General features: G+C 44.1%; 2 protein-coding genes and 1 long non-coding RNA gene across 11 annotated transcripts; 2 read left to right on the forward strand and 1 right to left on the reverse strand.

Moving 5' to 3' along the window:
* Nucleotides 1–9256: 9256 nt before the first annotated feature.
* LOC138740960 (histone H2B 1/2-like) lies at nucleotides 9257–49483 on the reverse strand. 8 transcript variants are annotated; one of them, XR_011343233.1, is made up of 6 exons: nucleotides 49395–49483; nucleotides 47925–48074; nucleotides 37801–37936; nucleotides 27493–27570; nucleotides 10347–10527; nucleotides 9266–9866 (listed from the first exon to the last, which is right to left on the reverse strand). XR_011343233.1 is itself a non-coding variant. In XM_069894326.1 (4 exons), exon 1 carries the CDS (start codon nucleotides 38780–38782, stop codon nucleotides 38411–38413), a length of 372 nt encoding a protein of 123 aa, XP_069750427.1. In that variant the 5' UTR covers nucleotides 38783–39420; the 3' UTR covers nucleotides 9257–9866; nucleotides 10347–10527; nucleotides 27493–27570; nucleotides 38269–38410. The 8 variants fall into 8 exon arrangements, 1 of the variants encoding a protein (XP_069750427.1); XR_011343231.1 differs by lacking the exon at nucleotides 37801–37936 and adding an exon at nucleotides 48310–48522 and having other exon boundaries at nucleotides 9278–9866; XR_011343232.1 differs by lacking the exons at nucleotides 37801–37936; nucleotides 49395–49483 and adding an exon at nucleotides 49260–49333 and having other exon boundaries at nucleotides 9285–9866.
* LOC138740961 (uncharacterized) lies at nucleotides 11589–34768 on the forward strand. Of its 2 annotated transcripts, XR_011343237.1 has the most exons (4): nucleotides 11589–11673; nucleotides 15015–15183; nucleotides 22977–23126; nucleotides 31488–34768. It is a non-coding gene; the product is annotated as an uncharacterized lncRNA (long non-coding RNA). The 2 variants fall into 2 exon arrangements; XR_011343236.1 differs by lacking the exon at nucleotides 31488–34768 and having other exon boundaries at nucleotides 22977–27200.
* Nucleotides 37033–38896, forward strand: LOC138740959 (histone H2A type 1-F-like). Its single transcript, XM_069894325.1, has one exon. It carries the CDS (start codon nucleotides 37202–37204, stop codon nucleotides 37589–37591), a length of 390 nt encoding a protein of 129 aa, XP_069750426.1. The 5' UTR covers nucleotides 37033–37201; the 3' UTR covers nucleotides 37592–38896.
* Nucleotides 49484–72089: the final 22606 nt, after the last annotated feature.

Consider the following 72089-nt stretch of genomic DNA (forward strand, 5'->3'; position numbering starts at 1 on the left):
GAACATGAAGGAAACTAAAATTCATACATCAGTTAATGGCTGTAACCAGTACAAACAGGATGAACTTGGGGGTTAGGATGCAGGAAAGCAGAGTCAGCACGATTAACATAAGAATCTTCTAGTCTTTGTGACAAGACCATAAGACTAAGATAAGGAGTGGTAAGGAACAATAGAATGTAGGAAGTTGAGGTAGTCTGGATCAGATAAGGGTCTCCTAGCCCTGGACAGAAGTACCAATTCCTACATATCTAATTAGCTAACCTTACACAGATTTATACATTTTAAATTAGCCAACCCTAGACAGGATGAGCCAACTCTGCATATCAAGAGACTGTAGCCCCGAGAATCAGGAAGGTGTGAATAAGGACAATAACATGAAGGGACACCGACAGGATACCCCCTGGTCCTCCAAGTATACTGAAATTGCACGTAGGCAGGCAGGATTGCCTAATGCCAAACCTCTCCAGCAGGAGGCAGAAGAATGTAAGGGGGAGGGTATTCCTATACTGAAATCAACTGTATAAAAGTTGGGTGAGCCCCAGTATATGTGTGTATTCCCAGGGTAAGGGGAAGCACCCAACTTTGCATTGTTGTAAAATAAATGTTCTTTGTTCTCAATTTTTGTCTCGAGCTATTTCTTTAAAGGTACTTCTATTTCTAACAAATGGGGGCTCGTCCGGGATCACACTCCCTCCACTGACAGAGTACCCCAACGACGAGAGTAGGTGCACCCCGGCTGATTCAGCTGGACTCACGGACGACGGGTGGCTGGTCAGTGGAAGAAGCGAGTGATATCCGAGAAGAGGCATTGAGAACAAACGACGGAAGGAAGCGCGCTAGAGCATTGCTACTGGAACCCGGTAAGAGGAATTTTACTTGCCTCTCAGTATGGGAAATATGGGTAGCAAGGAAGAGAGTCCTGGTTCAGGATGTGAGGATCAGATAACTACATACAGCCCGCCCGGGTTGATGTTATCTGAGTGGGGCACGGGAAGGACCCGTGGAAAGGACAAACTGACCATGGTCAGGTATTGTTGTAGGGACTGGGTTAAATACCCAATAAAAGGGAGCTCCGTGTACTGGCCAAAACTCGGATCCGAGATGACTGGATGTGTCAAGCATTGAACATCTGGCTCTATCAAAACCAGAGAGATAACCTAGAGAGCAGAGAATATGCAGCCTGCTGGCTTAGGGGATCGTTTGATCAATTGGTTTTGAAAGAAAAAGAGTACAAGGACAAGAGAGAGGAGGAACCTTTTGTCCCTGAACCACAAGGGTGGGATGTGTTACATTCCCTCCCTCCACCTTATGTTCCTCCTATGCCGGCTCCTGTCTTTCCTCCCCCTCCTATAACCTACCCTTCTGCACCTTCCCCACCTCCCCCACCACTAGAGAAGAGAGCAGGAGTGGTATGATGACTCGCTCACAAAGCACTCAATTACCACCCCTGTTGACAGGAGAGAGGTAACTTTAATTCAGAACAGCGTGAGACTCTTCAGGAAGAAAGGGCAGAACCCTTTGATTCATTTCCCAGGGAGCAGGAACCCAGACCTAATAAGCTAGAAACCAACTGGATGAGACTACTGCGGGAAGTTCCCATGGGAGAGGGTCTCGGTTTCGTAAATGTGCCCCTGACCAGTACTGAAGTGCGTAACTTTAAGAAAGAACTGACCTCCCTGATAGAAGATCCCCAGGGATGTGCCGAACAGTTAGACCAATTTTTGGGACCAAATATACAATATGGGGGTCTCGACATAGAATCCCCAGCAGGGGAACAATTGGTACTAACTGGTTTTGTTACCAACTCAGCCCCAGACATTAGAAGAAAATTATAAAAGACAGAAAATTGGCATGAGCAGGGAATAACCCAGCTTCTACAGATAGCACAAAAAAGCATTTGTCCAGACATCTGAGGATAAGCAGAAAGCAAAGGCTAAAATTTTAATGCAAGCAGTTAAAGGAATAGTAGATGAGTAACATGAAAAAAGGCAGGGACTGTGTGCCAGCTCCTGAATGTTGGGAGAAGTGCAGGGAGTGGGAGAGTAGAGACCAGAGATAATTTCATAAATCACGACTTCCCACTTCAGTCACTGACCAATATTTATTAAAATTCATGCTAAAATTTAAATGTCATAAAGGATCGTTTATCAATACTGTAGAATGAGCGAATTTAACTACCAGTTAATTCCAATTTATGAAATAAATTGTATTCAAATGTGATTTTGCACAGGGAGTACCTGAGAGTTGAGTGATGTTATAACATTTGCAGGGAGAAATGTTTGCGCAAATAGGGTGAGTTCTATACATCTTAACTTTAAGTGTATGTGAGATAAAGAAAGGATCTGATGTGTAAAGTGGCTGGATCAGCCAGTTGAAGGGGGAGTGTGCATGTCCCTTTAAGTGCACTGTGGCACTTGAAATTGAGGCTTCAGGCTCTTGTCTTGCAGTTAGAGGTATGGAGTCCTATCAATACATTTAGTACATTTCTTCTACACATTCAGCAGTCAAGGTCCGTGAGTTGAAAGATCACCCACCTCTGGAGAATAAAGATACCTCTGGGGATTCCTATAAGTTTAATCATTCATTTCTCTGGTGCATTTTCCTCTGGAGTGAAATTAATGCCTCAGCACAATTTCTCTGTATTGCCGCTGTTATTTAATTCATGATAACTTTCCCCCATTCATCAGGTTTATATTTAAATCTGGTAGTGCGGAAGTTACATTGTAAATAATCACGGAGGTAAACCCTGCGCAACTGGATTCAGCTTAATGGAGAAATAAACCTGCGAACTGGTCTATGGTGCTGTGTGAGTACTGCAATAGGTGGAATATGATTTAAATTGGTGGCATAGTTCAGAACAATTGGGTGCATAAGAATAATATCATTAAGAACTCACAGATCTTGTACCAGATGCTATTCAGTACATCTTGACTTAAGGACTGGAGAAATTGGCATGTTAAAATGAGATTGGCATGGCACCAATATTTCTTGATTCAATAATGACTCCACAAGCTCCAGCATTCATGCAGCAGAACTTTTAAGTGGAATATAATAGAAACTAACCTGTACTTAAATTTTTGTGTGTGCAATCTTCATAAGAACATCTTTTAACTTTTTTTGGTGCCTGTTTTACAGACTGTTTTAAATAAGGCCAGCTCCTGTGAGCTGTGGCACAAGGCATTTTACTTAAGGAAGAACTAAAGGTTGAATATGTTTCAAGTTCTCTTTCATGGGCTCTTGTGCTGCAATGTCTGTTATGTACCCACTCTAACAAATTGGAGGGTTGTGCGCCATACAGACAAGCAGCTCCAACTGCATTTTAATAAGGTCTAACATATTCAAAACCCATGGAAATATGGTTTGTGTTTCATTTTACAATTTTTACACTAACACAAAGGAAAGTCAGATTGTTATTCATTTTATTAAAATCTAGTGATTGGTTATATGTAAAAGCATGGCAAGAGGATCAACTAAAACCTGCCTGGGATGGTCCCTACTGTGTATTTTTGATTACAGACACCGCAGTACAAACAAGAGAAAAAGGCTGGACCCACATTTAAAGATTTAAACCAGCTACCGAACCACAGAATCACGACAGTCAAACTCAACCCTCCACCTGGCGTGCAGTGCCTCATCCTTCTGACCTGAAAGTGACACTACACCGTGAAAAAGTGCCGTAATGTTGTTTTTACCATTTATTGTATTGCTTAATTGTTACTTCTCCATTTCTGGGACATCACTTAATTACTCACAATGTATTAAGTCCTCCTGGGATAGGGGCAGCAGAGGTGACAATTATTTTCCTTTAGAATGTAGACAGGGCATAGATTTAATGTATAGTCATAGTGGGGTATGGGTTAACAAGGGATTCCAACACGGACTAGGGGAACTGAACAGCTTTAGTGGAGTACATCTAATTTGTATCTTAGCCTACACAGGTATTAAAGACAGGAGTTTTAAAGCGATAGCACAAAGGACATGGTGGGACAAAGACAGACAGAATGCTAGTCAGGATTGTACATGTCGCAGAGAAAGAGAGTTAATACATATGCTAATGTACACAGACAGGCTGCAACTCACAAGTTCAATGATACCCATGCTAATGTTAGCAGACAAGCTGCAACACACAGTTAAATCACAAGAAACAATCCCCCCCCAGCTCGGTCTCTTTTCATCACAAACACCACCCCGTGAAGGGGAGCACCAGTTACAAACGTGAGCTGCTACAGTACTCTAAAGCTGCTTGGCATTTCAATATCAGACTCCAGACAGCCTTCGGAGATCCGTGGCCTTGGGTTTCAGGGCTGAAGAGGAACGGCAGATACGAGCCACAATTCAACGGAACCACCTGACTCTCGACTATTCGTTCGCTGCTGAAGGCAGCATTTCTCAGAGACTTCTATAGGACAATGCTTACAACAGTCGGGTGGTAAAAGACACTGCTTCAGGACTTCGACAAGAATCTGCCCATGCCCATGTTCAGACTTGGCAACCTTGCACTGATGTGGGATGGACTAGACTTTTTACTGAAAACTGGAGCCTGATACTCACAACCTTTATAGCAGCTGGACTCGCTACTCTGACCTTTATGGTGCTCCCCTGCCTAAAGACTTGGCTGCAGTTTTTAATTCATCGAACCCCTCGTCAGAACACTATACCCCAAAGAAAGTATGTTTCCCTAACTCTATCCAACGACACAGAGACTGCAATTCGGTTATTGACCAGCTGGGTAAAACAACACCTTACACTTTACAGCATCAGTAATACTGATCTAAAAGAAAAGTGAGGAAGGGGGGGTGATCAGTCACACTGAGACCAGTAACCAAAGATCAGTAACACTGATCATGGTGAAAGATCAGTATTACTGATCTAAAAGAAAAGTGAGGATTGTGAGAGATGATCTAAAATTATGAACATGAAGGAAACTAAAATTCATACATCAGTTAATGGCTGTAACCAGTACAAACAGGATGAACTTGGGGATTAGGATGCAGGAAAGCAGAGTCAGCACGATTAACATAAGAATCTTCTAGTCTTTGTGACAAGACCATAAGACTAAGATAAGGAGTGGTAAGGAACAATAGAATGTAGGAAGTTGAGGTAGTCTGGATCAGATAAGGGTCTCCTAGCCCTGGACAGAAGTACCAATTCCTACATATCTAATTAGCTAACCTTACACAGATTTATACATATTAAATTAGCCAACCCTAGACAGGATGAGCCAACTCTGCATATCAAGAGACTGTAGCCCCGAGAATCAGGAAGGTGTGAATAAGGACAATAACATGAAGGGACACCGACAGGATACCCCCTGGTCCTCCAAGTATACTGAAATTGCACGTAGGCAGGCAGGATTGCCTAATGCCAAACCTCTCCAGCAGGAGGCAGAAGAATGTAAGGGGGAGGGTATTCCTATACTGAAATCAACTGTATAAAAGTTGGGTGAGCCCCAGTATATGTGTGTATTCCCAGGGTAAGGGGAAGCACCCAACTTTGCATTGTTGTAAAATAAATGTTCTTTGTTCTCAATTTTTGTCTCGAGCAATTTCTTTAAAGGTACTTCTATTTCTAACAGGCCGGAAATAGGCCATTTCGGCCCACGAGTCCATGCCGCCCAATTAACAGGGAACATTTTGAAAGATTAAAGTGTTAGAAATTAAAGTACCTTTAAAGAAATTGCTCGAGACAAAAATTGAGAACAAAGAACATTTATTACTACAACAATGCAAAGTTGGGTGCTTCCCCTTACCCTGGGAATACACACACATACTGGGGCTCACCCAACTTTTATACAGTCAATTTCAGTATCAGAGTGCCCTCCCCCTTACATTCTTCTGCCCCCTGGATGGGTTTGGCATAGGTAATCCTTCCTGCCTACGTGCAGTTTCAGTACACTTGGAGGACCAGGGGGTATCCTGTGGGTGCCCCATCATGTCATTGTCCTTATTCACACCTTCCTGATTCTCGGGGCTACAGTCTCTTGATATGCAGAGTTGACTCATTCTATCTAGGGTTGGCTAATTTCATATGTATAAATCTGTGTATGGTTAGCTAATTAGAAATGTATGACTTGGTACTTCTGTCCAGGGCTAGGAGACCCTTATCTGATCCAGACTACCTCAACTTTCTACATTCTATTGTACCTTACAATTCCTTATCTTAGTCTTATGGTCTTGTCACAAAGACTAGAAGATTCTTATGTTAATCGTGCTGACTCTGCTTTCCTGCATCCTAAGCCCCAAGCTTATCCTGTTTGAACTGGTTACAGCCATTTACTGATGAACTTTAGTTTCTTCCATGTTCATAATTTTAGATCAATTTTCCCATCTCTCACAAAAGGAAACCGAAGCCCCCAGGGAAACGCACACAGACACGGAGAGCGCATACAAACTCCTTGCAGACAGCGCGGGATTCGAAACACTTTCCCGATCGCTGACGCTGTACAGGCGTTGCATGGACCGCTACCCCAACAATGCCGACGTTTATATAGGTCGGCACAACTTCGTGGAACGAAAGGCATTTACGGTATATAATGTTCTAATACTTAGTTAATAGTTTGAACTGAATTGTTCATCCTGGGATTTCTGCTTCGCGCGTTTACCCTCTTGATATTGATCAGTTTGCGGTTCCACTGCCCGTTCGTTCCTGGTGTCGCTGTTGATTTCGAGCCACTGAACAGCCACGGAAACTTTACATTCTCATGTTTATTCCGCTCATCATTCACTCTGACAATTACGAGCCACTAATCTGGGCATACCTGGCGTGTTTACTGTTTAATTGCGGGTGCTTTGTATTAACTGTACGTGTATTGTAACCGGCTCGGATCCCACCACTGCCCGAGAACACAGTCGGCTCACGGTCCTTTCACAGGAAGCTTTCACTCTGCAGTCTGGGATCCGACCGCAATTTGACCATGGAACCGTCCACATCACCAATCCGTTCACACAAGGACCCTCCGCTCATGGCTGCTGAGAATCGTTTCCATTTCAGCATGTTACTGAAAAAATCGGATAACGAAGTTCTCGGGAATTGTTGGAACAATGCACACAATGTAAAAGTGAGGTATTTGAGTAACGGCTGGTCAGCAGAAATCACGTCAACGCTCAGAGTACTGAAGTTGTTCTTTTTCTTTGGCTTGGCTTCGCGGACGAAGATTTATGGAGGGGGTAAAAAAAAGTCCACGTCAGCTGCAGGCTCGTTTGTGGCTGACCAGTCCGATGCGGGACAGGCAGACACGATTGCAGCGGTTGCAAGGGAAAATTGGTTGGTTGGGGTTGGGTGTTGGGTTTTTCCTCCTTTGCCTTTTGTCAGTGAGGTGGGCTCTGCGGTCTTCTTCAAAGGAGGTTGCTGCCCGCCAAACTGTGAGGCGCCAAGATGCACGGTTTGAGGCGTTATCAGCCCACTGGCGGTGGTCAATGTGGCAGGCACCAAGAGATTTCTTTAGGCAGTCCTTGTACCTTTTCTTTGGTGCACCTCTGTCACAGTGGCCAGTGGAGAGCTCGCCATATAATACGATCTTGGGAAGGCGATGGTCCTCCATTCTGGAGACGTGACCCATCCAGCGCAGCTGGATCTTCAGCAGCGTGGACTCGATGCTGTCGACCTCTGCCATCTCGAGTACCTCGACGTTAGGGGTGTGAGCGCTCCAATGGATGTTGAGGATGGAGCGGAGACAACGCTGGTGGAAGCGTTCTAGGAGCCGTAGGTGGTGCCGGTAGAGGACCCATGATTCGGAGCCGAACAGGAGTGTGGGTATGACAACGGCTCTGTATACGCTTATCTTTGTGAGGTATTTCAGTTGGTTGTTTTTCCAGACTCTTTTGTGTAGTCTTCCAAAGGCGCTATTTGCCTTGGCGAGTCTGTTGTCTATCTCATTGTCGATCCTTGCATCTGATGAAATGGTGCAGCCGAGATAGGTAAACTGGTTGACCGTTTTGAGTTTTGTGTGCCCGATGGAGATGTGGGGGGGCTGGTAGTCATGGTGGGGAGCTGGCTGATGGAGGACCTCAGTTTTCTTCAGGCTGACTTCCAGGCCAAACATTTTGGCAGTTTCCGCAAAGCAGGATGTCAAGCGCTGAAGAGCTGGCTCTGAATGGGCAACTAAAGCGGCATCATCTGCAAAGAGTAGTTCACGGACAAGTTTCTCTTGTGTCTTGGTGTGAGCTTGCAGGCGCCTCAGATTGAAGAGACTGCCATCCGTGCGGTACCGGATGTAAACAGCGTCTTCATTGTTGGGGTCTTTCATGGCTTGGTTCAGCATCATGCTGAAGTTGTTACAGACTGCATAAAATGTCATCGAGCGATTTGGGGTCTGGCGGATATTTTCCGCGCTCAACGACCTGCCGCATGCTCATTGGTTCATAAAGCAATTCTCGGATTGGGTATCTTGCTCACCAATGAAATCAAGCACTTAATCTCCAATCACAGGTTTCTGAGAAAGGGCAACTATGCTGAGCGGGTGGGCGCCTGAGCCCTCGTCTCTCTGGCTGCTGTGCTTGAGTATCTGACGGGATAAATCCTCCAGCTGGCCGGCAACGTGGCCTGGGACAACAAGAAGACCCGATTCATCCCCAGACACCTGCAGCTGGCCGACCGCAACGACGAGGAGCTCAACAAGCTGCTTGGAGGGTGACCATCGCTCAGGGCGGGGTGTTGCCGAATATCCAGGCCGTGTTTTTGCCCAAGAAAACCGGCGCACCTAGCAAATAAAGCGACAGAAAGTCAACTCAGTGGCCCAAAGGCTCTTTTCAGAGCCGCTCACAGTGTCTGGAAGGGCTGACCAGAAAGGGTGTAAAAAGGGGGGAGAACGGGGGAAAAGCTGCATTTGAACCGTGGCCGCTTTGTTGGGGGCCTTTATTTGGCGGCGGGTGAGGGAGGGAGGAGACGCTGTTCCGGTCTCGGTCATGTCGGCGACCCTGCATAAATTCTCCGGTTCTTAGAACTGAGTGAAACGAGAGGCGACTGCACAGAGTAACTTCATGGCAGCGAGCGGACCTCCTGCTGTCAGCTCTCAGCCACTCCGTTTCTCTTCCTTCAAAAATATCCAATTTCGGTTCAAACCGGAAACCTGGAGTCCCAGACTGAACCCGTCCGTCTCCGATGCCGGAATGTTTGTGAACAAAATTTGATCCGAAGTGATTTCCCTTTAAACCCGTTTTCTTTCTGCTCTGATTGCGTTCACTCCCAATCAAAAGTTTCTTTCATTTTCATGTATTATTAATACATTAAAAATGTAAAATACATGATGCACTTCAACTCGTGTCTGGCGTGAGGCAAACAAAGAGCCGCCATGAGCATTGCCCGGCGACCCTAACAACACGAGAACGAGAAGCAGAAGAGAATCACTTCAGAGACATTCACTGAATGACGATCACTGGCATGTTAGCTATTTTTCGACAGAAATATTAAAACCAAATAGAATGTTGCGGTTAATTCTTATTTCAGCATTGAGGTTGGAACCGGCGCTTTCCCGTGACAAGAGAAAATTTTTCAATATTCCGCAAAGAGCGGCTGGGAAATCAGGGGATGTGATAGCACCACCCAACACAGTCAAAGACGCCGCCCCTTTAACAGACTCTTCTCTCATATAATGTTTCCATCTTCACAATCACAGCACAAACTGTTGTCCGGAGCACAGTTCCCAGGGCAGGTTTTTACCCTCCGCGTCACTGGGCTGCGGTTCTCGCGAGTTCTCACGGCTTCTCATCCTTGGATTCTGATTCGGTCCATCTCTTTGTTAACTAAGTTTCTCCATAAACAATAGACCACACCGTTCTCCATTTACCCGTTGAATTGAAATGTAATCTGGTTGCTTCAGTCCAGGCCCCGGCACTGATCGCCATGACTCACCACTCATCCTCGCCAACCTAAAGAAAAACACCCATGAATGCTTACTCCCTCCTGTCTGGTGAACAGCGAACCTTTTATTCACCCAAATATGATGCGTCTTACGCTCCAGGTCTCTTCTATTTGTGCGCGAACCGCCAACGTGTCTCCTTATCAGGACATCTGCAGAAAAACCTGAACCAAAATACATCACTTCCAATCAAATAGAACTTCTTCCCAGATTCCCGTTTACTTTGAAGTGTCCGGTTATTGCATCTTCAGTAACATTTAGTTATCTTTTAATTTCAAGCGACATTTTGTTAACTTAAACAATAATCATTAAACCGGCTCTAAATCAAATAGAACTTCTTCCCAGATTCCCGTTTACTTTGAAGGGTCCGGTTATTGCATCTTCAGTAACATTTAGTTATCTTTTAATTTCAAGCGACATTTTGTTAACTTAAACAATAATCATTAAACCGGCTCTAAATCAGGGACACATAAAGTTTAAACCCACTCACCAGCAATTCCTTTAGATCCTGGGTTGAGGTTCATCGGGACACGGAGACCTGTCATCCCGCAGCTCCAACGCTGGGCACAAGACCACTCTCCTGTTGAATTAAATCTTTCTGAGATTCCCCTCCTTTCCAAATCCGAACAGACAAACAGTTCTGCGAAGTTACCTGTTTCCTCTGTCGAGCCCTGTGGTCACACAAAACAGAAAGAGGACAAAAACACTATCTGCTGGACGAACTCAGCGGGTGAAGCAGCACCAGTGGGAGAAAAATAATGGTCGCCCTTTCCTTCTGTCCCACTGATGCCGCTCGACCCGCTGATTCCTCTATAGATTGTGATCGGTTTCGGATTCCAGCATCGGCAGTCTCCTGTGTATCTAGAGAAAGAGGCCATTCGGTCCATCATGTACATGCAGAATATTAGCTCCTCATTTATATAATTTCCATTGATCAGCATGGTTCTGAATTACCCGTTTGTTCATCCGGATATGACAGGAAATGTGAGTCACTGCCTCCACAACATTCTTATGGAGTTCGTTCCCGATTGCAACCACCATCTGGGTGAATCCGAAAACCTCCTCGTCACCCGGCACCGACGGACTTTAATTTAACCTGGCTGTTATGGAGGAAACTTCCTCTCTGCCCACCCTGATCTAGCCCCTCACAATCACATCAACCTCAGCCTCCTCCATTCCAAGGAAGACAAAGCCTACCTTTCCAGTCTCTAACCTTCACTCAAAGGCTCCAATCCAGGCAACGTCCTGGTGAATCCGCTCTACACCCTGTCCCCTGCAGTTTCGTCCTTCCTACAGGGTGGGGACCAGAACTTCCACACTCCTCCAGCTGTGTCCGAACCAACGTTTGTCCAAGGTGATGCTAATCACCTCTTTCTCAATCTGCCGTCTCCTGATTGTCCATCACTGAGCCCTGGACTCACTGACCGCAGCTTCACCGCCCATTTACTTCACAGTTTTCCTTTTTAAAACCTCAACATTAAGTCAGACGGTCACTTTTCCACATTTCAGGCCAGTTTTATCCCGCACACCCGTTTCCCTACTTTATTTATTTCCCTCCTCCTTCGCTGCTTTATTCCCCCTTGTTCCCGATTCCAATGAACACTTCGCTTCCCCAAGTGCAGATTGGACCTGGAAATGTCCCTTTGCGCAGTGACCGCCCGCTGCCGCTCCTCTGATTGACAGCTAACTCTGCCCTGTCACGTGACCGCATACCCAAGGCGTGTGCGTGATGACGTCATACCTCTACGAATGTGACTGAGCTCCGTTTCCTCAGCAGCCGGCCGGTTCATGGAGTCGGCCGCGGCCCGGGGAAGGAGGTGAGATTTGAACCCGGCTGAGCCGGAGCAGCCGTGGGATGCGGAGCCGGTCCTTGCTTGAGCTGCGCTGCCCTGAAATGCAGGAGCTGCCGGGGTGAGATTGCGGCCTTGGGGAGAAGGGGGAGAGGTAGGAGGTGAGTGCAGGGACCGCGCTTCCTGACACACGAGCCTGATCAGGGAGAAGTGACCCTGATAAGCCGTGGGCATCGAGTGGTCCGGCTGCAGCCCCTCTCACTCCGCACGGATGGGTGGAAGCAGCAGACGGAGGGGCGGACAGGAGGCAGACAGGCTCCCAGACAGGAGGGGTAGGGAGGGGGTTCCCCACCACATGCAGGGCCGGGTCGCTGGGGGAAGGGCAGGAGTCCCCTGTGACCGTCCCTGTCTCAGACACGGACACCCGGGGGCATTCTTTTGGGGGAGATCCCTTCTCAGGGGAAGCAGCAGCATCAGCCTGGTCAGTGGCCCCATCACTGGGGCTGCTGTGAAGCAGGGTGGTGCACAGTTCAGTGAGCAGTGACTGGGGACTCTGGGGTCCGGAGCACAGACAGGGACTTGTGTGAGGAGGTATCCAGGATGGGGAGTTGCCTCCTTTGATACCAAGGTCATGGATGTTTCACAACAGGCTCAGGATATCCTGGACGTGAAGAATGAGCAGACGGAGTTCATGGTTTATTGTGGTACTGGTTACATTGGCAGGAAGATAAGTGAGATCTTGCAGATAGTATTTGCGGCATACAAAATTAGAAATGCAGTGTTGTTTCCTCAATGCCACGAACTAGTGATGTACTGAAGGAAGGAATTGAAAAATCTTTCAGTCAAACGTGACAAAGGAGCTGGTGCAGGTGTGATGGCTTCAGATATATGGACCACTGGGCTCTCTTCCAGAGCAGGTGGAATGTTGTCAATACGGACAGGTCAGTGTTGCTTTCGTACCAATGGTTTCAGTAACATAAATAAGATGAGGTTCTTCAAAGAAAAAATTCAGACTTTAGTAACAAAATTTATCAAAAAAAAAAGGCTGGAGCATTCCATCTGAGGTTTACTCCTAGTGCTGCGGAGCGGCAAGGAATTGAAAGACGGTTAAGTTGTTTCAGTGGCTGAGGAAATGGTGCAGGGTGGGGTCAGGTGGGGCTGAGGTGGAGGAGAACCTAGATTACATCAGGAAGATGGGCTGGTCTGGCAGGGGGTTTCTACCTAAAGAGTTATATTGGAGATGGGAAAGCTGCGGCTGATGAACATGTGGAAGGGCACACATTGAGTGGACAGAAGAGGCAGAGGCACATCAGGGGTCAGTGCTGGGTTGTTCTTGGAATACATAAACAATCTGGAAGAGGGCACAGAGTGTTGAGTATTGAAGTTTTCTGATGACACTAAATAGAGTGGAAAAGCAAATTGTGCAGAGGAATCGGAGAGGCTGCAGAGAGATATAGATATAGATATAGTAAGTGGGCTAGGGTTTGGCAAATGGAGCACAATGTTGGTAAATGTGAGGTTATGCAATTTGGAAGGAAAACTAGATCAGATTATTTAAATGGCAAGCAATGCAGCTTGCTGCTGTGCAAGGGGACTTAGGAGTGCTTGTGCATGAATTGCAAAGGTTGGTTTGCAGGTGCAGCAGGCTATTAAAAAGACAACTGGCATGTTAGCTTTCATTACTGGAGGGATTACATTTAAGAAGAGCGAGGTAATGCTGCAACTGAACAAGGAACTGGTCTGACTACATCTGAAGTACTGTGGGCAGCTCTTATCTCCTGACTTGAAGGATGTACTGGCTTTGGAGGTATGACGTGTAGGTTCACTAGGTTAATTCCAGAGATGAAGGGTTTAGCTAATGAAGAAAGATTGCCTGGAATCCAATTCCTCATTGTCTGAAATGTGTTTGTGTGTTCTCCCTGTGTCTGTGTGGGTTTTCACAGGGGGAATTCAATTTTCTCCTACCATTCAAAAACGTACTGGGTGTAATTGGGCGGCATATGCTCTTGGGCTAAAATGATCTATTACCATGCTGTACATTTAAATTAATGAGAGGGGATCTTGTAGAATTGTGTACAATTATGAAAGATATAGATATTTCCATTGGTTGTGGTGACTAGAACTAGGGGACATACTTCAATATTTAGGATAGTGGATTTCAGATGGAGATGAGGAGGAACATGTTTTCCCAGAGGGTGGTGGATCTATGGAATTCTCTGCCCAAGGAAGCAGTGGAGGTGACCTCAACAAATATATTGAAGACAAGATTGGATAGATTAAATTCCTAAAATGTGGACAGCTCAGGTATTGGATCAGACTGATGTTCCAATTTTCTGATTCTCGGGCAATATTTTTAAAATTCACATTTGAGGAGAATACAGGGGTAAATTTTAATAGTTTATTAATGAAACATCTTTCATATTAAAAACAAAGTACAAAATAAATTAATATTTTTTCTTGCATTTCTATGACTTGCGCATGGTCAACTAGTTGCCGCTGTGCTTCTGTGGTTTTTACGCATGCATGCTAAAGATGAGTGTTTTGGAGGTCCGGATTCTTGGGTGGTCTGGATTTCAGCAGAGAGCTTCCAAGAAGTCTGGATTTTTGGAATTTTACTGGAGTTGAGGAATTAAGGGATATGGGAAAAAGGCAGGTTGGTGCAGATAAGCCACCTTCAGATCAGCCATGATCTCATTGAATTGCAGAGGAGGCTCAGCCGGCCACATAGCCTGCTCTTAATCCTATGTTCTTGTGCTTCTCTCTCCACAGTCAATGCCTAAACACCTTCCAATAATTTACCTACTACTGACATCAGGCTCACCGGATTATAATTTCCTGGGTTAATCTTGGAGCATTTGTTAAACAATGGAATAACATAAGCATCCCTCCAATCCTCCAGCACCTCACCTGTAGCTTAAGGCATTTTAAATATTTCTGCCAGGGCTCCCCTGTCAAGGAACAAGGGAGTATCATCTTGTCAGACCTTGGGGATTTATCAACCCTCATTTGCTTTGAAGAATGCAAGCACCTCCTCCTCTTTAATCTGTACTGGTTCAATAACTTTGCATGTTTTCCTTACATTCCTGGACACTGTGCCAGTTTTCTGAGTAAATACTGATTCAAATAACTGAAATAAGGTCTTCCCCATCTCATCTTGCTCCATCTAATTTTGTCCCTAACTATCCTTTTGCACTTAATACACCTATAGAAACCCTGATGATTTTTCCTTCACATTGCCTGCTGAAGCAACCTCATGTCTTTTAGCACTTCTGATTTCCCCCTTTAGTTTTGGCTGCATTTTTATGGTCCTTAAGTACCTCATTTGCTCCTTGTTGTCAATTCCTGGGATATACCTCTTGTCTTTTCAGATCAAGAATAAACTCTGGAGGGTTGTTAACTCAGCCTGCGACATCAGACACCAGACCACTCCATCGAGGATAATTGCATGAGGCAGTTGCTTAAAAATGCAGCCTCTATCCCCAAAGACCCGCACCACCCAGGCCATGTCCTCTCCACTCTGCTACCATCGGGGAAAAGGTACAGAAGCCTAAAGATAAGTGCTCAATGGCACAAGGACAGCTTCTTCCCCTCCAGCATCAGATTCCTCAATAACCAATGAACCAAAAACACTGCCTTGAGTTTCATGTGTGATTATTTAATTTGTTTTTGTATAGTAACTGTTGTGAGATGGTTATATTTTGAATTTTTACACTGCTGCAAAACACCGAATTTCATGACTTAATGACAATAAATTCTGATTCTGATAGGAACATTCAAACTCTGTACTCTCAAAATTTCACCTTTGAATGCCTTTCACTTTTGCTAGAAAGCAACTGAACCTAATCCATGCTTTCCAGATTCTTTCTCATTTACTCAAAATTAGTCTTTCTCCAATTTAGAATTGCAACCCCTAGACTAAATAAAAATAAATAATCAGAAAGAAAAAAGTGAGATATTGTCAAGAGGTTCATTGTCATTTAGAAACGTGATGGCAGAGGGGAAGATGCTGTTCTTGTACCATTGGGTGGGCATCTTCAGGCTCCTGTTGCTCCTTCCTGATGGTAGCAGAAAGAAAAGAGCAAAGCTTGGGTAGTGAGGATCAATGATGATCAAGACTACATTCTTGAGATGCCACCTCTAATGGAGTGAAGACTGATGCCCATTATGGCGCTGGCCATGTTTACAGCCCACTGGAGTCTTTTCCTGTTATTGGCACCTCCATAACAGACAGTAATGTAACCAGTCAGAAAGCTCTCCACGGGACACCTGTAGAAATTATCAAGAATCTTCAGGAATTTGTAAGGGATCGTGGATCTCATGTGAGAAAGGGACTGAAGGAAATAAATTGTAAGTCAAGAGGTTGCATTAGTTAAATTGAAGGGAGGATAAATCTGCAGGCCTGGATAGGTTGCATCCAAGAGTGCTTAAGGAAGTGCCCAGGAAATAGTGGATGCATTAGTGATAATTTTTCAAAACTCTTTAGATACTGTATTAGTTTTGGAGGATGGCCATTGTAACCCCACTCTTGAAGAAGGAAGGAGAGAGAAATCGGGAAACTACAGTCCAGTTAACCTGACATCAGTAGTAGGAAAAATGCAAGATTCATTATTAAGGATGCGATTGCAGCACATTTGGTGAGTCGTGGCATCATCGGACAGTCAGCATGGTTTTGTGAAGGGAAAGTCATGGCTGACGAATCTACTAGAATTTTTTTGAGGATGTAATCAGTCGAGTGGATAAGGGAGAACCACTGGATGTGCTATATCTGGACTTCAGTAAGGGATTTGATAAGGTTCCACACAGGAGACTAGGGTACAAACTTAAAGAGCATGATATAGGACATATTAATTAAGGTGGATAGAGAATTGGTTGATGGACAGGAAACAAAGAGTAGGAATAAACGTGTTCTTTTCAGAATGGCAGCCAGTGACTAGTGGGGTACCGCAGGGTTCCATGCTGGGGCTACACTTATTTACAAAATATATCAATGACTTAAATGTGGGAATAGAAAGCAGCATCTTTAAATTTCCAGATGACATGAAGTTAGGTAGTGGGGTTAGCTGTGCAGAAGATTCAAGGAGGATGCAGAGTAACTTGGACAAGTTGGATGAGTGAGCGAAGAAATGGCAGATGCAATATAACGTGGATAAATGTGAGGAAATCCACTTTGGAGATAAGAACAGGAAAGAGGATTATTATCTAAATGTTATCTGTTCAGGAAAAGGGGAAATGGAGTGAGATGTGGGTGTCACAGTTCATCAGTCATTGAAAGTGAGCATGTAAGTACAGCAGGTAGTGATGAAGACAAATGGTATGTGGCATTGATAGCAAGAGGATTCGAGTACAGGAGTAGGGAGGTACTATTGCAGCTGTTCAGGGCCTTGGTGAGACCACACTTGGAATACTGTGTTCAGTTTTGGTCTCCTTATCTGAAGTACATTCTCGCCATGGGGGGGTGAGGGTTCGCTCGATTAATACCAGGAATATAAGGACTTGTGTATGAAAAAAGATTGGATTGACTCAACTTGTATTCATTGGAATTTAGAAGGTTGAGGGATTGATAGAATGAAATAAAATTCTTAAGGATTAGACAGACTAGATGCAGGATGCAGGAAGGTTGTTTCCAATGTTGGGAACATCAGGACCAGGGGTCACGGTTTAAGGATAAGGGAGAACTCTTTTAGGACTTCTCTCAGCGAGTGGTTAATCTGTTGAATTCTTTGCCACAGGAAGTAGTTGAGGCTGGTTCCTTATCAATAATTAAGAGGAGGTTAGATTTGGCCCTTGTGGCTAAGCGGATTAGAGGGTATAGAGAGAAGGCAGGAACCGGGTACTGATCAGCCATGAACATAATGAAAAGTGTGGTAGGCTTGAAGGGCCAAATGGCCTTGTGCAATACCTATTTTTCTATGTTTCTATATATCAAACTTCTTCAAATGGCCAGGGTCCGGGTTTCACGAGCTAGATTGTATAGGTCTGTGTTCCTCCAGTGTGGGGGTGGCTGTACAGAGCTCTCTGTCCAGACTGGACTCATTACGGCTTGTGACATCATAGTTCAGGGGTTGTTCATGTCTTTCCCTGCACTACAAATGGGTTGCTATGTAAAATAGTGACCCTGCAGAGCAGTTGGGGTCTGGAACCTTGCATTACAATATCTTGTAGTACAGCATTGTGTGTTTTCTCGGTTTGTGTCCTTGCAGGAGACTGCGGGGATAGATCATTGGTTCCGCAGTTCACCACAGGAATGTTTAGGTCACAAAATCAGTAAAAGTTCCATGTCTCTATTGATTTTCTGGCTGTGCAAGTATTTGTGCAACAAAACTAAACCCAGGCAAAGGGAAAAGTACTCAACAGGCACAGCCTTACCTGCATGTTCCTGTATTTTCTATCTGCTTTTGCTTTTTCTGTCCTTACATTACAGTGACGCTTGTAAAGGTGTGTCCTGACGGTGTACTTCCTGCTGTAAACATCGGTGTCCTGACTGTGCACTGCCTGTTGTAAAGGTCGGTGTCCTGACTGTGCACTGGCTATTGTAAAGGTCGGTGTCCTGACTGTGCACTGCCTGTTGTAAAGGTCGGTGTCCTGACTGTGCACTGCCTGTTGTAAAGGTCAATGCCCTGACTGTGCACTGCCTGTTGTAAAGGTCAGTGTCCTGATCGTGGACTGCCTGTTGTATGTTGGTGTCCTGACTGTACACTGCCTGTTTTAAAGGGCTGTGTCCCTACAAAACAGTAATGGTTGTTAAGATGTGTGATTTTACAGTGCAGTTACGGTTCTACGTGTGTTTACCTACAGTTAAGTCATTGTTTGTCTAGTCAGTCCCCTTGAAGTGAAATGATTATTGGAAAGACAGTTAATGATGTAAAGGTCTGTGTTTTTACAATGAAATGACTCATTCAGGGTATTACAGGCCTGGCGCATAGATAATGAGTGTGACTGAGTGATAGAATGTTTCAGGTTATAATGGGATAGTGGAACTGATTTGATAAGCCCAATGGCATACTTTTGCGCTATCAGGTTATGCTCTTATCAACTGTTTTAATGGTCTGTGTCCTTCCAGTGCAGTGACTGTTGTAAAGGTCTGTGCCCTGACAGCGCAGTGACTGATGTAAAGGTCTGTGCCCTGACAGCGCAGTGACTGATGTAAAGGTCTGTGCACTTACAGCGCAGTGACTGATGTAAAGGTCTGTGCCCTTACAGCGCAGTGACTGTTGTAAAGGTCTGTGTCCTTACAGCTCAGTGACTGATGTAAAGGTCTGTGCCCTTACAGCACAGTGATCATTGTAAAGGTCAGTGTCCTAAGTGTCCAGTTCTACTGATGTTTCTGGGTCAGAATTATCGTGCAATCCTGAGATTGTCCATCTCTGGGCCATCAGTGTTGTGTTTTGTTCAGTTTCTGTCCGTGTATCAGAGAGCTGGGTGTTGGACAGAGATCTGTGTCTTCTGCTGAGTTTCTCCAGCACTCTTGTGCATTGCATTGTGACCTCACTGACTGGGGTTGTGCTCAAACAGCTCAAGGTGCTGGGAATTCAGTGCCAGTGTTATTGCAGAGGGTCCTTGTTACACAAACTAACAACCACCTTGAACTGAGTTGGGGGGGGGTGGTGGTGGTGTTACGGGAGGCTATTCAGTCCATTAGATCTGTACTGGCTCCCAGTGCATCAATCCTGTCAGTTCCCTCTCCTACAACACTGCAAGTTATTTCCTCTGAAGGGCATGTCCAATTCCATAATGAACGTCCTGATTGGTTGTTTTCAGCCCCCTGCAGGCAGTGAGTCCCAGATGAGAACCTCCCACAGAGAACTCAGGACAACAGGAGCAGGAATTGGTCTCCTGTGGCCCTTGATCCTGATCCATCGTTCACTTTGATCATGGCTGATCTGTCCCAGGCAGCAAATCCTCTTCTGAGCCAGTAGCACAGAGCCCTCACTTCCCTCATCTCTCCCAAATATATTCTCCTCCTCTTTAAATCCATCCAGTGATCCAGCTTCCACAGAGCAGCATAGGAACAGAGAAATCTGCAGCACATTATAGGCCCTTCGGGCCACAATATCCTGCCAACCTGATAACCTACTCCAACAATAGCCTGGAATTTTCCAACTACTTAATTGATTATTTTTTCTTCCTTGGTTCCATGTACCTATCCAGAATCTTGTAAAACATCCTATAGGACATGCATCCACCACAGTTGCCGGCAGTGCATCCCAGCACCCACCACTCTGTGTGAAAATTTACCTCATTATCCCTCCTGTGCTTACACCCAAGTACCTTAAATCTATGTCCCCTCATGTTTGTAATTTCATCCTTTGGAAAAATCTCTGGCCATTCACATGATCAACACCTCTTGCCATTTGTTCACCTTTGTCAGGTCACCTCTCATCCTCTGTCGCTCAAAGGAGAAAAGACTAAGTTTACTCAACCTGTTCTCATAAGATCTTCTGTCCAATCCAGTCAGCATCCATGATGCAAAATTTAATGAATGTCTGGTGCTTGCACATGACATAGATCCACTTTATCCCTGCACATTCCCCTGTATGACTGAAAACCTGTTCAATGCAACACTAATGTCATTTTTCACTATGACCCCTGCCATTCTGTTCTTGCTCCGCATGTCCTCTTTGAACTCCCCAACAACTTAAATTCTTCTCATACCTGACAGATTTACCCTGGGTAAAAGAACATGACTGTCTGCTCTGTCCATGCCTCTCAGAACTTATAAATTTCTCTCAGAATGTCCCTCAGCCTCTGATGCTCCATATCGTTTAAACCTAGAGAATTCCAGATACTCGCCCTCTTCTGTGAAGTTCCCATGTGAATCAGCTTCAAACGACCTCTCCCCAAATTCTGTAATTCTGTCCCCTCATTCCTGCATCTCCCACTGGTGGAAATGGCTCCACATCCACACCGTCGTCACCCCGAAACATCTTGTGTTTCAGGAAGAACAAACCTCATTTTTGCTGAATTCCAAATGTTACAGAACTACTGCCCCCCAAACCTCGTGAGAGGACAACCCTCTCATCCCATCAATGTTGTGATTGAATATCTGGATATCACTGCCAGCAGATCCTTATTTAAATCAGAGGACCAGAACTGTCCCCACTTCTCCAGCAGTGGCTTCATCAACTCCCTGTTCATTGATAATAATACCTCCCAGTTTCCAATCGCCAAGCCTCTTGCAGTGAAGGACAACGCACTCCATGCCTTCAAAACTAGCTGTTGCATGTTACTGCTGAGCTTTCATGATTTGAACAGAAGATGACCTGGATCCATCTGACCTTCCCTCATCTTCAATCTCCATTTGTATCACAATCTCCCTGGTGATCCCTCTCCTTGAAGAACTGACCTCACACTTCACATTCGTCTCGATTTGCCAAGTTTGTCCCATTTGCCCGTTTGATCTGAATATCATTGCAGAGACCAAGTGTCCTCATCATTGCATGCCCTCCCATCAGTGTTGTCATCAGCATACTCGGACCCTGTGGATTTAGCCCCTCCTCCAGGAGAAGAATTTCAACAGGATATAATTGAGGGCTCAGAACTGAATCTTGGAGCATTATACCAGTTACATCCTGAAAAAGTGTTAGTTCTTCCACCTCTGTCTTCTGAATAATCAGCAGTGTTCAATCCGAGCCAACAGATTGCCCTCAGCACTGAGATCTCTGATCTTCTGTATACCTGTCTTCTCTTCAGTATTTTATTTTGCACTACTGAGTGGTAGAAATTCTGCTTGGCAACCAGGAAAGAGAATCCCAGGGTTGATTGTGATGTTATGTATGTATTCTGACAATAAATTGGAACTTTGACAATGTAACCACTGGTGAAACCTGGCTGCAGAACTGGTAGCTGAATGGGGGGGTGGGGGGGGCCTGGCAAGATGGCATAGAAAGAAGATGTGCAGTTCTACCTCTCCCCAGTTGAACTCATTAATACCCGAATTTAAAAGTTGTAAAAGTGGTTAAAATTAGTTTTTAAGGTGTCTGAAAAGTAGAGAATAAAAAATACTGCAAATATGAAGAAATCCAAGGCACAGTTACAGAAGAAATTACCTTATAAAAGTGTGGAAGAACTGAGGCCTACTTACCAGGTTGAAGCCACGGAGTTGTCAGCAGGAACCTCCGAGTCTCAACGTGCTCCAGGCTGGCTAAGTATAACTCCAGCGCCGACCTTGCATTCACAAGGTGGCACCAGCACTGTTTTGGGCTTAACTGACTCTGATCCGTGCACCCGTGCGCACGGGTTAGTAGGCCGAGCGACGTTTGCCTGCGGAAGCCTGCAGTGCAGCGTTGGAAGACGTGCCTGTGCGATCGACGGGGGAACCTGGACGGCAGCAGGATGACGAAGTTGGCCCGCTGTTGACGGGGATGCAGTCCGCAGCCTCGCTGGACAAGCAATAAGTGCAGGTGAAGAGGAAGAAAGTCCTGCCTTGTTGGAGCCAAGACAGGAGGAAATTAGCCTGGGGGCTGTAGCTAAAGAATGTAGGCCCCAAGGGGGAGTAGCAGAACATGGGTTTGTTTCTGTGTTTATTATTTTGGAAGGAATTGCCCATCAGATTGTCCACACAGCTAAATCAAGGATTTATGGAAATGAATAATATTTGTGAAGAAATGTCATCTGTGAAGAATGATATGAATTTGGTTAAAAGTGATGTTAATGGATGTCGGAAGGCAGTGGATACTGGACAAGATAATTTTTTTAAAATTGAAGAGGCTTTTCAGGAGTGTAAAGACCAAGTGGAACAAAATGGAGAAAAAATGGAAAAAGTAGAGGTTTCTTTTGTGGGTTGGGAGATCCAGAAGAGAGAATTGTTGAAGAAGATTGATTCATTGAAAAATCAAGGTCGGAGGAATAATGTAAAAATAGTAGGTCTTCCAGAAGATATTGAAGGTTCAGATCCAGAGAAATTTGTCAAAAAGTGGATTTCTGACGTATTGGGAAGTGAATTGTTTTCCGGATGGTCTGGAATTGGACCGGGCACATAGAGCAATGAGGAAGAAGCCTTTTCCGGGCCAACAACCACGAGCAGTTTTGATTCGGTGTTTGAGATACCAGGATAGAGAAACGGTATTGAGGATTGCCATTCAAAAGGCTCGACAAAATCAGTCTCCAATGATGGTCCAGGGCAATAGAGTGATTTTTTTAAAATGCTAATTTGAGTCAAGAAATTATTAAGAAGTATAACGAATTTAATTTAGCTAAAGAAGTATTGTGGAGAAAGGGTAATAAATTTGCCTTTCGTTATCCTGCTGTATTGAAAGTTTTTGTATGGAAATTTTCAGTCTCATTCTTTGAGAATGATCATGATACATTAATCTTTGCTAATTCATTGCCAGATTTACAAGGATGCAGACCATCACCGTTATCGTCGCCTAAGAGGAGGGTATTTGATAAGCAGAATGGGAAGAATGGAAAGAAGGTCAAACTGACACAGAGTCTTCTTGATATTGAAGATCCGGAACAGTCATTGGGATTAGAATCGTTGGGTGAATTATGTTTGATTAATAATTTTGGAATAGTTTGACTGGGGGATGGTGGATGGCACTGAAGCTTTTGACAGTCATCTACCACTAGTGGGTTTTAGCACACCCAGATTTTTGGGGAATTACTACACTATTGTAGTTTAAGGGGTGAAATCATTTTTTTTTTTAGTTTATTTTTTTTATAAAAAGGGTTTTTTTTGTATTTTAGAAAGGTTTTTTATTTAGCAAGGGGAGCAGTATTTTGTAGCAGTGTGAAGTGTGTATATTTTTAAGGTAAAGAAATGTCTAATTTGAATTTTGCAACTTTCAATGTACAGGGATTGAATAATCCAATTAAGCATAAATGTGTATTGACTTATATTAAAAAAAATGAAAGTTGATATTGCATTTTTACAAGTCGGAAAAAGAACAGTTAAATTTGAAGAGATATTGGGTTGGTTATGTGGTTTCTTCTTCTTTTAATTCAAAGGCACGGGGTGTAGTGATTGTGATTCATAAGAAAATACCATTTGAGTTGGAATCATTTATGGAGATTGCTGGTAGGGTTTGGATGGTGAATTGTAAATTTTTTTTCAGAATAGTGGTCATAACTGAATCTTTATGCACCTAATGAGGATGATGATCAATTTATATCTGAGGCTTTTCTAAATCAGGCTAATGAGAATAGTTTGATTGGAGGGGATTTTAATTGTGTTTTGCATCCATTATTGGATAAATCTCCAAAAAGTATAAGGAAATCAAAGATGGCGGTACAAATGGGGTCTTTGATGAAAGATTTGAATTTAGTTGTAATTTGAAGGAGAATAAATCGGACAGAAAAATACTTCTTTTTATTCATCCAGGCATGATTCATTTTCTTGAATAGATTTGTTTTTTATCTCGGCACATTTACAGGTTAGAGTTGTGCAAGCTGAATATAAGAGTAGGGTTATATCTGATCATTCTATGTTGTTTATATCTTGTGTTGGTTCAGAAGTGATGCAATCAACTGATGGAGATTTAATGTAATGTTATTGAAGAAACCAGAGGTTATTACCTTTGTTAAGGAACAGATTGATATATTTTTGGCTGAAAATACTAATTCAGTTAGTAGTAATATTGTTATGAGGGATACTTTAAAAGCACATCCATGTGGTCAAATTATTAGTTATTCTACGAAAGTTAAAAAAGCAGTATTTAGTGGGAAGTTTATCTTTGGAGAAGCAAATTACTGAGTTGGAAAAGGAATTTCAGAAGAAGCTTACAGAAGATAAGAAAGCAGCATTAGCTGAGTTGAAATTATATTATAATACTTTACAAATGTATCAGTATGAGCATTTAATTCAAAGATCTAAACAGCGTTATGAGTTAGGGGAGAGCGCTCATAAGGTATTGGCTTGGCAATAACAAATCGAACAGGTATCTAGAACTATTAATGCTGTTAAAAAGAATTCAATAGTTACTTATAAACCTCAGGAAATCAATGACCAATTTTATTCATTTTACCAGAAATTATATACTTCTGAGGGAAATCAGGAATCTTTTTTATCTAAGTTACATTTACTAGTTTTGGGAGAGGAAGAGTAAAAGAATTGGAGGCTCCGTTTACAGATTTTGAGAATAAAGAAGTTGTACAGGAGATGCCAAATGGAAAATCGCCAGGTGATGATGGATTTTCAGTAGAATTTTTTAAGCTGTTTTATGAAGATTTGTCTTTTATATTTATGGATGTGCTTCAACAAATAATTGAGGATCAGTCATTACCAGAATCTTGTTCAAGTGCGATAATTACTGTGATTCCAAAGAAAGATAGAAATCCAATGAATGTAGCCTCGTATCGACCAATTTCTTTATTAAATGTGGACTATAAAATAATAGCTAAGGTATTGGCAAATAGACTTGCTAAATATTTACCTCAGTTAGTGCATACAGATCAAGCAGGTTTTATTAAGAATAGATGTGCATCTGATAATATTCTTAGACTGATGACGTTGAGACAGCATCCCAACTGGGTTCTGCTTGATATGGAAAAAGCATTTGACCGGGTTGAGTTGAATTTTTTATTTTAGGTGGTGGAGAAGTTTAATTTTGGCCCTCTTTTTACTGGTTGGTTTAAAGCATTGTATAAAAACCCGATTGCTGGGGTGGTGATGAATGGCCAAACCTCTTTTCCATTTTAATTAATGAGATTAAGACATCAAGGTTGTCCATTGTCACCAGCCTTGTTTATGATGGTCATTGAACCATTAGCTCAGGCAATTCGACAGAATGATAATATTAAAGGGATAAGAGTTGCAAATGATGAATATAAGATTAATTTATTTGCTGATGATGTATTGATTTATTTAACATATCCAGAACAATCTTTGAAATATTTAATTCAATTTGGGGAGTTATCTGGGTATAAGGTGAATTGTAATAAGAGTGAAATATTGCCTATTTTGGAGGGGAATTATGAAGCGTGTAAACATATTATAAAATTAAGATGGTCTGATAAAATTAAATATTTAGGAGTAATTGTGAATGTGAATTATCAGTCTTTATATAAATTAAATTATTTACCTGTATTGAAAAAGACTAAAATGGATTTTATCAAATGGAAGGATCTTCTATTAACATTAATACATCGAGTAAATTATATTAAAATGAATACTTTTCCTGTATTCAGTATTTATTTCAGGCAATTCCATGTTTACTTCCAAAGGGTTTTTTTTTCAAGATTTGAACAGAGCGGTGAGGAAATTTTTATGGAAGGCAAAATTAGCTTGAGTAGCTTTACAGAAATTGTCATGGAAGTATGCATTAGGTGGACTTCAGCTGCCTTATTTTCAAAATTATTATGAGCCTGCACAGTTAAAGTTTGTTAGTAGAATGATGGATATTACTCAGCCTCCTAGTTGGGCTAAGGTGGAATTAGCTTGTATTCTTTAATTTGATGTTCATCAATTTATACATAAGTGGAATTTGTGTTTATTGCAGGAATATTATATGCCATTATTAAAACATTTACTAATGATATGAATTAATAAAAATGATGTTATAGGTATGAAGGGTAAATTATCAATTCAAACTCTGTTGTATCAAAGTCAGCTTATTTCTTTTTCAATGTTTAACAGTTATTTAAAGATATCGCATTCTCAGTGTATAAAAGTGATTCAGGATTGTTTTGAAGGGGGACAGTTCCTTTGAGGGAGAAATTTGGAATACCAGTAAATTCTTTATTTGTTTATTATCAACTTAGAGCTTTGATAAGGGATAACTATGGAAAGGATATGAAATTACCTGAGTTAACGAAGTTTGAATCTTTTATTTTCTCTATACCAAGGAGGGGCTTTATTTCTGTTATGTATCGATTGTTACAAGAAACTATGGATAAACCAAATTTGGAGAAATCTATAAATAAATGGGAAAGTGATTTAACTTATGATATACCTCAGGAAGATTGGGAGGTTATGTGTCATGAAATAGATTAAATTGACTAATGTAAGGTATGGTTTGGTTAATTATAATTTTTTGCATCAGCTATATTTGACTCCTAAGAAACAAAAAATATGGATTTAGTAATCTGGATTTGTGTTTTAGATGTGGGTTAAATACTGGAACTTTTTTTCATGGAGTTTGGGCTTGTGATAGGGTAAAAACATTTTGGGAAAAGATTAGGATAATTTTGGAGAAATTATTTAAAATTAAATTACTATTAGACCCAGAGATTTTTTTGTTAGTTTATATGGTTTCCTTGACTCGTTTCTTGTTGGATAAATTTCAGATAGCTTTTGTTTGTTTAGCGTTATCAGTGGCACAGAAATCTGTAGCAATTACTTGGAAAGAGATTAATATAGCTCGTTGGCATAAATTAATTGAGATCTCGTATTTATATGGAAGAAAATAACATATAATTTACATGATAATTTTTTTTGTTACAATGTGGTCGCCTTACATGGAATATACAGCTTTAGAACTATCTTAATGTCTTAAAATATTGTATATGCTTCATGGTTTTATTTTTTGCTCCCCTTGAGGGGTCTGGCTGAGGGGGGGAGTGGGAGAGAGGGGTGTTTGTTGATTATTTTCATTTTATAATTTTTTTTGTATGGTTTTATGTTGTTTGTAATAGTTTTAAATAAAGTTTAAAAAAAAAAGAACTGGCAGCTGAATGATCCGGTGTTCCATTGTGTCAGGTATGAGATAGAAGGGGAGGGATGAAAGAGGGAAGCATGACATTGCTGGTCAGTGATGCTCAGAGAGGTAGATGAGAGGTCTCATCTGTTATGCACCTCTGTCCTATTAAACTATGCTCTCCCCCTCCCCTCCTCCCAAACTTTTTATTCAGACTCCTGCCCCTATTTTGCTCATAGCTTGTTTAAAGGATCAGACACAAACCTTTGTTTACCTTTATTTCTGATAGAAGGGGCGTGACCTGCTGAGTTTCTCCAGCACGTATTGAACGAATACAGCTGTATGGTTGGAGCTGAGAAACAGGAAAAGGATGACCATGTTAATGGGATTGTATTATAGACCACAGTCACTGAGAATCTGAGGAGTAAATCTGCAGATAGCAGTCAGCTGTGGGAAACATTAAATTGCAATAGTCTGTGATTTTTTTTAACTTTGCACATTTTGACTGGAACACCCATCCTGTAAAATTGTTGCATGGGTTAGAATTTGGCAATTGTGTTGAAGAAAGTTTCTCAAACCATTATGTAGAGGTTCCAACTGGAGAGTGTGTAACACTTGATCTATCAGGGAACAAGGTAGGACAGGTGACAAAAAGGGATGTGGTGGAACACTTTGGATCCAGTAATCATAATGCCATTATTTCTAAGATAATTAGGTTTAAGGACAGGCCTGATCCTCAGGGTCTGGTTCAAAATTGGAGAAATGTCTATTGTGCGGGAAGGAGAAATGATCTAATAAGCATGGACTGGGGAAGGTTGTTTTCTGGCCAGCGGGTGATTGGGAACTGGGAGACTTTTAAAGGTGGAATTTTTGAGGGAGAAGTGTTTGTTTCTGTCAGAATTAAAGGCAAAGTTAATGGGCATGGGGAAGCAAGGGTTATTGAAGATCTGGTTGAGAAGAAGAAAGATGTGCAGAGCAGATAAAGGCAACAAGGTGAAAATGAGGGACTTGAGTAAATAAATTGCAAGAACAAAATTAACAAGGAAATCAGGAGGGAAAAAAGACAAATGAAGTTGTTTTGGCAGACAAGGTGAAGGAAACCCCTCAGGGCTTCTGCAGATGTATTAATAGCAAAAGGACTGCAAGGACCAAAATTGGTCCTCTTGAAGATGAGAATGGTCATCTCTGCATGGTGCCAAAAGAGGTGAAGGAGATCTTAAATTATTGTTTTTGTTTATCTATTAATACAGAAGATGTCCACAGTCCATAGAAGTGAGGTAACAAGCAGTGAGGTAATGGAACCCACAGATTTAAAGGAGGAGGTGCTAGTGGCCTCGAGCAAATAAGGGTGGATAAATCCCCAGGGCCTGACGAGGTGTTCCCTTGGTCTATGAGGGAGAAAATTGTGGAAATTTCAAGGGCCCTGGCAGTGATATTTAAAATATCCTTCCCACGGGTGAGGTGCCAATGGATTGGAGGATAGCTCATATTTTACTATTGTTTACAAAAGGCTCCAAGAATAATAAGGGAAATGATAGGCTAGTGAGCCTGATGTCAGTAGTGGGTAAGCTATTGGAGGGTGTTCGAAAGCATTATACATACAAGTATCGGGAATAGAGATATATACTGTCATTCCTTGAATGGCATCACAGGTGGATGGGGTTGTAAAGAGAGCTTTTGGCCTGTTGGTCTTCATAAATCAATATTTGGAGTATTGGAGTTGGGATGTTATGGTAAAGTTTGTCAAGACATTGGTGAGGGCAAATTTGAAATATTGTGCACAATTTTGCTCACCTAACTGCAGGAGATATATCAGTAAGATTGAAGGAATGCAGAGAAGATTTATGAAAATGTTACCGGGACTTGTGGAACTGCGTTACAGGGAAAGGTTAAACAGGTTTGGACTTTTTTCCCTGGACCATAGAAGAATGAGGCAAGATTTGACAGAGGTATACAAAATTATAAGGGATAGCAATGGAATTAATGGAAGTAGGATTTTTCCACTGAGGTTGGGTGAGCAAGAACTCAATAATATGGGTTCTGGGTGAATGAGGAAATGAATAAAGGGAACAGTAGGGTAAAACTCCTTCACACAGAGAGTGGTGAGAGTGTGGAAGAAGCTGCTAGCTGAAGTAGTGACTGTGGGCTCGATTTGGCATTTAAGAAAAAGACTGGATAGGTACATGGATGGGAGGGGTACAGAGGGCTAGGATCCAGTTGGAGGTCATTGGGATGAGCCGGAATAATAGTTTAGCACAGATGAGGTAGGCCGATGGGCCTGTTTTTATGCTCTAGTGTTTAATTATTCTTCCCTGCTTCCCCAGCCCATCTCCCTGTCCTGTCACTTTCACGGATCTATGGACCTGAATCCCAAGGTCACTCTGTCCATCACCACTCCCCAGGGCCCTACTATTCACCTGGGATGTCTGACCCAATCTGACCTTCCAGAAACAATGGCATCCCATGTGTCAGGATGATATTCCCTCCGTCGTTGCTCTGACAAATGTTCCAACTGATGGACATTGCGATGCAGCCTCAAATAACCCTCCTCGCTGTCTCAGACACCACTCATGTTCCTCTCATTGATAAACATACTGATCAAACCTCGTCCATTGACATCCCCATCTTACACATCATAGACACCAAGGGTGTCAGCACGAATCTTTGTGTCCACCTTTGGTCAATGACAAAAGCAGCCCTCAGCACCACTCTTGCCTCTTATCCCCCAGCCTATTTCAGATCCAATTTGCCAGCTTGCCTTGGATCCCATGGAATGGAAGCTTTCAGACAGCCCTTCCCTGCCTGATCTTGTCAAAGGCCTCACAAGCAACGTGTAACCAACGTGGAGCTCAGTGCCTTGCCTTCATCATCAGACTGAGTTACCTCTTCACAACATTCAGTTAGGTCTGTGATGCAGGATTAGCCACAAACAAAGCCCTGCTGACCATCTCTGAAAATGGTCCCTGTCCTTCCAAGTCTCAATGCATCCTATCCCTTGGAACATATTCCACCGAGTTTCTTCTCACTGATGATGAACGTGACCAGGCTGATCCCTGCTGCCCTTCCTCTGAGGAGCAGTTATCATCCTCCAGTTAGAACATTGAACACTACAGTACTGTCGCTTCAGCGCATGATATTGTGCAGACATGTATGTTCCTACCAAAAAGAACTAAACCCTCCCTTCCTTATAACCAAAGTTTTCTTTCATCCATGTGCCTTTCTAAAAGTTTCTTAAATACCCCCATTATTCCAGCCTCCAGCACCATCCCTGGCAATGCATGGCACGCAGCCACATCTGTGTATTTATATTTTTTAAAAAAAGCTTGCTCCTGATGTCTCCCCTGAACTTTTCCTGCCTTCACATTGTACAGATGTCCTCTGGTGTTTGCTACTCTCGCCCTGGGACAAAGGTGCTACATGTTGATCTTACCTATGTCTCGCATAATCTTGTGGACCTCTATTATGTCATCTGTCATAAAATGAGGTTAAACTTATCAAAGTCAAATCGCCCCTCTCCACATTTTTGTTCAAGTTACAGTTATTCAAATGAAACATAGTCCGTCATGAGCTCTTCCAGTTTGCGATCCTCTCTGAATTGGAGATGGAGAAGATCATACCAGATGGTGACCTTCAAGTAAATTGTGTACACCTGGATGAGCTGCCGAGAGACATGTCTGACACATTTCAGGATGTTTTTTGCTTAAAATACTAGTCTGGGTGATCAATCCACTCCTAGATATCAGAAATGAGGAAACAGGAATTTTGGAGGAAGAATTCATTTCACTCCAAATTGACATTGAGCTGAGGCTATTGTGGTTTTTTATATGTCCAAAAATGAGTCAGAAACACAGAGAATTCTTCAGAAAAGTTTTTTATTTGCAAACAAAAGCTGAGAAAAATCAAAGCATTCACTCTGAAATGCCTGTTGCTATGAGACATTGCCCTTTTTATACAGATTTTCAGTTACTTATCATTGTTCGACTTTGATGTTTTGTACCAATTAGCTCATCCTGGGTTCATTTCTCAGTCATGGTATGCTTATCACTTCTTGTGCTACACGAACCTTTGGTATGAAAATATGTTCCCTCTTTGTATTTTAAAGTTAGCAGGCTTTGGAGTCAGCAAATTCGACACTTACTGCAATTAGCCAACTTTTCTGTGGGTGTTACTTAATTACATTAATATTTCTCTTTTTTTGCCTGCAATGGAGAGCAGCGTGATTCCCTTGTAGTTTAAGCAATCTGATTTCTCGCCTTTGTTTTTGTACAGGGTGATGATGATGGCATCACGAACGTCCTGAGGCAGCTTTCCTACCTTGGTCCCAGCAGAGCATGAAAAACACATGCATTTTGGCATGCAGAGTTTTGCTGCTAGCCTTCCAGACCTCTGGGGGGGATTCCATCCATACCTGCTGCTTTGCCACTTTTCAGTTGTTCAATTGCCTTGTATGTCTCTTCCTGGGTAACGACCTCATCCAGCTCTAGACTCAAGGGCTGTTGAGGGAGCTGGAACAGGGCGGATTCTTCGACTGAGCGGTTGGCACTGAATAGAGATTGGAACTGTTCTGACCATCGATTGAGGATGGAGATCTTGTCGCTGAGGAGGACTTCGCTGTCTGAGCTGCGCAGAGGGCTTTGGACTTGGGGTGAGGGGCCTTACACAGCGTTTAATGTTTCATTAAAAACTCCTGAATTCACCAATGTCGGTGCTAAGCTGGGTTCGTTTGGTGAGGCTAGTCCACCACTCATTTTGAATCTCCCAGAATTTGCGCTGAAGATGGCTGCATGTGAGACGGAAGGCTTGTTTCTTCTCTGGCCAGTAAGGCTTTGCAAGGTGAGCCCGGTGGGCAGATCGCTTCTTTACCAGCAGCTCCTGGATTTCCTGGTTGTTTTCGTCAAACCAGTCCTTGTTTTTCCTGGAGGAGAAGCCAGTACTTCTTCAGTGGATTGCACTATGGCCATTTTCAGCTGATCCCAGAGGGTTTCAGGAGACGTGTCCGTAAGGCAGTTTGCATCCTCGAGCTTTGCGTGGAGGTTTTCCTGGAAGTTTCCTCTCACTTCGTCTGACTGCAAGTTTCCAACATTGAACCTCTTTATGGGGGCTCCACTGTTCTTGAACTTTGGCTTGAAGTGAAGGTTGAGTTTGCATCGAACAAGCCAGTGGTCAGTGTGGCATTCTGCGCTGGGCATGACCCTGGTATGGAGCACATCTCGTTTGTCTCTTCCTCGCACCAGAACGTAGTACAGGAGGTGCCAGTGTTTGGATCGGGATGCATCCAGGTAGTCTTCAGACTGTCTCTCTGCTGGAAAAGGGTGTGAGTAATGACAAGCCGCTGTTCTGCGCAGAGGGCCAACAGGACGCGCCCATTGTCATTGCACTTGCCGACACCATGCTTGCCAAGGATTCCTGGCCAGATTTCTGAGTCTTTGCCGACGCGAGCGTTGAAGTCGCCAAGGATGACAACCTTGTCGGCTGTAGGGGTGTGTTGGATGAGGTTGTGCAGATCAGTGTAGAACTTGTCTTTTTCTGCTGATTCCGCCTGAAGGGTTGGAGCATAGACACTGATGAGAGTGATGCGTCGCTTGTTTTGAAGGGGGAGTCGCATGGACATGATCCGGTCAGAGTGGCCTGTCGGGAGGTTTTCGAATTTGGAGGCAATGGAGGCAAAATGTTCACTAGGATTCTCCTTAATAGACTACTACCTAGTGTCGCCGAAAATGTCCTCCCAGAATAACAGTGTGGCTTTCGTGCAAACAGAGGAACTACTGACATGGTCTTTGCACTCAGACAGCTCCAAGTAAAGTGCAGAGAACAAAACAAAGGACTCTATATCACCTTTGTTGACCTCACCAAAGCCTTCGACACCGTGAGCAGGAAAGGGCTAAGCTTTCCGAACCCTTCTCCATTGACAACGGCATGAAGCAAGGCTACATCCTCGCACCAACCCTCTGAAACAAGCCATGAAATACCTCAAAATGAAGACACTGTTTACATCCGATACCGCATGGATGGCAGTCTCTTCAATCTGAGGCACCTGCAGCTCACACCAAGACACAAGAGCTACTTGTCCGTGAACTACTCTTTGCAGACGACGCCGCTTTTGTTGCCCATTCAGAGCCAGCTCTCCAGTGTATGATGTCCTGTTTTGCGGAAACTGCCAAAATGTTTGGCCTGGAAGTCAGCCTGAAGAAAACTGAGGTCCTCCATCAGCCAACTCCCCACCATGACCACCAGCCCCCCCACATCTCCATCGGGCACACAGAACTCAAAATGGTCAACCAGTTTACTTACCTCGGCTGCACCATTTCATCTGATGCAAGGATCGACAAAGAGATAGACAACCGACTCGCCAAGGCAAATAGTGCCTTTGGAAGACTACACAAAAGAGTCTGGATATACAACCACCTGAAGAAACACACGAAGATCAAGGTGTACAGAGCCGTTGTCATACCCATGCTCCTGTTCGGCTCCGAATCATGGGTCCTCTACTGGCATGACCTACGGCTCCTGGAACACTTCCACCAGTGCTGTCTCCGCTCCATCCTCAACATTCATTGGAATGACTTCATCACCAACATCGAAGTACTCAAGCTGGCAGAGTCCACAAGCATTGAATCTATACTGCTGAAGATCCAACTGCGCTGGGTGGGTCACATCTCCAGAATGGAGGACCATCACCTTCCCAAGATCGTGTTCTATGGGGAGCTCTCCACTGGCCACCGAGACAGAGGTGCACCAAAGAAGAGGTACAAGGACTGCTTAAAGAAATCTCTTGGTGCCTGCCACATTGACCACCACCAGTGGGCTGATATCGCCTCCAACCGTGCATCTTGGCGCCTCACAGTTCAGCGGGCAGCAAACTCCTTTGAAGAAGACCACAGAGCCCACCTCACTGACAAAAGACAAAGGAGGAAAATCCCAACACCCATCCCCAACCAACCAATTTTTCCTTGCAACCGCTGTAACCGTGCCTGCCAGTCCGGCATCGGACTTGTCAAGCACCAACGAGCCTGCAGCAGACGTGGACATACCCCTCCATAAATCTTCATTCGCGAAGCCAAGCCAAAGAAAGGAAGAAGAATATTTCTCTTGAAGAGTGTAGGACATAGTAAATTGTTACATAGTAATGGATTAATGAATAGTACATGGCATATTTTCCATAAGGCAAATTTCTAAAAGTCATGTCAAGATTTTTGATTACAAAAATACATTTCTGACCGCTTCTCTGCTCTGGAACAAAGTCAAGATGTACTTTATTGCCTTCCCAACATCATATTTAGTAAGTCGAGTGAGGCTTGAGGGCAGTTGCCCAGCTTCTTTCAAGCAAAGAACAAACTAAAAATGACTAACGCTAGGATCTTAGACTTCTTCGTAGTGCCTTCCAGCCTGACGTTGAGAAGCTGATATCCCTGTACCAAGCAAGTCCATCCCATTAAAACTGTAAAGGCAATGTAGTTTCAGGTGAGATGTAAATTCACCCTTTCATATTGCTAAATAAATTGATTTACTATGTTTTATTTATGAAATAAATATGCATGTTCATAGAGTTAGATTAATTGTTGTTTTAAAATTTCCGTTGATTTAATACCAAGAAAGAGGTAGGTGTGTGTGTATGCGTGTGTGGTGGAGGGGGTTGGTGGTCACTGGTCGCTGGGGATGTCTCCTGAGAGCAAATGTTTATGAACCTCTGGTTTTGAGTAACCAGTAAGTGGAAATTCTGCCTGCCCTGCATATTGTTTGTCATGTCATGTATGAACTGTGAACTTTGAATAAGCAGCGGATGTTACTGTTGTGATGACTAGCCTGCGGTCAAAGCCTAGATCAGATCTCCTCACAACCTCATCTGTTCCAGGGAAAATGGCCCCAGCAACTGAACCCCTTCTGCATCCTGTGGAACTTTTCCACTTTTCCATCTTCCCCATGCTATGGGGCCCAGACCTGGTGTGACCAACCCAGTGGGGTGCGTAGTTTCCCCGTAACTTCCTCTTTCTCGCATTTAGTGTTTCTACTTTTAAAGCTGAGGATCCCGGGGGCTTTGTCCCCACTTTTCCAACCTTGCCCTGCTACTTTCTCCTCTGTTGCGTCGCTCCCTTCTCTCCAGCCGCCCCTCAATCCTCCAAACTCGACGTAACACTTGGCCAAGTCGACAACGTTTCAGCCGGAGGAGAGATTGGATCAGCGAGGGGTGTTTTAATCGGACAAAGCAAACTGAGCGACATCAACCAGCGAGGGATGTGAGGGGGAACAAGGAGAAGATTGAGAGATAAGACTACGAGTGTGTCTTGTCTGTCTCTCTGCAGGTGTGTCTGCGTATGTAGCTATGTGTTTCTGTGTATGCGCGCATGTGTTTGTCTTTGTACATCTATGTGTTGACAAGTGTGTGCGTGTCTGCGTTTTTGTGGGGTCACATGCATGTATCTGTGCACACTTGTGCGTGTGTGCATGTGTTTGTGCACGTGTGCATGTGAGTGTGAGTGGCACGTTTGTACTTTGACGTATACACTCACTGTCCCTCTGCCTGATCCATTGTAAGAGAGTCCATTCACTTGTTCCATGACCTGTTCTGCTCCTGTGAGGGAGGGTATCCCTCACTCTGTATTATCACTCAGTCTCTGGTCTCTTCTGGCATAGCGGATCCCCACCACCAAGTGGCTGAGGCTAAGGGACAGGGACCCTGTGATTTGGGGACAGGGTTTCATAGTGAATTTTGAGGAACGTGACTGGGAAGCAGTCTCTCTGTGTCCAGAGCACCAGCTCCCTCTGGAATTTCTAGTGTGGTGGCGGCTGTCCTCTTGTGGAACTGATTCTGAACATTTCAACCGATCAATGATCATAGTCAAGGATCCAGGAGCAGAGCAGTTCAGTCCTCTCGGCGATGCAGGGGTTAGACTCAGGAGGGATGTGTGGAAGAAGCAACTGGGGTCAATACGGTGAAGACTGGCCTGTGGTCAAAGCCCATCAGGATCACTCATTCCCTTCCACAGAGGAAATCTGCTGCCCATCCCGAGCCTGAGTTCTGTGTCAGTCCCGGTCCATGGCAGTGTGACTGACTGTTCTTCAGCTGATGAAACAGATGTGAAAACTGGGGATTGGGCCACAGAAATGTCTGGCGTGGACTGAGGCCATTCAGCCCACAGCCACCAAAACCTGCTGTTCACACATCTCCACAGACGGCGAACAACCTTGTAGGTTCAGGCTGATCAGATGATGCTCCATCTCCGGGTTCCACTCCACCAGCCTCACAGACAGTGAGTTCCAGAGCCACAGTTCTTTCTGGGCATAGAATGACTCCTTGGTTAGCTCTACAAGTCCTGCCTCGCTTCCCTTTCCCACCCCAGTCCTATTCATTCTGAGAGCATTAATGTGAGCAATGTTCACTTTATCGCTGTGCTGATGTTTTAATTGTGGAGTGAGTTCCCTGCAGTTACTGCCGTCTATTTCTAAATTCCCTGAGTCCTATTTTCTAATCCACAAAACAGTAAGTGTTCACATCGCTGTTGTGACGCCGACAACAGGTTGTGAAACAGGGACCCGTCCACAATCTCATTCCGTTCCCAAAAAGACCGATCACGACTATATTTTGTGAGTCGGCATTTGTTCCGATCGGCGAGATTTTCCACAACACGGGATAATTCAATTGCAAGCGTCTCTCCTGGAATGAATCCCACTCGATGGGTGTTATCGCGAGCGAGTGCCTGGCGAAGGGGTAATTCGCGTTCACACAGACTTGTAACGGATTTGTGATTTTTGGACTTTTCAGACTTATTTTTCCTTCGGCGGGCTTTTCAAATGTGGTGATTACCGGTTATTTTGTTCTTTGATCATTGGTGAATGAGCCATCTGTCTGATTGGGCTTTTTCATTCCACCAATGAGATGAAGCGTTCTTCCACCAATCAGAAGCGCCGCGCCACATTCCTTCAGAACCTTAAAGAAGTGCCAGCGCGAAAGGATTTCCTCAGTCTTTGCTGAGGAGTTGGTGAAAATGTCTGGAAGAGGAAAAGGAGGTAAAGCTCGAGCCAAGGCCAAGTCTCGCTCGTCCCGGGCTGGATTACAGTTCCCGGTGGGCCGTGTTCACAGGCACCTGAGAAAGGGCAACTATGCTGAGCGGGTGGGCGCCGGAGCCCCGGTCTATCTGGCTGCTGTGCTCGAGTATCTAACGGCTGAAATCCTCGAGTTGGCCGGCAACGCGGCCCGGGACAACAAGAAGACCCGCATCATCCCCAGACACCTGCAGCTGGCCGTCCGCAACGACGAAGAGCTCAACAAGCTGCTGGGAAGGGTGACCATCGCCCAGGGTGGGGTGTTGCCAAATATCCAGGCGGTGCTGTTGCCCAAGAAAACCGGCCGAGACAGTAATCCCAAGAGCAAGTAAATGTGATAAATATCGACCTGAGACCCAAAAGGCTCTTTTCAGAGCCACACACAGTGTCTGTGGCAGGGCGAACACCAGCTGTGGGGGATATTATGCTCCGTGGATTTGTCCCTCCCGGCCGTCTATCTAAAACCGTTCTGTCCTCATGTTTCACCTTAACTCTTGAATTGATCCAATATTGTCTCTGCTGCCCGTTCAAACCTCCTTACCTATTTCTCTCGATTCCCCATGACGGGCAATTTCACTGTTTCCTGGAAAGGACCAAACTCTCCGCACTCCCCCTTGCACTTCCTGGGCGACTGCAGGCGGCGCTTGTCGTTGGTGCTCAAGCGGTTGACGTCTGTACTGGTGGGGGGGAATTGGCCAATCAAAGTTCTGACCGATTCACTAATGAACAGGCGATAAGAGGCGCCCAATCTAACTGACAGTCCCCAAAATGACATTTGAAAAACATGTCAAATTATTTCATACACTAGTTTGAGAGGAAAAAATTAAAATCTATTATTTGTGCATCGTTTTTTAATTATTCTCTGTGACATGGATGAATACTCGTGGAGACAAGCTGACGGGAAGGAGAGGGTTAAGTTCCCGTGTCGGTGCAGCGGGCAGAAATGTAAGAGCGAAACCAAGATGAGACCGGGCAGTGGAACCACATTGTCAAACACATCTGAAATTACCTGGTTTCCGAAGCACAAACATCCAGGACCGAGGTTGTTCCAATTCCATGTCTAAATATTCGGACAACTCTTTCAGCGAGATTGTGAGTGGCTCTGAAAAGAGCCGTTGTTTCCGGTTTGTTTACCCGCACTTTGTGGAGTTTTACTTGGAGCTGGTGTACTTGGTCACCGCCTTTGTCCCTTCCGACACGGCGTGCTTGGCCAACTCCCCGGGCAGCAGCAGGCGCACGGCCGTCTGGATCTCCCGGGAGCTGATGGTCGACCTCTTGTTATAATGGGCCAAGCGGGAAGCCTCGCTCGCGATCCGCTCGAAAATATCGTTCACGAACGAGTTCATGATACTCATGGCCTTGGAGGAGACTCCGGTGTCGGGATGAACCTGCTTCAACACCTTGTAGATGTAGATGGAATAACTCTCCTTCCTCGACCTCTTGCGCTTCTTGCTGCCTTTGGCAGTTGCCTTGGACACAGCTTTCTTGGCGCCCTTCTTGGGCGCTATTTTAGGGTCTGGCATTTTCCTTCTTCGATTTCAGTCCCACAGATATCGAAATCTGCTCTGAGTGCAGTTTTAAATAAGCAGTGCCAACGCCCTATGCTAATAGTGGAATGGCAATGGCAAGAGCTATAATTGGTTCATTTGGACGAATGAACGTGTACATTTTCACGAACATCTTGAATGGACCAATCACAGTTCCCCACTCCGCCAATCATAGAGCGCCACCACTGCCCAATGAGCGGTAACCGACGGGCGGAGAGGGAAGAAACTGCTGGTGAGAATCATTGCTTTTCTCCTTGGAACAGGAGGTTGCGAATTTCCCGGCGTTTGGACACGTCATAGAAGCCTCAACAAAGCTATGTTGACTCTCCCCGATTCACTTCTGCCTACAAATATAGACGAATCTTGTCCATCTGAAAATTCCAGAATCTTCCTCCCTTGCAAAATTGATCAACCATGTTTTACACATTTTTTTTATTCTGTCTTTTGCATTTATTATTTTCTATTTTCCTGCTCATGGCCTCGTAATTGTATTTGTATGTGCATGTATGTGTTTGTGTGTCATGTGTATGTGCGGTGTGTGTGTTCCACGTAATTCGGAAGCTGCATCAATGAGACTTCAATTGCATCTCTCCCGTGCACGTGTGTATTTGACAATAACCTCCCAGTCATTCATAATTTCATTCATTCACTGATGTTAGACTCACTGGCCTGTCATTAGCATCCTGACATCACAAGAAGTTCCTTCTTCAACTAGAGATGATCTGGAATATCAATGTGCTCCACCCAGAAATCTATGATTACAATGTTCTCAGTGAACAATGATGAGAAATATTCACTGAGTACCCCACCCGCCTCACTCATTCTCCCCTTTTCTTTCCCTGGTGACCCTCTTGCTCTCAATATTGGTATAAAATGCTTTGGGATTTAATTTCACTTTGCCAGTGATCGTTTGTGTCCCATCTTGTCTTTGCTGGTTTCTGTTGTGAAGTCCATGTCCACAGACACCAACACATGAAGATAGTTGTGGTGAGTGACATCATTTTCCTCAACACTAACTGGGACATCCTGAGTGCCAGAGGCTGAGATGGGGTAGGATTTGCCAGGAACATTGAGGAGGAATTCAGGAATCCATCAACAGTTGATCCAGGGAAAGAGCCAAACTATCCGTTGTGTTGGGAAATGAGCCCCGCCAGGTGATGAATTGGAGTTTCCAATGGAAGTGCATTCTGTGTATTGTTCTCTAACCTCAATAGGTTTTTCGATAGTTGTGGAAAAAACTGGACTCTGGGGCAGTGCCAAATTTAGGAAAAGCCAAATCTGACAGTATTGGCCAGGAACTGAGAGAGGGGATGGCAGCAGCTTTTATTGCGGAAGTCCATATCTGACATGGGGAGTTGGTTAAAGTCCACCTGGTCAGAGTCCAGGTCCATCATCTCCATGTTTGGAAGAGTCTGTCATTTCCCTCCTACAGCATTGAGCAGGACCCAATGTCAGTCTCCAGCTGGAGCCCAGTCACTTTTTCTCCAATCCCAGCACCATCATCCAATTCGGATGTTCCAGCCTCCCCCAGCAAAGACGTCCCCAAGGAAGTGGATGCTGCCAAAGTGACAGTAAAAGGGGAGGCAGTGGAGATGATGGGTGGGAGGTGGGAGAGTTGATGGGTGGGTGCACCAGCTTCATACAGGATGGATCTAACGCTGCTAAGAGAGGGACAGAGAATATTCCTGCATATGATTCCAGACATGAGGGATTTCAGCTCCAAGATCAGACCTGAGAATATGGGACCTCTCTCCTGAAGCACAGGAGCTGGAGAGGAGGTTGAATGGGTGTGGACAAGTTCCCAACTGGTTCTGAGAGTTAAAAGGAGGCAGTTAGTTCCCACTCGTGGTCAGGTAACGACCTTGGGGCAAAGGATCAGAAAGGAGGGGACAATTTTAATTTAAAATTTCTACACAGAGTGAAGTTCTCACCAGAAATGTCTGGACTTTCAAATTGCCTTTGACAAGGTGCCACTCACAAGGTTGCTGAACAAGATGAGAGCCCATGGACCTACTAGAATAATACCAGGAATGAAAGGGTTAGCATATGAGGAATGTTTGTAAGCACTTAGACTGTACTCATTGGAAGTACAGAAGGACAAGGATAGACCTCAGACACATCAAACACTGAATGGTCTGGACAGAGTAGATATAGCAAGGTTATTTCCCATGACAAGGGAGTCTTGGACAAGAGGGCATAACTTCAGAATAAAAGGGTATCAACTGAAAACATATGCAGAAAAATTTATTTATCCACAAGGTCATGAGTTTGTGGAACTTGTTGGCACAGGTAGCTGTGGAAGCGAGGTCACTGGGTGCATTTAAAGCAGAGATTGATAGGTATTTAATGTCAGGGAATCAAGGGTTATGGGGAAAAAGCCAGTGATTGGGAAGATGGATTGGCTCATGTAAAAGTTGGGGATAGACTTGATGGCCAAATGCCAGTTTTATATCTTGTAATCTTCTGTGGTCCTTAAGGGAAAATAACCTGCAGAGCTTTAGTGATGGAACTGCTGAATGGCTGTATGAGGAGCTGGCACAAACTTGGCTCCTGTCTGAGATTAACCCTATGCCCAGAAATACACAGTAAATGAACTGGCACTGTATTCCCAGCACACTCAGATGTGAGACCACAGCACCGGCCAGTGTGGACACAGATCATCCCACACCCTGCACTCTGATGCAAGGGCAGAGACTGATCAAGACACAACAATGACAGCCCATTTATGGATAGAAAGGCCTTTGTCAAGGACCTAAATGGGAGGTTGGTCAGGAAGGGTTGTAAAGAGAGCTTTTGGCATATTGGCCTTCATAAATCAAAATATTATGTATAGGAGTTGGAATGTTGTGGTTAAGTTCTATAAGACATTGGTGAGGCCAGATTGTGTCCAGATTTGGTCAGCTAACTACAGGAAAGATATCAATAAGAAAGAAAGAATGCAGAGATTTATTAGGATGTTCCCCAGACTTCAGGAACTGAGAATTACAGAGAAAGGTTAAACAGGTTTGGACTTTATTGCCTGGAGCATAAAAGAATGAGGGGAGATTTGTTATGGGTATTTAAAAATTATGTCGGGTGGTAGATAGAGAATAAACATACATAGGCTTTTTCCATTAAATGTTGGTGAGATGCAAACCAGAGGATGTGTTAAGAGCAAAAGCGGAAAAGTTTTGGGGGAACTTCACGCAGAGAGTGGTGGGAGTGTGGAAGAAGCTGCCAGCTTAAGTAGTTAATGTGGGTTGAATTTTAACATTTAAGCAGAATTTGAAGAGGTACATGAATGGGAGAGGTATAGGTGCAGGTCAGTGGGACCAGGAAAAAATAAAAAGATTCGGCACAGACTATAAGGCCCGAAGGGGCCTGTTTCTGTGCTTTAATGTTCCATGGCTCTACCTGTCCAGATGTCTCTAAAATTTTGTGTTCCTGCCTCCACCATCTCCTCTGGCATCTCATCCCAGACACCAACTACTGGGTGAAATATTTACATCTCAGATCCCCTTTATAACTTCTCCCTCTCACCTTCACCCCATTCCCTCCAGTTTTACACTCCTTCCGTGGGGCATAGATCCAGTCCATCAACACTCTCCCTGTCTGATCTAATCTCCTGTTCCGCCTCCCACGTCACCCCTCAGCTTTCTTCACTCAAGGGAAACCAGGAAACAGCCGATCCAACCTCTCCTTGTAGCTAAGAACCTCCAGTCCTGGCACCAGCTTGTGAATCTTTCCTGCCCACTGCCCAGTTTAATCACATTGATCCTGCAGTGTGACAACCAGAATTGCTCATCATGCTCCAGGTTTGAATCAACCAGCATCTTTAACATGTAGAACATCATTTCCCACCTTCTGCACCCATTGCCTCGGTTGATAAAGACAAGAATGCCATCCACCTTCTTCCCCACCCTCTCTACCTGTATCACCACTGTCAGGAAACTGTGTACTTGTACTCTAAGGTGTCTCTGCTCCATAACACTCCTGACCTGGCTTAAATGTCCAAAATGCATCATATCACATTAGTCTGAGTTAAATTCCATCTGCCGTTCCTTTGTCCACTTTACCAGTTGACTTCTCTCCCGTGGTAACCTGAGACAAACTTCTCACCGTCCACTCCCCCACACATTGTGATGTCCTCTGTAAACTTACTGATCCTGTCACATACATTCTCATGGAAATCATTAATAAATCTGACAAACGACCCAGCACTGATCCCTGTAGCAATCACTGGTCATAGGCTCCATTCTGAAAAGAAGCGGGGATGCAAAATGGGGTCACAGATGGGGAAGAGAGAATTCAGAGGGTTACAGGTCTGGGGGAGGTTACACAGATAGCGAGGAGGTCAGGGCCAAGGAGGGGTTTGAACATGAAGACAGGAATGCTCAATCTGAGGCAGGGGCCAAGGGAGTGAAGCATTGATGGGAGTGAGATTGATCAGATGGTTTAGTGATGTCACAACAACAACCTTGGACTCAATGTTCGCAAGACTAAGGAAATGATTGTAGATTTCAGGAAGGGGAAGTAGGAGAACACAAACCAGTCCTCGTTGAGGCATCAGCAGTGGAGACGGTAAAGAAAAACTTCAAATTCTTGGCTGTCATCAACTTTTATCTATCCTGGGGCCATCATGTTGATGCAATCATGTAGAAGGTATGTCAGCAAAGAACCATGAAAATTTCTACAGGTATTCTGTTGAGAGCATTCTGAAAGGTTGCATCACCATCTGCTAAGGTACAGGACAGGAAAAGGCTGCAAAGGATTGTGAACTTGGCCAATGCCATCATGGGTATTAGTCCTCACTCCATTAAGGGTATCTTAAAGAGGTGGTGTCTCAAGGAAGTAACTTTGATCATCATGGACCCTCACTACCTAAGCCATGCCCTTTTCACAAAGTTACCATCAGGAAAGAGGTACAGGAGACTGAAGACACAAACCCAAATGGTACAAAAACAGCTTCTTCCCCTCTACCATCACAATGAACCTGAAGACTGTACCTGGCTTTATTTTCTCTTTTTTGGATCGATTATTTATTTTTAATTATTCTTGAATTGAGATTCTAAATTGGAGGAAGACTAAATTTGAGGAATTTAGAAAGGATCTAGAAAATGTGGATCGGGTTAATTTGCTTTCTGACAAAGATCTTTTCGGTGATTGGAAAGCCTTCAAAGCAGAAATTTTGAGAGAATTTAAATATTTTGAGAATATTTAAAATGTCTTTAACCATAGGTGAAGTGCCAGAGGATTGGGAGGTACTTCATGTTGGTCTGTTGTTTAAAAAAGGCTCCAATAGACACCCAAGAAATTATAGGTTGGTGAGCCTGACATCAGTAGTATGTAAATTATTGGAAGGTGTTCTAAGAGATTGGATATGCAGGTATGTGGATGGCCAGGGACTGCTTAGGGATACTCTACATGGCTTTGTGCACGGTAGGTTGTGTATAACCAATCTTATAGAGTGTTATGATCGCAGAGGACCCCAAAACCCAGTAGCAATAGATATTCACCAAGACAAATGGTGACACCACAAAAAAGACAACACAAGAGAGGATACAAATAACCTCCCAAGGATGTTGGGAAACATAGAGACTAATGCAAGGGAGGAGCTGAAAGAAATCAGTATCTCTAAGGACATGGTCTTGGGAAAATTGAAGGCCGATAAATCCCAAGGGCCTGATAATCTACATTCTAGGGTACTTAAAGAAGTGGACATTCAGATAGCAGATGCTTTAAGAATTATTTTTCAGAACTCAATAGACTCAGGATCAGTACCCATGGATTGTAGGCCGGTGAGCCTTACATCAGTAGTAAGCAAAATGATGGAATCCATTATTAAGAATGTAATAGCGGAGCATATGACTAGTAGAGAAGGGATCGGACAGAGTCAACATGGATTTACAAAAGGTAAATTGTGCTCGACAAATCTATTGGAACTCTTTGAGATGGTGACAGGTAAAATAGATGGGGTAGAGCCAGAGGATGTGGTGTACCTGGATTTCCAAAAGGCCTTCGATAAGACCCACATGAATGACTGGCATGCAAAATCAAGGCTCATGGGATTGGGGGCAAGGTATTGATGTGGATTGAGAACTGGCTGGCAGATAGAAGACAGAGAGTTGGGATAAATGGCTCATTTTCTGAGTGGCAGGCGGTGACCAGTAGGGTGCCACAGGGATCTGTACTGGGACCCCAGCTGTTCACAATTTACATTTATGATCTAGATGAGGGGATTGGATATAATATCTCCAAATTTGCAGACAACACTAAGCTAGGAGGGGTTTTGTGCTCTGAAGAGGGGATCAGGAAGCTCCAGAGTGTTTTGGATAAATTGGGGTACTGAGCAGATAGATGGCAAATGCACTGCAATGTGGATAAATGTGAGGTTATCCACTTTGGTAATACAAACCGGAGGGCAGATTACTATTTGAATGGCAATAGATTGGGAGATGGGGAAGTGCAGAGAGATCTTGGGGTTCTTGTGCACCAGTCACTGAAGGCGAGCATGCAGGTACAGCAGGCAGTAAAAAGGCAAATGGTATGTTGGCCTTCAATATCAAGAGGGTTTGAGTATAGGAATAAGGCTACCTTACTGCAGCTGTACTGAGCCTTGGTGAGACCACACCTGGAGTATTGTGTGCAGTTTTGGTCACCTTAACTGAGGAAGGATGTTCTTGCAATGGAGGGAGTGCAAAGGAGATTCACCAGGCTGATACCTGGAAGAGCAGGAATAACTTATGAGGAAAGATTGCACAATTTGGGATTGTACTTGCTGGAGTTTAGAAGATTGAGAGGGGATCTCATAGAGACATATAAAATTCTGGCAGGACTGGACAGAATGGATGTGGAGGGGTTGTTTCCAATGGTGGAGGAGTCCAGAACCCGGGGCCATGGTTCAAGGAAAATAGGCAAACCATTTCGAACCAAGATGAGGAGGAATTTCTTTACCTAGAGGGTGGTGAATCTGTGGAATTCATTGCCACAGAGAGCAGTAGAGGCAGGTTCGTTGAATATATTTAAGAGGGAATTAGATATATTTCTTCAGTATAAGGGAATTAGGGATTACGAAGAGAAGGCGGGGACGGGGTTCTGAACTTTAAGATCAGCCATGATCTCATTGAATGGCGGACCAGGCTCGAAGTGCCAAATGACCTACTCCTGCTCCTATCTTCTATGTTTCTATCTTTAAATATGAAAACAGAATCAAACTTTCTTATCACAATTAACTTACTTAAGCTCATTTAACTCCCTTCTAATTCTAAGTGCATGTTTATGTAATGCTTGTATAAGTTCAGAAAAGTTATTTGGTTCACAGTCCAATCTCACTTCTCATTCCTCCAAGTTCACTGGTTGTAGGCAATTCTTATACCTATGCACGGAATTTAACATTTATGAAGTTCACAGGCTTTGGTGCTTGAAAGGTAAATGGTTACAGCTCAGGAAGGTTCTTGTCGGTTTTCAGAGAGAGATTCGTTGTTCGCTGACATCCACAACTGATTTTTTTTTAAAAATTAGTTACTTCAGTATCTTGCCGAAGAAGTTTGCCCCGTCAGGGTTCTCCAGATGATAACCTCTTTCTTTCAGGTAACCACAGAGTTCCTTTTTGTTTCGCTTATTCCAAGTCCTCTCTTATTCCAGTCCTCTCCTCTTGCATGAACCACAAGGCTTTTGACCAGGTCGTCTTACATCTGGGCTTTCCATAAGCTTGCCAGCTTGTAATGTTCTAGTCCCAGCGACTTCTGCTGGCTGTAACACTGTACAAGTGATCTCTGTGCCTCTGTCTCTCTCTCACAGAAAAAAAAACTGTTTGACTCTCTCTGCTTGCAAAATAACATGACCCTCTTACAACAGCAAGCTCTCTTCCAGACAGCAGTGGCTCCAACATGCTCTTTCATAAACAACAATCCATTAGTGTAGTCTCTTGAACACTTTTCAAAGCTCTTGCAAAAGGTCTGAGGCCCTGATATGTTTCACATGGGGTAGGGCTTCAGTATTTCAAATAAGATCTGTTTTAAAGTGTTTGTATGTAACCTACTCTAATAAGCCATTCCCAATTTATCTCCCAAAAACATATTTATATACTTTGTCACACAAAGTTAAAAAAAGGACCTTGGGGTACAAGTACACAGTTCCCCAACAGTGGTGACACGGGTAGACATGGTAGGGGAAAAGGTGGATGGCATGCTTGTCTTAATTAGCCAAGGAAGAAGTGGAAGGATGGGTCAGTAAGTTTGCAAATGACACTGAAGATGGAGGTGTCGGGGATAGTATAGGAGGTTGAAGTAGGTTACAATAGTGCATAGACATGATGAAGAATTGGGTGGAGAATGGCCAGATGCAGTTCAGTGCAGATAAATGTGAATAAATGGATTTTTGAAGGTCAAACTTAAAGGTGCATAACTTGATTAATGGAAGGATTCCTAATAGTGTACAACAAGAGGGATCTTGGGTTCCAAATCCAGAGAGCTCTCAATGTTTCCATGAAGGCTTACAGTATGCTGCCCTTCATGAGTCGGGGAATCGAGTTCAAGATCCATGAGATAATGTTGCACCACTATAAAATTCTGGTTCAACCACACTTGGAACATTGTGTTCAGTTCTACTCACCTTATTGCAGGAAGGATGTGGAAGCTTTGGAGAGGGTGTGGTGGAGTTCCACAACACACCTGCCCTGATGTAACTTTCCAAAATGCATCACCTCGCATTTGTCAGAGTTAAATTACATCTGCTGTTCCTTGGTTCACTTTCTCAGTGTATCTCTCCCTTGTAACTGGAAAGAAACCTCCTCACTGCATCATGTCTATGCACTATTGTAACCTACTTCAACCTCCTACACTATCCACGACACCTCCCTCTACCACCCATTATGATGTCCTCTGCAAACTTATTATCCTGCCACATGTATTCTCATGGAAATCGTTAATATATCTGACACACATCGGAGGATCCAGCACCGATCACTGCAGCACACCACTGGTCACAGACTCCAACTGAAAAGATGTGGGGATGTAAAATGGGATCACAAATGGGGGAGGGGAGGTTACAGAGAGAGTGAGGAGGCAAGGGCTAAGACGGGATTTGAAGACAAGGTCGAGAATGCTAAATCTGAGGCAAGAGCCTGAAAGGCACTCACTGTTCACTGCCGGAACAGAAGACACTGACGTTCACAGTGGAGGAGCAGTCAGGCCCACAAGACTCGACCAGTCAGATTGCAGATCCACAAGGGAATGGCAGAGAGCAAGGACCAGCTCATTCGCACCTTCTCCAGCTCTCCACATCAAATCTGAAAACCACAAGAGAAGCCAATCAGATCATCGCTTATCCTTCTCAACTCCAGCAAGTACAGGCCAACGCCATCAGTTCAGTCCTTGACATCACGCTCCAATTTTAGACAGAGAGGAAATGCTGCAGATGCTGGAAATCCCAAATAAGGAGAGAAACTGCTGGAAATCCTTAGCAGCTCAAGCAGTGTCTGTGGAGAAAGAGTTGACACATGGATATGAAACTCTCCATCTCACCTCAGAGACACTGCCTGAGCTCCCAGATGTTTCCAGAATGTTCTGCCTTTATCACTACAATTGAGTCCCTGTCGGCTTGTCTTGGAATAACCAACTGATTGAATCGTTTCTCTGCATGGACTCTTTCAGTTCAGCTGGAGACAAGTACCCTTTCCAACTCATCGGATGATATACGAGTGTGTAGAATAAATCCCTTGGCCCTGCATTTTCACGCTGGAGATGAGGAGCAGAGCCAATACTTTCATTCCAGCACAGTCACAGCCCAACCAACATTTGCTCCACTCTGCTCTATTCATGAAGCGTCCAAGCCCAGCAGCACAAGCTGTGCCAGTGCCATTCCCAGTCCTGCTCCTTCAGATCCAAATAGATGCAGTTTAGGCAATTGGATTCTCCCCTCTCCCTCACTTGTTGCTGTCTATTCACTCCACTCCTCTTCTTCCATTCACCCTTTCCATTTACCTCCCTCTCTGCTGGGCTTGCCCCAGCGTGGAGCCTTCCCTTGCACCCCTACCCTTTCCATCCTGCCCTTTCCTTGTCCCCCTCCCCACCCTTCCCTCCCCACCCTTCCCTCCCCCCCTTCCCCCCTCCCCTTCCCCCCTCCCCTTCCCCCCTCCCCTTCCCCCCTCCCCTCCTCCCCTTCCCCCCTCCCCTTCCCCCCTCCCCTTCCCCCCTCCCCTTCCCCCCTCCCCTTCCCCCCTCCCCTTCCCCCCTCCCCTTCCCCCCTCCCCTTCCCTTTCCCCCTCCCCTTCCCTTTCCCCCTCCCCTTCCCTTTCCCCCTCCCCTTCCCTTCCTTTACGCCCTCCCTGCCCCACCACTTCTCTCTCCTCTCCCCTCCACTCACTGACCCCTTACCCTCCCCGTCCCTTACCATCCCCTCGCCTCTCCCGTCTCGTCCCCGCCCCGACCCTCACCCTCCCCGGACCGACTATGGGGGGGACTGGACCCTGAACCTTGGCGCCGCTTGCCCTCCTCCCCAAGGCCGCACTCCCATCCCGCCAGCATCTCCACCTCAGGGCAGCGCAGCTCCATCAAGAGGACCAAGCACGCGGGACACCCGCTCCCGAGCCGCACAGGTTAAGTCTCACCTCCACCTACGGGCCCAGGCCGCTACCTCCTCCGTGCAGCGGCCCGTTGCTGAGGGAACCGTGACGTCAGCCGCACACACCGCGGCCGGGACAAGCCATCACGTGATGGGGCGGCCGCCGCCGGGAGGAGAGGCGGAGGGAGCTGTCAATCAGAGGGGCGGCGGCGGCGGGTAGTCACGTGTCGTGTTATATGTTCATGTTTGATGAGATCGTGGACTGTAAACCAGAGAAATTGGATCGATCAACAACCAATTCAATCAGCTCAGGATAGATCCACAGGAGGCCGGCAATGTCCTCAACCATGACCCTCTGGTCAAGTCACCTTTATTTTTCCTTCATGGTAAAGACTAGGGATCAAGGAGTAAATTTACAAAATAAAAATTAGAATAGAGGTTAAAATATTAATGCATAAACAGTAAAAGTCCACGGTTCCTGATCCACATATGTTCTGGCTTAGGGGAAAAAGCTGTTGCCCAATTTGAATGTAAGGGTTCGAGTGTTACTGTGAGAGATGGGAAAATTGACCTAAAATTATGAACATGGAAGAAACTAAAGTTCATCAGTAAAATGGCTGAAACCAGTTCAAACAGGATAAGTTTGGGGCTTAGGATGCAGGAAAGCAGAGTCAGCACGATTAACATAAGAATCTTCTATCCTTTGTGACAAGACCATAGGACTAAGATAAGGAATGGTAAGGTACAATAGAATGTAGGAAGTTGAGGTAGTCTGGATCAGATAAGGGTCTCCTAGCCCTGGACAGAAGTACCAAGTCATACATTTCTAATTAGCTAACCATACACAGATTTATACATATGAAATTAGCCAACCCTAGATAGAATGAGTCAACTCTGCATATCAAGAGACTGTAGCCCCGAGAATCAGGAAGGTGTGAATAAGGACAATGACATGAAGGGACACCCACAGGATAACCCCCCCTGGTTCTCCAAGTATACTGAAATTGCACGTAGGCAGGCAGGATCGCCTAATGCCAAACCTCTCCAGCAGGAGGCAGAAGAATGTAAGGGGGAGGGTATTCCTACACTGAAATCAACTGTATAAAAGTTGGGTGAGCCCCAGTGTGTGTGTGTATTCCCAGGGTAAGGGGAAGCACCCAACTTTGCATTGTTGTAGTAATAAATGTTCTTTGTTCTCAATTTTTGTCTCGAGCAATTTCTTTAAAGGTACTTTAATTCCTAACAAATGGGGGCTCGTCCGGGATCACACTCCCTCCACTGACAGAGTGCCCCGACGACGAGAGTAGGTGCACCCCGGCTGATTCAGCTGGACTCACGGGCGACGGGTGGCTGGTCAGTGGAAGAAGCGAGTGATATCCGAGAAGAGGCATTGAGAACAAACGGCGGAAGGACGCGCGCTAGAGCAGTACTGCCAGAACTCGGTAAGAGTATTTTACTTGTTCCTAAGTATGGGAATAGCGGGCAGTAGAGATGAGAGTCCTGACACAGGACGTGACCACCAGATAGCTACGTACAGCCCGCTTGGGATGATGTTATCTGAGTGGGGCACAGGAAAGACCCGCGGTAAAGACAAACTAGCGGGCAGTAGAGATGAGAGTCCTGACACAGGACGTGACCACCAGATAGCTACGTACAGCCCGCTTGGGATGATGTTATCTGAGTGGGGCACAGGAAAGACCCGCGGTAAAGACAAACTGACGACGGTCAGGTATTGTTGTAATGAATGGGTGGGATACCCGGTTAAAGGGAGCTCCGTGTACTGGCCAAAATTCGGATCCGAGAATGAATGGATGTGTGAAGTTTGAACTTATGGCTCTATCAAAACCAGCCAGACAATGTTGAGAGCAGGGAATATGCAGCCTGCTGGCTCAAGGGATCCATTGAACAGCTGGTTTTGAATGAGAAAGAATCCAGGGATAAGAGAGAGGAGGAACCTCTTGTCCCTGAATCACAGGGTTGGGATGTGTTACATTCCCTCCCTCCACCCTATGTTCCTCCTATGCCGGCTCCTATCTTTCCTTCCCCTCCTATGACCTACCCTTCTGCACCTTCCCCACCTCCCCCACCACTAGAGAAGAGAGAAGAGAGCAGGAGTGGTATGATAACTTGCTCACAAAGCACTCGATTACCACCTCTGTTGGCAGGAGAGAGAGGTAACTTTAATTCAGAACAGCGTGAGACTCTTCAGGAAGAAAGGGCAGAACCCTTTGATTCATTTCCCAGGGAGCAGGAACCCAGACCTAATAAGCCAGAAACCAATTGGATGAGACCACTGCGGGAAGTTCCCATGAGAGAGGGTCTCGGTTTCGTAAATGTGCCCCTGACCAGTACTGAAGTGTGTAACTTTAAGAAAGAACTGACCTCCCTGATAGAAGATCCCCAGGGATGTGCCGAACAGTTAGACCAATTTTTGGGACCAAATATATATACAATATGGGGGTCTCGACATAGAATCCCCAGCAGGGGAACAATTGGTACTAACAGGTTTTGTTACCAACTCAGCCCCAGACATTAAGAGAAAATTACAAAAGACAGAAAATTGGCATGAGCAGGGAATAACCCAGCTTCTACAGATCACACAAAAAGCATTTGTCCAGACATCTGAGGATAAGCAGAAAGCAAAGGCTAACATTTTGATGCAAGCAGTTAAAGTAATAGTAGATGAGTAACATGGAAAAGGCAGGGACTGTGTGCCAGCTCCTGAATGTTGGGAGAAGTGCAGGGAGTGGGAGAGTAGAGACCAGAGATAATTTCATAAATCACGACTTCCCACTTCAGTCACTGACCAATATTGATTAAAATTCATGCTAAAAATTAAATGTCATAAATGATCGTTTTTCAATACTGTAGAATTAGCGAATTTAACTACCAATTAATTCCAATTTATGAAATAAATTGTATTTAAATGTGATTTTGCACAGGGAGTACCTGAGAGTTGAGTGATGTTATAACATTTGCAGGGAGAAATGTTTGCGCAAATAGGGTGAGTTCTATACATCTTAACTTTAAGTGTATGTGAGATAAAGAAAGGATCTGATGTGTAAAGTGGCTGGATCAGCCAGTTGAAGGGGGAGTGTGCATGTCCCTTTAAGTGCACTGTGGCACTTGAAATTGAGGCTTCAGGCTCTTGTCTTGCAGTTAGAGGTATGGAGCCCTATCAACACATTTAATACATTTCTTCTACACATTCAGCAGTCAAGGTCCGTGAGTTTAAAGATCACCCACCTCTGGAGAATAAAGATACCTCTGGGGATTCCTATGGGGATTCCTATAAGTTTAATCATTCATTTCTCTGGTGCATTTTCCTCTGGAGTGAAATTAATGCCTCAGCACAATTTCTCTGTATTGCCGCTGTTATTTAATTCATGATAACTTTCCCCCATTCATCAGGTTTATATTTAAATCCGGTAGTGCAGAAGTTACATTGTAAATAATCACGGAGGTAAACCCTGCGCGACTGGATTCAGCTTAATGGAGAAATAAACCTGCGAACTGGTCTATGGTGGTGTGTGAGTACTGCAATAGGTGGAATATGATTTAAATTGGTGGCATCGTTCAGAACAATTGGGTGCATAAGAATAATAATATCATTAAGAACTCACAGATCTTGTACCAGATGCTATTCAGTACATCTTGACTTAAGGACTGGAGAAATTGGCATGTTAGAATGAGATTGGCATGGTACCAATATTTCTTGATTCAATAATGACTCCACAAGCTCCAGGATTCATGCAGCAGAACTTTTAAGTGGAATATAATAGAAACTAGCCTGTACTTAAATTATTGTGTGTGCAATCTTCATAAGAACATCTTTTAACTTTTTTTTGGTGCCTGTTTTACAGACTGTTTTAAATAAGGCCAGCTCCTGTGAGCTGTGGCACAAGGCATTTTACTTAAGGCAGAACTAAAGGTTGAATATGTTTCAAGTTCTCTTGCAGGGGCTCTTGTGCTGCAATGTCTGTTATGTACTCACTCTAACAAATTGGAGGGTTGTGCCCCATACAGACAAGCAGCTCCAACTGCATTTTAATAAGGTCTAACATATTCAAAACCCATGCAAATATGGTTTGTGTTTCATTTTACAATTTTTACACTAACACAAAGGAAAGTCAGATTGTTATTCATTTTATTAAAATCTAGTGATTGGTTATATGTAAAAGCATGGCAAGAGGATCAACTAAAACCTGCCTGGGATGGTCCCTTCTGTGTACTTTTAATTACAGACACCGCAGTAAGAACAAGAGAGAAAGGCTGGACCCACATTCAAAGAATTAATGACAAAGTGCCATAATGTTACAATTTTATTCGTTTTTTTAATGGTTTATTCAGTTTTGTGTATTTTATTGCTGTTTTCAATGAGCTTTACATTTATCGTGGTTTATTCAGTTTTGTGTATTTTATTGCTGTTTTCAATGAGCTTTACATTTATCGTGGTTTATTCAGTTTTGTGTATTTTATTGCTGTTTTCAATGAGCTTTACATTTATCGTGGTTTATTCAGTTTTGTGTATTTTATTGCTGTTTTCAATGAGCTTTACATTTTTCGTGGTTTATTCAGTTTTGTGTATTTTATTGCTGTTTTCAATGAGCTTTACATTTATCGTGGTTTATTCAGTTTTGTGTATTTTATTGCTGTTTTCAATGAGCTTTACATTTATTGTGGTTTTATTCAGTTCTTCTTGCATTTTATTGCAGTTTTCAATGAGCTTTACATTTATTGTGGTTTTATTCAGTTCTTCTTGCATTTTATTGCAGTTTTCAATGAGCTTTACATTTTTTGTGTTTTATTCAGTTCTTATTGTATTTTAATGAGCTTACATGTATTCTTCATTGTTGTTTACTAATTTCTTTGGAATATTGTTCGTTAATGTTTTAAGCCCCCCTGGAATAGGGGCAGCAGAGGTTACAATTCAGCTCCTTTAGAATGTAGACAGGGCATAGATTTAATGTATAGTCATAATGGGATATAAGGGATCCCAATACGGACCAGGGGAATTAAACAGCTTTAGTGGAGTACTCTCGATGTTTTAAGTACTTCTGGAGAAGGGGTAGCAGAGGTTACAGATTGTACTGTTTTACAGGCTAGAGAGGGCATAGAGGCAAGGTATTTAGAATACGGATCAGGGAAACACAGTGGGGATAGGCAGTCACACAGTGAGGCACCTGTGTACACAGACTAACCGCAAAACAAACAATGTACATTTCACACAAAGGGGGAAACTAACAAGCTAACCGCAAAACAAACAGACACTTCACACAACCACGAGACACATAATCCCCCACCTGGCTCTCTCTCTCTGATCATCCCTGAAGGGGAACACCTGTTTTCAGGGAGCTGCTGCTCATCTGGTGCTTATATAACGTGGAAAGGAGCGAAGTAGAGTGCAGGGTGTCAAAATCCTCACAAAGGACATTGGATTGTACATGTAGCAGAGAGAGAGAGAGTTGACACATATGCTAATGTACACAGACAGGCTGCAACTCACAAGTTCAATGAATGTTAGCAGACAAGCTGCAACACACAGTTAAATCACAAGAAACAATCCCCCCCCAGCTTGGTCTCTTTTCATCACCCCATGAAAGGGAGCACCAGTTTCCAACAACGTGAGCTGCTTGACACTTTAATATCAGGCTCCAAACAGCCTTCGGAGATCGGTGGCCCTAGGGTTCGGGGCTGAAGGGGACATCAGATACTAGCCACAATCAAACGGAACCGCCTGACTACTGCGACTCGTTCGCTGCTGAAGGCAGCGCTTCTCATAGACTGCGACTCGTTCGCTGCTGAAGGCAGCGCTTCTCATAGACTGCGACTCGTTCGCTGCTGAAGGCAGCGCTTCTCATAGACTGCGACTCGTTCGCTGCTGAAGGCAGCGCTTCTCATAGACTGCTACTCGTTCGCTGCTGAAGGCAGCGCTTCTCACAGACTTCGTCGGGACAACACTTACAAAGGTCGTGTGCTTCAAAGACACTGCTTCAATATTTCAACGTATGGGATGGACTAGACTTTTTACTGAGAACTGGAGCCTGATACTCCAAACCCTAATAAGCAGCTGGACTCACTCCCCTGACCTTCATGGTGCTCCCCTACCTAAAGACTTTACACAGACATTACAATTCGGTTATTGACCAGCTGGGTAAAACTACACCTTACACTTGAAAGATCAGTGTTACTGATCTAAAAGAAAAGTGAGGAAAGGGGGGGGGGATCAGTCACACTGACACTAGTAACCAAAGATCAGTAACACTGATCATGGTGAAAGATCAGTATTACTGATCTAAAAGAAAAGTGAGGATTGTGAGAGATGGGAAAATTGACCTAAAATTATGAACATGGAAGAAACTAAAGTTCATCAGTAAAATGGCTGAAACCAGTTCAAACAGGATAAGTTTGGGGCTTAGGATGCAGGAAAGCAGAGTCAGCACGATTAACATAAGAATCTTCTATCCTTTGTGACAAGACCATAGGACTAAGATAAGGAATGGTAAGGTACAATAGAATGTAGGAAGTTGAGGTAGTCTGGATCAGATAAGGGTCTCCTAGCCCTGGACAGAAGTACCAAGTCATACATTTCTAATTAGCTAACCATACACAGATTTATACATATGAAATTAGCCAACCCTAGATAGAATGAGTCAACTCTGCATATCAAGAGACTGTAGCCCCGAGAATCAGGAAGGTGTGAATAAGGACAATGACATGAAGGGACACCCACAGGATAACCCCCCCTGGTTCTCCAAGTATACTGAAATTGCACGTAGGCAGGCAGGATCGCCTAATGCCAAACCTCTCCAGCAGGAGGCAGAAGAATGTAAGGGGGAGGGTATTCCTACACTGAAATCAACTGTATAAAAGTTGGGTGAGCCCCAGTGTGTGTGTGTATTCCCAGGGTAAGGGGAAGCACCCAACTTTGCATTGTTGTAGTAATAAATGTTCTTTGTTCTCAATTTTTGTCTCGAGCAATTTCTTTAAAGGTACTTTAATTCCTAACATTACGGTTCCTCTTACCAGGTGGCAGAAGGGAGAAAGGGTGAGTGAAGTCTTTAACGTTGTTTATTGCTTTCCGTCTGCATAAATGACGATCATGGTAGGAAGGGAGTCCCCAGTGATCTTCTCCGCTGACTTTGCTATCCTCTGCAGGGTCTTGTGGTCCAAGGAGGTACAGCTGCTACACCAGGTGGGGATGCAGTTGCTCAGGATGCTCTCTGTAGGATGTAGTGAGGATGGAGGGTGGGAGATGGACTTCCCTCACCCTTAGCTGGAAAGGGAGACACTGCTGGGCTTTTTTTGGCAATGGAGCTGGAGTTAAGGGACCAAGTGAGGTTCTCCGCCAAGTGCACACCAAGTAACTTGAAACTCTTGAAGACTTCAAAGGTGGAGCCACCAATGGTCAGCAGAGAGTGATTCCCCTATGCCCACATGAAGGTTGATGATGTTGAGAAACGTCATGCATTGCTCGGTCAATGTCGGTGTTCCCAGCATCACAGAGCTAGAGAATTAAATGTTTTTTTTTTGTTCAGGAATCATGAGGGACAGCCAGCAGCTTTGATTTGTCTACACTCCACTCAAGGCAACTTTGACTTAAATCATGCACGTTGTGCAATAACTAAAATAAACATTGGTGCAAATTTATAGTAAATCAGAATATGAGGAATAAAGAGTTCCAAAACACAGCTGGGATCCAGCAGTGTGTGGTTAAAGTAGTACACTGGAACATTTGCTTTACCAAGGTGAAGGTCCAATTGAATGATTGATGACAGTGGGAAAGGAACGGAACCTGAATGTGGAGCTTTGTGTTTTGAACTTCATTTCTCTTCTGCCTGATGGTGTTGATGGTGGGTTGGGAGAGACTGTGACAAGGTTGTCAGGGTTGTTGAATATGCTTTCTCAGCAGAGCATGAGAATCAATGCAGGAGACATTACTTTATTGGTGGACAGATCTGTGGACACTTATTTTGCCATGATGGAAAGAGTGGTTCCCAATAAACACGAGGTTACGTATGATACAATATAACTGGATACACAGGCTATATATTACACCTCAAAAGTTAAATAATTGGGACCCAACAGTATCTGACAGATGTTTTCGTTGTGAAAAAAGAAATGGGAACAAAAATTCATGCAATCTGGATGTGTGAGAAAGTGAAAAAATTTTGGGAAGATCTAAACCAGATATTAAATAAAATTACAGAAAGCAATATACCAAAAAACCCAGAGATCTTCCTCCTAAGTAACATAAAAAACAAAGAATTTGGACTTGATTTGGATGGTGCACAAAAAAAAGATTTGTTAGGATAGCCCTAGCTGTAGCAAAAAAATGTATTATGTCAGCCTGGAAATTATAAGATAACTTGAGAATACAACAATGGTATATAGAAATAAATAAATGTATTCCATTAGAAAAAATAACATATAATTTAATAAATAATATTGCAATATTTGAACAAATATGGGAGACATACATGAAACACAATAGAGAAAACCTACCGGGGACATCTACCACCTAAAATGACAGAAGGAGAAGGAAATGAAAAGAATTGACTCAGTGGAATTTCTTGTTTATTTTTATTGAGTGACAACATTGTTTGACTGGTTTAATGTATCTTAGATTCTGTACTTTAAATGAATGGGAGGGGAGGTAGGGAGGGTGGGATGGGAAGAGGGAGCGGGGGGGGCAGAAAAAGACACTGTATATATTTGAAAAGGAAAATGTATGTATCTTGATCAATGTGGTTTATGGTGTAAAAAATTTAAAAAAAAAAAGTTGGAGAAGGACAAGTTGTTCATATTTATTCCAAGGAATCCCAGATTGGTAATTTCTGGCGCTACAATGCACTGTCATGTCCAGCACCTTTGTTTTTCAGGCAAATGGGACCATATACCAGGGAAAATGAGTTTGATCCACAACCAATTCCATCAGATTTTTGTGGATACACAGGAGATTGGGAATGTTATCAGCGATGACCGATCCTCTGTTTCTACTGTGGAGAATTATGGGGGTGGGCATTATTCTTCATATTCAGTATTGTGTTTGAGCTTGCACTGAAGCTCCTGCTGCATATGAAGGCAGGCAACTCTTCTGTGATGATCACATATATCAAAGGACACTGCGTTAAGCTGGAGAGGAAATTGTTGGTGCCCTGCAGAGGTTTATGAGTGCGTGTCAGATACCTGAAAAATTGGACGGGCTCAAACCATGTGCCTCTATTCAAGAATGGTTGCAGAGAAACCTGGAGATTACAGCCCAGTGAGTCGAGCATCTGTGGTCTGCACTTTACTGGAGAGTATTCTTTAGGAGTATATATAATGCACTGAGAAATACAAGGACATATTGTATGCAGTCACCCAGCTTCGGAAGTGGAATGTCATATATTGCAACTCAGATTGAGTGTTCTGAAGATGCAACCAAACAATGATGAAGGCAGAGCTGCAGGCATTGTATAAATGTAATTCAGTAAGGCATTGGTTGAGGTTCTGCATGGAAGGCCGTTCAGGAAGTTTAGCTCGCAGGGAATGTGTGGAGAGAATTGCCGAAAGGAATGAAAATGAGCTTTCTGGAAGAAAATTGAACGTGATGGAGTAAGGTTTTGTTCGCACAGGGCACTCTGACGCGCGTTAAACCCGGTGATGGGCCCATTGTTGTTTGTCAACCATATCAATTATTTTAATGGAAACGTAGATGACATGTGGAACACATTTGTGGATAACACCAAGGGGCTGGTACTGTAGAGTGTCGCCAAAATTTGCAATGGAAATTAGGCGACAGACTAATCATTGATGGAAATAATTTAAAGAAATGTTAGATATTTTACTTTACAATACCTACACTGAGGAAACCCCATAAAGTGAGCAATTGTAATTTTAGGCAGTGTTTTAGAGCAGCAGGATCAAGGGTTATAGGTACATAGGACAAGAAAGTGGTGTCACATGTAAAACGGATTTTGGTCCTTTGGGCTACGTAGAAGAATTGAGTTTTGAAGCTGAGAGGTAGTGCTGAACTTGTGTAGGGTGTTGGAAATGTCATATTTTGAGTATTGAGTGGAATTTTGCCCAGGGTGCAGTGGAAAAGATGTCAAGCAGGAGAGGTTCCAGAGTAGATGTACTGGGATATTGCTGAGACTCATGGGTCTGACATTGACAGAGTGTTTGATCATGCATGAATTTTGTTCCATTGGAGCACAGGAAGATGGGACTCATCTTGGCAATGTGGGCAATATGATGAAGGTATTCGCTGGAGGGTGAAGTTACAGCTGCCTCGAGTCAATGGTTTGAGTGGTCTTAAATAACTCTGCAGAGGATCTGAATGATTACAGCAGGGATGTTACTGACTTTATCAAAACAGCTGTCGATGAACATGTCCGCATCAAATCGTTCAAGGTTTTCTGCAACGAGAAGTCCTGTATGAGCAGTCAAATCTAGAACCTGCCAAGAACCAGATCACAGGCATTTAGGTCCAGAGATTGGAACAATATAGAAGAAGCAGGTATGTCCTACCAAAAGCCATATCCTAGGCCAAGTAGAGATTCAAGACCAGATGGAAATCATAAACGGTACCCACCGCTGAGGCTGGGAAAAGTGACATAATCTCTCACAAAGTCAAGTCTGGTGCAATAGGAGACACCAAAGTTTCTCTCCCAGACAAACTCAATGCCTTCTAAACCTGATTTGACCTCCAAAACAAGGAAGAACAAATGTGCCCCACCCACATCCCCTAATGACGTACTACAAGTCAGTACACAAGGATGAGGTGTGGGTTGTCTTCAGGAAAGTGAATCCAGGAAAGACATCTGGTACACATGGAGAACCCGGCCGAGTATGGAAATCGTGCTGACCAACCTACCAATGTTTTAATGGATATCTCATTCCAACATGATGTGGTTCCCAACTGTTTCAATCTGGCTTCAATCGTACCCATAAAGAATGTGGTAACCTACCTAAATGACTATCGACCAGTGACACTCACATCCAAAGTGATGAACTGCTTTGAGAGGAAGGCGTTGAAAAATATCAGTTCCTGTCTGACTGCAACATGGAGATGCCATCTCACTGGCTCTGCACAAAAACCTGTCCAAAGTGAACACCAAAGGCTTTTTATTGACTACAGTTCGGATTCAACATTTTCATCTCCTCAAGACTGATTGGCAAACCTCAACACCTGGGACTCAAAACCCCACAGTGTATTTCGATCCTGGATTTCCTTCCCTTCAGACCCCAAACAGTACAGATTGGCAAAGCATCTCCTCCACAATATTAATCAGTACTGGAGCATCAGAGGACAGCATATGAACCCCCACCCCCGTGGAGGAAATTTTATGAATTAAAGTTTCACAATTTGCTTTTTTTACTTAGTCCCTTACAACATTAAGTTTCACACATAACTTTATTGTCTTCCCAGAACAAATGGCTAATTGCTGTTCTAAAACCCCAACCCTGGCTCCTCAGTTGGTCTGCTCTGAAGCTTGGAGATGGATGAGTTAGGCAGTGGCTCTCCAGCAGGGAGTACTGAATTCTTCCTCACAAGTTTTCTTTTTGGGTCTTTCTCTGTTTTGATAAGCTTTAATGACCTTAAAGTTGATGGATGTCTGACACAATTTGTAAAGAGCTTTGTTTTTTTCAGTTGCAAATGTTCCTGTTGTCACGTGTATTCAGATTATAAAATGTACCAGTTTCTGTAGATAATCAGAGAATTAGATCTTCACTTTTAGAGGACACTGGTCCTCTGTGCTTAAGTTTCTTTTTCTGCAACAGATGGCGATAAGGATGGGATACTTCTAGGACATTTCCCTCCCTTTCAAGTTAGGAAGGAATAATGAGGTGGACGACCTTACAGTATCCCAAAAGAACCCAAGGAAAATAAACAAATCTGAAACCCTAGCTGAAAAGGGGGTGAATGGTAACGTCCTAGCTGAAAGGGGGACTTGAGTCCTAGCTGCAACCATATAACAATTACAGCACAGAAACAGGCTAATTTGGCCCTTCTAATCTGCACTGATCCAAGTACCCTCCTCTAATCCCACCTACCAGCACCCTGCCCATATCCCTCCATCCCCCTCCCATCCATATACTCATCCAACTCTTTCTTAAATGATCCTGCCTCCACCACCTTTCCCAGAAACCCATTCCACACAGTAACCACTCTTTGAGTAAAGAAGTTCCCCCTTATATTACTCCTAAACCTTTGCTCGTCGACTCTCAAACCATGTCCTCTTGTATCCATCTCTCCTACTCAATGGGAAAAGCCTTTCCACATCAACTCTATCTATCCTTCTCATTATCTTAAACAACTCTATAAAATCCCCTCTCAGCCTTCTACGTTCAGAGGAATAAAGACCTAATTTGCTCAATCTTTCCTTGTATTCCAGATGCTGAAATCCAGGCAAAATATATGTAAGTCTTCTCTGCACTCTCTCTGTCTTGTTAATATCCTTCCTATAAATCGGTGATCAGAACTGCAAACAGTACTCTAAATTTGGCCTTACCAATGCCTTGTACCGTTTCATCGTTACTTCCCAACTCGTATATTCAATGCGCTGATATTTATATAGGCAAGCATACATACTAAAGGCTTTCTTCACCATCCTATCCACATGAGTTCCTACCTTCAGGGAACAATGCACCATTATTCCTAGATCTTTCTGCTCCATTGCATTCTTCAATACCCTCCCATTTACCACACATGACTTGCTTTGATTATTCATCCCAAAATGAAGCACCTCACACTTATCAGCATTAAACTCCAACAGCCCATTCCTCAAAGCAGTTTAAATCCCTCTGAAATCTTTAAAAACCCTCTTCATCATCCACAATTCCCTCTATTTTAGTATCATCTGCATATTTACTAATCCAATTTACCATACCATCCTCCAGACCATTACAGCACGGAAACAGGCCAATTTGGCCCATCTGGTCTGCACTGATCCAAGTACCCTCCTATAATCGCACCTACCAGCACCCTGGTTATATCCCTCCATCCCCCTCCCATCCATATACTCATCCAACTCTTGTTGACAAACTGCAACGGTCCCAATTCCGAACCCTGAGGTACACCGCTTGTCACTGGCCTCCATCCCGACAAACAATTATCTACTATTACTCTCTGGCACCTTCCTTCCAGCCACTGTTGAATCCATTTGACTATCTCCAAATTAATACCCAAGGACTTAGCCTTCCTAATGAACCTCCAATGCGGAACCTTATCTACGTCCTTACTGAAGTCTATATTGACAACATCCACTGCTCTACCTCGTCAACAAGATTGGTGAAACACGACCTTCCACGCACAAATCCGTGTTGAGCATCCCTGATCAGACCCTGTCCTCCATATACTTATATATACTATCTCTAAGAACACTTTCCATCAATCTACCTACTACAGACGTCAAACTTACAGACCGATAATTGCTAGGCTTGCTGCGTAACACGCTAATCCTCCGGCACTATACCCGTCTCTAATGACATTTGAAAAATCACTGCCAGAGCCTCCGCTATTTCCTCAATAACTTCTCTCAAGGTCCTGGGAAAAATCCTGTCAGTACCTAGACACCTTTCCACCTTTATATGTTTCCAAAGCTCCAATACTACCTCTTTCTTAATCACAAGAATCTCCATATATACCCCCTTTGCTCAAGACCTCCCCCATCTCTTTTGCCTCCAAGCGCATTTGTCCTTTCTGATTCTCTATTGGACCGATTTTATCTCTCACTTTCCTGTTGCAATTTACATATTTGTAGAAAGGGGGACTAAATGTAAAGGGTAGCTACCGAAAGACAAAGACGACTGAGGAATCTGTTGCAGAATTCCTTTAAACCGGTGAGCGCTATAATTGCTTTATTGTTGAAAGGCGCATAAGAGCTCTAATTTCTCGACAAAGCAATGAGAATTGCCAGCAGTCGAGCGGCACAAGCTGCTCCTGCGGAAACGACAAGAACCAGCAGTCGACCAGCAAAGGCTGCTCCTGCTGACAGGACAAAAGCACTGAGGGTCCTGAAGACCAGTAAGAGGACAGAGAAACGTATAAAGACGGTAAAAACATTCGACATAAGGTAGGAGACCCGCTGGTCCCTCCGGGATCCCCAGCGGACACTGTAATAAAAGAAACTGGAGATTACCGGTATGCAGTTACTTTGAGCAGCGATTTGTATGGCTGGTCACGGGGAGACTGGACGTATGGGGGATCTTTTAAGATTCCGTTAATACAAACCTGGTGGGATGCGGTAACTAATGGGGATGGAGAACTTAAAAGGGGATTTGAGTATATGATGGGTTGCTTTGAGAAATAAATGGAGGTGGCTAAAAGACACCAGCCCCCAAAACAAAAGAATATGGAAAAGACACCGGAGATGGTTGCCCCTTCCACAGCACCCCCGATGGTCCTCCACCCTATGCAAATTCCTCCGAAACCTCTGTATCCCCAAAGATCCCAAACGGTACTACTGTATTCCCAGATATCCCAAGTGATATCAGCTGATAAAAGACAGAATCATGGTCCTGACAATTGTCATGATAAAACCATGGATGAACTAATAGAGATAGTTACTGCCTGGCGGAAGAACCAAGATGCAGAGCAAAAGGTGCATGCAGGAGGAGCTAGGGAGGGTCAACAGGGACCTGAGGTAGAAATTAGATAAGGAGCCTCTGCGAAGGATATGTCCAGACCACCTCTGCTGACCTTGAGCAGAGAAAGAGATGCCTCTCCTGACTCTTCTTCCTCTCATGTAGTTCATCAAACCACCAAACATCATGATTGGAGACGTCCCTCTTTTGAAACCATGGACTCCAGCCAAGGTTGGGAGCCTCTGAACCCCATAAAGGGGCCAGCCGCTTTTCTAAATTGGCTAGAGCAAACATGCAACATTTATAATCCCCTCCTGGGTGATCTAAGAGCTCTTTTAAAATGTGTATCCGGCAGTTCTTGGCCTGCACTTCAAGATACAGTGCTGGTTCCGCCCAGAGAGAACAGCTTTGGCACCCAGATGACACAATTCAGGGTAATGAAACTCTCGCACACTGGTTGCAGCACAGGGGAGAGGAAGCCATCAAAAGAGCGACCCATCGTGAAGGGGACTTCGGGGAAGTTACTCGAGCCCTCCCAATTTTATAGCAAGATTCAAAACCACCTGGGATGAATATGCTGGGGTTCCGCTGGAAGGGAACGGGGCACTGGTCATCCAAACCCTTCTAAATTGTATGCTTCCCCAACAAATCCAGGCTTTTAAGATGCACAATTTAAATTGGCAGACCCTGACCTGGACTCAGTTCATTACCACACTGATAAACACCCCAGCTAGTTTCGCTGCTCCATCCCCTCGCGTGTGCGCTCTAGATGGCCTTGATGCTCCATTCCCCTGAAAACAAGACCGAGCCCATACTGTATTGCTGGCAGCTGTTGGTAACCCCTTCACTGGACTAATACATTATATACAGCAGGAACTGAGCAACATGACGGCATCACCTCCTGTGGAAGCCGTGCGGGCCCTGCTGCAGGTAGTGCGATATCACAAACGACTGTGTTACACAGCAAGATTATCCCGATTATTCGGAAAGGGTGTCTGTTTATGAAGGTCAGAAGATAAAAATACACCCCGAACCCTACCTCAATAACGGGCCAATGGGACTCGGTATCCCAGTAGTGGGAGTACAGCAGTGGTAGCTGTACTGTTCGGAGGACACTGTTCCTCATTTAACCTTGCAATATGCCCTCCCCCCTTTTCAAGCAAAACAGATGTGGCTGATTGAACAATTACAATCTAGCTCAGTCGTAGGGTGTGTTGGCAGTTAACAGTGGTATGGACCAGAAGAAGGCAGGATATACCTGCCTGAAATCTTCCAGTTGCTGGAGGATCCCACAGCTGAGGTTTAGCAGCAGCAGCCCCCCTTGACATATGATTGCACAGACCCAGTGGCACAAGACATGATGGCCACCCACTTAGGGGCACACCACAAGACTCATGTAGACTTAGCAACTTCTGCAAAGGACCTCAAAGTACAATTAAGGGAGAACGTGTTATTGCCCTGTGTCAGACAGTACCAATTGGCTCCAGAAGCAAATAAAGGCATAGCACCTCTAATAGACTCCTTGCTGGAGTAAGGGTTACTTAAGCCGACAGTCAGCCCTTGCAGTATGCCGATATTGCCCATACCCAGGATAGGCATAAAAAATGAATGGCGTTTTGTGCAGGACTTGCGGGCCATAAACAACATTGTTGCTCCTATTGCCCCTATTATACTGGATGTTAACATGGGACTTTCCTCCATTCCATCGGATGCTACTTCATATAATGTGACCGACTTGTGTTCTGCGTTCTTCTCCATACCATTGCACCTGGACAGCCAGCACCTGTTTGCATTCACCTACAGGGAGCAACAATACACCTGGACACCACAAGGGTACACTGAGAACCCTGTGGTCCATGCTGTGGTAATCAAACATGACGTGAATGAATGCCACCTTGAAGGAGGTTCAATAATAATACAGTATGTCGATGACCTGTTGGTAGCATCCCCCACACTGGCTGAGTGTGTGCAAGACTCTCTGGCAGTGCTCTAGATTTTAGTAGGGCAAAGCAATTGTGTATCCAGAGCCAAGTTGCAGTTCTGTCAGTCCTCTGGGCAGTACCTGGGTTTTACACTGAAAGCAGGAACTCGAGAAATTGGACCAGACAGAGTGAAAGCCATTCTACAGATGTCACCGCCGATGACAAATAAGGACGTTCTTTCCTTCCTGGGGATGGTGGGATACTGTCAGCAATGGATCAGTGAATATTGGACATATGGTGCCGTTCTGAGGATTAAGGAGGCACTCCTGCTGGTGGACCGGACTCCGGAGCGGGAAGCTGCCTTCCAGGGTCTCAAAATCGTTGTGATAGCGGCCCCTGCACTAGCGCTCCCCAACTACAAACATCCATTCCAGTTGCACGTTTGTGAGAAGAAGGGATTCGCCACAGGAATCCTGACCCAGTCCCATGGAGGAGGAAAAAGACCAGTTGCTTACGACTCTACCGCTTTGCCTGCTATCGTCCTGGGTATGCCTGCCTGCCTTCGTGCAATAGCAACCACCGTTATCATAGTGGAGAAATCCTTGCGTCTGGTTCTCGAATACCTGTATGAGGTTCGTGTGCCCCATGCTGTGATGCTACTCTTGAACTCTGCCGCTACTCAGCACTTCACTGACTCTCGCCGTACCGGCTATGAGATAATCCTCATGTCACACTCTAACTCCACCTACCAATGTTTGCCGACAGCCAACCCCGCCACCTTAGTTCCAAAACTGACGGAAGACTATGACCATGACTGCCTAGTGACGGTTCAGCAGTCCACCTCTCCCAGGATGGACCTACGATCTGACCTTCTTCCAAATCCAGACCTGATTCTTTTCACCGATGGTTCCTCACATAGAACACGCGATGATCTGCTTCTGGCTGCATATGCTATATTAGACCCACATCAGATTGTGGAAGCCTTTGCCCTACCTCGAGACACTTCAGCGCAAGCAGCCGAACTTTTTGCCTTGACGAGAGCCTGCATTCTGGCAAAAGGACAGTCAGCCAACATATACACAGATTCCCAGTATGCTTACCGTGTGGTGCATGATTTCGGACAAATATGGAAGAACAGCGGGTTCATCATCACATCTGGGAAACCCATCAAACACTCCCAGCTAGTGCTGAATCTCCTAGAGGCAGCAGTCCACTCAAATAGCCATTATTAAGTATGAAGCACACGCAAACGCAGGTGATGCAGTGTCCCGAGGAAATAAAAGAGCAGATGAGGTTGCCAGAGTGTAGCTGCTACTCAAGATCTGATATTCCCAGCGTTCCAAGCCCTTCGTAAGCCCCCGCAGACCCCTGTTCCCATGGTGACCCCTGATGAGCTACAACAAGCACAACAGAATGCCAGCTCACAAGAGAAACGTAGCTGAGAGTGTGCACACTGTTCCTTAACGGATGGTTTTCTTTTTCACCCAGATAGGCATGTGGTATGTCCCTGAAGCCTGTTTTTGCCCCTTTGTCACCTGATTCATGCACATGCTCACAGGGGCAAAGGAGGGATGCAGCATGCAATCGAACAGCAATGGTATTCCCCCGGAATAACACCAATCATTCAAAAGATTGTGCGATCGCAGCACATCAAAGGGAAAGGGGAAGCTGCATATGAACACCAGCCAATGCCTGAATTACCCTTTGAAAATTTGCAAATCGATTTTGTACACATGCCCTCAACTTTGGGATACAAGTATATGTTGGTGATAATGGACATGTTCACCAGGTGGGCTGAAGCCGATCCTGCCCAGAGGGATGATGCTTGGACTGTGGTTAAAATACTGTGAAAGGAAATAATACCCAGATACGGAATACCCATGGTAAATAGTGACAGGGGCACCCATTTTACAGGAAAAATAATAAAGGATTTGACACAGGCATTGGGGTTCAAATGGAAGTTACATATTCCCTACCAGCCTCAAACGTCAGGGAAAGTCGAAAGACTAAATGACAATTAAACAATGCCCTGTCTAAGGTATGCCAGGATAAAAACTTGCCCTGACCAGAAGCCCTCCCCATGGTACTATACTCATTGCAAAACAGGAAAAGCAGGACTATGGACTAATGCCTCACGAGGCTCTCATGGGGCGCGCAATGGCCACAGGAATTAGGCCTCCAGTGTGTGGAGAAAAGTTGGCCCTGATTTGGAATGATGGACAAACATTGGCTTAATCCCAGGCCATATGCAGAAAGACTTCTGAGCTACATGAGAAAATGAGACAGGGTCACATCCCTCTGGGAAATACCCCTTTGCTGGCATTCATCCCAGGAGACCAGGTCTACGTAAAAATTTAAACAAAGACTCTTTTTCTCCTAGGTGTAAGGGACCATACACTGTGCTGCTGACCACCCGAACACCCCTGAAGGTGGAAGCGAAAGACGACTGGGTCCATATGGTAAGGTGAAATTGGCACAACCCATCGGAAACAGAGTCAAATTAATTCCCTTTTTTGATCATCAGCCATGGGCAACGGAAGAACACTAAATATATTATTTGGATTTGTGTCAGCGTATATGACATTGTCCTCTGCTATATTGTCCTCTGCTCTAAAGGGTAATCTTTTCAACCAATCGCATCAAAGACTACATGGAAATCAAACCACATATTACCCATTAGCACAGTCGGTTGAGGCCTTGTTTGTAGCCTCCCCGGAATGGAATCCTAAAACTTTGAATACCACTGACACTTTGGATGCCTTTTGTCAAGGGAGTACAGGCAAATTCGTGCGAGGAGTGATAGGACAGTGTGTGGAACTCATATCTAACAGGAGACATGAATCTCCTCGTGTGATAGCACAAATTCTATCACCAATGTGTATATGTACATATGTTTACCCCCTCCATAAATCTTCACCCGCGAAGCCAAGCCAAAAGAGACAGATGGTAGTGTAGGATGACTGTAATTGGCTGAGAGTGTAGCCACACCTATTGGCAGGTCTTAAGGATTGTTCCTAGCCAGACCAGGTCATTCTGGACTGGTCGACCTACTTGTGATATGCTCCAGTCTTTTAGTTAATAAAAGCTTGGTTTGGATCAACAAATCTTTGGTTCTTTTGTCGCGCACTACACCTCACCCTGACTGTCACAGGTCTGTTCCCCTTCTGATTGCTCGGATGCATGGAGGTACCCCTATTGCTTTAATAGCCAGGGGTGGGGATGTGCAGTGGCCAAAATTCCCACCAATGCATCCTGTGCCACAACCCTTTGCACATTCCGACGATTTATTATAAAATATAACTGGTTTGGGTGCACTTGTACCTCACAACAATCATTCGTATAGTGGAGGGACCACAAAAGATCTGTAGGGAGTGCAACGGCACATGTTTCACCTCCAGTCCCTTGATATACCCATATAATACTTCAAATTTTGAACCTTATAAGAGAATGACAAATTGGCATAAAACCCAAGCGATGGGAACTGGAAGAACTAGAATAAAATGTTACAGGGCCAAGGAGGGATTTGGCTTCCCTTTTTCATAGGATCTATACCACTGCGACACCTACTCTACTAACCTTGTTAGCTGTGGGCATCATTGGACCAGTGATGGTTCCTTGGCCTCAGACGACTTTTGATGGGTGAAGGCTTGTGGCTCGATCTGTTAGCCAAGAATTCTGTGCTGACTGGAAGAATCCAAAAGGGCTAAGCTCCCCTATTGGTTATGGGATTCTGAGCTCTCTCACATTAGGAGGTTCAACAAGAGCCATAGCAACAAAAAAAAAATGAAATTACTTTATTTGTGGCCTGACTACATTAGGAAATAACACCATGGCAGGACTAAGGAATTAGCAGAGTTACTCTTGTACACTCAGTAAACACGATATGCAGTAGATTACCGGTTAGCTCAACAGGGAAGTGTGTGTGTGTGTGTGCCATAATAGGCAATAAATGCATAACTGATGTGATAAATTAATCCTTCAATATCACCTATGCAATCTCGGAAATTCAACAACAGCTAGACAACAAGTTAGGAGTCACTGGACAGGGAAGATGGTTCTCTTGGCTCTCCAGCTGAATTTCTGGCTGGGGAGGCTGGATACTGCATGGATTAATCGTTGTGGTGGCAGTACATGTTTTAGAGTGTTGTGCATGCAGTGTACGAAATGTATGTGGCAGTCAGTTATTAAAAAAAAGGCCATGGGAGTTTCTGAAAAAAATCGCGAAGATGTCCCAAATGGCCAGAGACACCACTAGCCATGAGCACTGGTGGGGAGAAAAGGTTTACACCGCAAAAGAACAACCCTTCCCTGAAAATTACGATGTCCCATATGAAGAGGAGGAAGATATACCATAGTAAGGAGTGTTAATCTAGAAGATTAACAAGGAGGAATTGTGGAGGAAATGTTATGAATTAAAGTTTCACCATTTGCTTTATTACTTAGTCTCTTACAACATTAAGGTTCACACATAACTTTACTCTCTTCCCAGAACAAATGGGTCGTTGCTGTTCTAAAATCCCCACCCTGGCTCCTCAGTCGGTCTGCTCTGAAGCTTGGAGATCGATGAGTTAGGCAGTGATATCTCTCCAACAGGGAGTACTGAATTCTTCCTCACGTTTTCTTTTTTGTTTTTTCTCTGTTTTGATCAGCTTTAATGACCTTAAAGTTGATGGATGTCTGACACAATTTGTAAAGAGCTTTGCTTTTTTCAGTAGCAAATTTTCCTGTTACCACATGTATTCTGATTATAAATTTACCAGTTTCTATAGCTAAGCAGAGACTTGGATCTTTGCTTTTAGAGGACACTTCTCTCCCGGGTACCAGGGCTTTTAAGCTAAAGGCTTCCTAAGCAGTAATACCTCTGTGCTTAAGTTTATTTTTTGACAAGAAACCCCCCCCCCCCACTACTCTATTCGTTTTGAACCTGATAGTTAGACTTAGAAAGGCAAGACTATTTACATATAAAGATATCACAGTGGTAGCTGTCTAAAAAGTGACAATGAGTCAGCACACAGGACGGAGACAGAAACCTTGGCTGAATTACTAACAGCAATATAACACCAAATATCTGCAATCAAGGAGGTGATTGTGGACTTCAGGAAGGGAAAACTATTGGTGTACAATCCAGTGATCATCAGTGGTGGAGAGAGTGAGGAAATGTAAATTCATACGGGTCACTATCTCTAAAAGCCTTTATGAACTCAACAGACCAATAACACGGTGAAGAAAGCTCGTCAGCGTCTCTTTATCCTCAGGAGTTTGAGGAAGTTTTCACAACACTGGAAACCTTGGTAAACCTCTACAGTGTGTGGAAAGTGTGGTGGCCGGCTGCATCACGGCCTGGTATGGGGGCATCAATACCTTTGAAAATAAAATCCTGCAACTGTTAGTGTACAGAGCCCAGTACATTATAGGAAAAACTCTACCTAACCGAGAAAATTGACGTGGAATGCTGCAGTTGGAGACCACCAGAAATCATCAAGTATCCACGTCACCCAGCACACGCTCTGTTCTCGCTGCTGCCATCAGGAAAAAGGTCTTGGTGCCATAAGACTAGCATCACCAGGTTCAGGAACAGTTGCTACCTCTCCACAATCACACCACTAAACGGACTCAATCAGAAACTCATTTAAGGACCCTTTGCACAATGTTAATTACTGAATTTGTACAGTCCATTTGTTTACATTTCTTTCTTGTGTTGCCTTATATTTTGCTTGAGTACAATTTACACTACCAATAAGTAGAAATTCTGCCTGATCATCAGGAAAAAAAAACCTTAGAGTTGTATGTGTTGTCATTTATGTACTCCGCAAATAAATATGAATTTTGAAATTTGAAATAATTCAGTGATGTAAACTAATGGTTTTCAAACTGTCCCCTTAAATCATATCCCACTTTAAATAACCCCTATGCCATCGGTGCTCTGTGATTAGTAAGGGATTACTTAAGATGGGATGTGAGTGTGAAGGGAAGGTTGAGAACCACTGCTCTACACCCAAGTGTTACTGAAATATTTTAATTGAGAAAAATTGGTCAGAGTTGGAGTAGCAGAATAGTAAGTCTGATTTCATTGCTTGGATGGCGATGCAGAAGAAAGAGCCTCAGAATCCCGGGGCATGCACGTGGTTACGAGGAAAGGAGGAGCAGCACCTACCAGACCGTCTGCACCTTGGCAGAGCCTGGTATCAAAGTTCTTATGGAATTGTGTGCCAATGCTGTTGGGGAAAGATTAAACAAATATGCTGGAG

Source organism: Narcine bancroftii, chromosome 8 (assembly GCF_036971445.1).
Source record: "Narcine bancroftii isolate sNarBan1 chromosome 8, sNarBan1.hap1, whole genome shotgun sequence".
Classification (NCBI taxonomy): domain Eukaryota; kingdom Metazoa; phylum Chordata; class Chondrichthyes; order Torpediniformes; family Narcinidae; genus Narcine; species Narcine bancroftii.

Coding starts and splice junctions, on each gene's coding strand:
- LOC138740959 (XM_069894325.1), top strand. CDS start 37,202: ATGTCTGGAAGAGGAAAAGGAGGTAAAGCTCGAGCCAAGGCCAAGTCT.
- LOC138740960 (XM_069894326.1), bottom strand. CDS start 38,782: ATGCCAGACCCTAAAATAGCGCCCAAGAAGGGCGCCAAGAAAGCTGTG.